The 72,089-nt window shown below is 38.6% G+C and overlaps 1 long non-coding RNA gene and 1 pseudogene across 1 annotated transcript; both read right to left on the bottom strand.

Annotated features, from left to right (window-relative positions):
• Positions 1 to 2,763: 2,763 nt before the first annotated feature.
• Positions 2,764 to 4,285, bottom strand: LOC129650006 (calponin-3-like; annotated as a pseudogene).
• Positions 4,286 to 47,471: 43,186 nt separating this feature from the next.
• LOC129651554 (uncharacterized) lies at positions 47,472 to 49,080 on the bottom strand. The gene is made up of 2 exons (XR_008714196.1): positions 48,325 to 49,080; positions 47,472 to 47,899 (listed from the first exon to the last, which is right to left on the bottom strand). It is a non-coding gene; the product is annotated as an uncharacterized LOC129651554 (long non-coding RNA).
• Positions 49,081 to 72,089: the final 23,009 nt, after the last annotated feature.

The raw sequence follows: 72,089 nt of genomic DNA, 5'->3' as shown, positions 1-72,089 counted from the left end.
CTGGTTGAGGAGTAAACTACTAGAAAAATCAAGTAATGTTATCAACCATTGAACACCTGATAAAACCACCAGGGAACATAGAATATAGTTTAACATGACTGACATCATAATCAATCTTTCAACCAATGTGGTGCTCTAGTTTTCTAAAAAAATATATAATATTTGTTTTTCACTGGCACTCAAAGATAAACAAGATACTAACAGATGTTATCTACATTTATATATTAAATATCGGAAACTCAAAAATGTTGTTATTCATTCTTAAGCAATCCCCCTATTCTATAACACATTTAACAAGATAGCCAAATTTCCATTTGAGGACAAGTACACTTGAGTTTGAGCAAACTCTGGGAGATGGTGAAGGACAGGAAAGCCTGGTGTGCTGCAGTCCATGGGGTCGTAGAGCTGGACACGACTGAGCGACTCAACAACAACAACACTAAACACTAGGGCTTCCCAGGTGGCTCAGGGGTAAAGAATCTGCCTAATGATTTTTGCACAAGCAAATCCTAAAATATTCTATCATGAGTTCTAAGAAAAAGATAAAAGAGAAAAGGGAGAAAAATACAAGAGTCAAACTAAAGTGTTATTCTACATCCCTGAGGGAAGGGATGAATAGAGAGAAAGGAAGCTGTGACATACATTACAAATTTGCCACTTTATCTCTGAGCTGATCTCTGAGCTGTCAAATGGACTGGTAGACCAACTACAGAGTCCTTTCCATTATAACAAGTAGGCAATTTCTTTTCTGTCTCTAAATTTTTTCAATTTATATACTTTTAATTGGAGGATAATTGCTTTACAATATTGTGTTGGTTTTTGCCATATATCAACATGAGTCAGTCATAGGGATACATATGTCACCCTCCTCTTAAACCTCCCTCCATCCTCCCACCCCTCTAGGTTGTCACAGAGCACCAGATTTGAGCTCCCTGCATCATACAGCAAATTTCTACTGGCTATCTAATTTTACAAATGGCAATTGTTTACTTTGCTTTCCCCTCCTTACCTATCTCTCCCCTGCTTGTTACTCAGATTTCTCTAATAGCATTATTACTACTGCCACTGGCTGGGCCTGAGTGAAAAGCTGCTCTTTAACATGAGAGTGTGGGGTGTTGGAAGTGAGAGACGTAATTTGTGATGCTAAGAACAAATGAGTACATACTTTGCTAGGATCCTGGTCTCCAGTCTCTCTCCTAACTTTAATCTCCTGGGCAAGAGGAATATGTAAATCCTACAGAATGAGCCAAAGGGAATTACATGAGTCTGGATTTCACATGGAGAGTTGGACTAGACCTGGTGAAAGTATGCCCACCGTAGTGTGTGAAGTAAGGGTAAGTAACAGATTTAGTCAGAACTCAGAGAGCAACATAGCCAGGGAGAGAATCCATATAGTGGTTTGGCAAAAGACTACAGCTGTAAAAGTGTTCCAAGCATCAGATCTGGGAAGTGAGGCTAGACCACAAATGGAAATATCAGCTAAAATTTGGATGTAAAATGTGTGATGGGTCAGTGGTTAATAACGATGATATAACAAATGTTTACCAAAGACCACGTGCCAGTAACTAAGCTAAAAACCTTAAATAAAGTACTTCACTAATTCTCACAACACCCTCATGAAATTGATTATGTACCATATAACAGATGGCAGGCAAACTGAGACTCAGAGAAGTAGGTTGAGCTGCCCAGTATCACTTGACCAGCAAGTGGTAAACAAGGATACATACTCAGGCCATCGATTCCATAACATTACAGAGGCCAAAGGGCATTTCAGGAACTTGGAGCAGTTCCTTCTCCACTTTCTCCTTACCAGAACTTCTCCCCAAACTGAGGTCTGTTCCCCTATACTTCTGGGTAGGGTGCCAATCACCATGCAAGTTTAGGTGGTTGACCATGCTTCAGTGTGGGAGATTGTCATGACAAGACAGGAGAGCTGATGGGCTCTCTGAAGATATTTCTGTTCTACCTCCTCACTGCTAGGTAAAAGACATCTGAGGCAGGATAAAATTTACTAAGCAATCAGAAGAGACTAGCATAAAAGTGAAAGGGTAACTCGGCCCCAATCCAACCTCTTCCAGAAGGTCTGAGTTTCTGCTTTCTCTTGGTGGTTGGTAATGGATTTTGTGCCACCTGACCCAAAATGAAAGCTTCTTGATATCTGTTGTCCAACCTTATCAAGGCTCTTTTGTGAGAGGAGAACTTAGCTCTGTAGTCCTCAGGGGAAAGAGAAGAGGACTGGGTTTAAAGGAGGTGTTGCTCAAATGTAGCAGTGGTTCCTAGGACTGGAGGAAAGACAAGCAGAACTGGGTTCTACAAAGGGTTGTGTCCTTTGGTGCAGTCCCCAAGGTCACATGAGGGCTACTGATGTGGAAAAAAGATGTGTTCCCAGAGGTGGGGGCTGCTAAACATCCAGTAGCACAACCTTGAGAGTTTCAGCCAAAGATTCTGGAACCACCCTGGCAGAGAAGCTGTATGTGATATTACCTGTCTTTGAATGGACAATAACGTTGTGTTCTGTGAGCCTCTTGGTGGCAACTTGGGAGGACCAAAGACTAGAGATCTTTGTTTTTTTCCCCTCTGAGAAGGTATATTACACTAAAGATTATTATTAGGTATCATTCCACCCCTGTAAATAGGGACTCAGAGTCAGATATAATTTAATTTATAAAACTTAAACATCATTTTACTTGCACCTCATGATTTTGGAAAGATACTGGAAATATTTTCCACGTTAACCTTGATTATCCTATTTATATATGCAAATTTTATTTATTTTTTTTGCACACTGTTCAGGACTTTATTTAAAAGTTAGCAAACAATACTGTAGAAACATTGATATGTAAATCTGTAAAATGCTGCATCTTAAATTTAGTTGGCAAAGACCACATTTAGCTATAAGCATGAATTTAGTCTTCCACGTAGAAACGAGATACTCAACTAAAAAAAAATAGCTTCCTATTGTTTGAAAACACCGGTTTAAGCAGAGGACTGTAAAAATGCATATTTTTTTAAGGAAAGAATTGACTGTACAAGAGTACTCCCCTTTCACAGTATTCCTTTTTACTTCATATGTGAGTTATTGTTTATGCTGTAGGATTTAACTGTCACTGCACTAAAAGGCAACTATTTAGGGAAGAGGCTGAAAAAGGAAAAAGGAACGTATGTAAGGCAATAGTTCCTTTAGGTACAATAAGCATAATAGTGTTTTAGGAAGACAAGATAAAAATAACTCAAGGCTAGCTTGGTTCTCACTGAATAAAAACAATGGGCTAAATACTGAGCTCTTCTGTGAATCTAATAATCAATGCCTTGGTAATACTGGTAATCTCTGGGTAGTCATCTTGGTACTGGCCATGATATTCATCTGAGTATTCTGCCTGAAAATCACTGATTTCCGACCCACTGGTTCCTGTTCCTTGGCTTCCATTGTGAATGACAGGTTCTGTGGGAGCAGCACAATATTTGGGATCACACACTTGCCGCCCAAGGCCACACACTCATTCCTTTCTGGGAAGCAACTTTGTTGGTACCCATCTGTAGGGAAATTGTGGAGTTCTCCATGGGTTGTAACGTTAGCTTCTGATCGTAGATATCTCTTTGGGTACCCAGTGCTAACATCCCTGCCTGGCTGCCTCCTTTGTTGGTGCCCATTTGCAGGATAATTGTGGTCTGATCAAAAGGTTTGTCAGTTTGCATTTTGGGATCATAAAGGTGCCTTCTCATCCCATAGGCTGTCATACCTGCTTGAGTGGTGTATTTCTTGGTTCCCATCTGCAAACTAATTACACTTTGGCCAGCTTTTAATTTTCCTTCATCAAAACATCTTGTTTGTTTTTCTGCATACTTATCTCCAATGTCAATGGTTGTATGGAATCCTTTTGTTTGGGCCAGACCTGCTAGGGCCACCAACGTAGTCTGAACCTCATGTTTCCATTCTCAAAAAGATCATTTGCTTCAAATACATCACGTGGCTTAATATGTCCTGTGGCTTAATGTCATAAGCCTGAATAGCTTTAATAAATTTGCTGATATTCTCCAACTGAGGCCAGTTTAATGAGGATTCATTGACCTTCTTCACTGAGCCTGGCTATAGGTTGTTTATGAGTTCACAGAGGTTAATGCCATCTTTCAAGCCCAGCTAGAAGTTGGTGCCAATGCTCATGCCTGTCACCTCTTCTGTCCAATTGTGGAGATCTTCTTCTGCCTAATGATCATACTTGGAAGCTATCTGGTTCTTGACCTCGGCCGAGAGCCCATAGGAAGGGCCCTTGTTGAAGTGGGTCATGATGATTTTGGAGGCAGGAAGAGGCTGGGTCGGGGGATTGGCTAGTCTGGGGGATTCCCACACTTGGCTTCCCTGCTCCTGGCCCTGAGGAGTGGCCTAACCACAAGATGTTCAGAGCTCGCTCCCCTGGGTGGCGCAGGAGTCACTGGGACGTGGCGGCGGAATGTGGGTGGTACTTCGGCTACGAGTACTATCTCACAGTACTCGGCTTGTAGTACTACCTTGTAGTACTCAGCTATGAGTACTACCTCAGCTACTCGGCTACAAGTATTACTGTGGAACACGGGAAGTGCCTTGGCTCCTCTGCTGCCTTGGCTACGAGGTCCCGCAGAGGTTCCCATTCGGCTCCGGAGTCCCACACGAACTATATATATGCAAATGTTTTAAGTATTTAATGGAGCTAAATCCTCTTGTACAGAAGGGGGAACTGAGACATGATAAGATATTAAAACGGGTTAATGTCTATGTTTTAGTGTGCTAGCACAGAAGAAAGAACCATAAACAGAATTCACATGTACCATGAGGAAACATTTCATTGAAAGTAACTACAACAACAAATATAATTCAGCACTGATGAAGGGATGTGCAACTGACCTTGGATCTGGGCAGACGTTGGATGGGGCCCCACAGTCACTCGCCAGAAGCCTGAATCACTGATTGGGGTATTTGGCCTTCTGGAAGGCTCTAGCACATGCAGTTGACTCCCCCATTCAGTCCTTTGGTAGTACCACTCAAGCATAGCCTTAGGACCAGAACCCATCCCTGCATCTGTCTGGGAGGCACACAAACACTGTGACCCTCAGTTAGGGGTGAGCAGTAGACAGGGATCAGGATCTGCTTAATAGATGGCATGAACCATACTCATAGACAAGCCTAGGACAAGCAACCTCTGGCACCTGGAGCACCCAAATTTTCTTATTCTAGGACTCCCCTGCTGCTCAGTAGAACTCGCAAGATCCCCAGAGATGAGGCTCAGGCAACCCCATCTGGTCTATCTTCTCCCTGCCCCCACTACATATATATATGCATACATACACACGTACACATGAAGCCACACAGCACAACCTGCAGCTTCCAACTGTGTCCTCTGCCTTCCTGGTGTTAAAATTAAATACAAAAGAAACTAGACCCCCAAATTCCCTAAGCAGTCAAAATCATTTAAGCCAGATAAGTGAAACTTAGTTTTTCATGCAAAACAAGTGAAACACAACTTGGGCTGCCTTTTAGGTTGCTTCTCAGGCTGCTTCTCATAAATGCCTTCTATAATCATAAAAGAACAGTCATCTTCCTAAGAAAGGTATAAGAGAGTAAATTTTAACCAATTCATTGCCATCTGGGAACCACCACTGTAATAACCAATCATTATAAAGTAAAACAACTTCCTCATTTTCACTTTATAAGCCATCTTGTAATATCATGCCTCTAAACTTCATAGCAGTCTTTGAATTTAAAAGCTCCCAGTTGGACAGGTGTTCTTATATGAACAAACAAACAAAGCTTTAACCAAAAAGGAATTTCACTGATTAATACAACAAAGTCTGAGGGCAAATTTGATCCTTAGCAAAGATACTCAGCTGATGTCATCAGAAATGAGTTCCTCTCTACTTTTACATTCTCTGTCTTTTGACTTTATTCTCAAGTTTTACACACTGGCAGCATGGCTGCCAACTAGGTCAGGGTTGTCTTCTCCCAAGTTCAAGAGCGGTTAAAAATGTGGTATTTCTCTCATGATACCTCTTGCAAAAGCCTCATTGGCTTCAGTTGGGTCACCAAACCATTCACTTTAACTAGGTTATTAGAAATTATGGCCAGAACTAAGTCCCTCGGATGCCATGAGTGTAGGGATGATTAGGGACTACAACTCCACCTGCACAAGGCTGAAGAGGAAAATAGAAGGACTCTTTCAGAAGGCTGAGTACATGCTAACTATTCAAATAAAAACAAAGATGTCCACTTCAGCCTCTTTCACCTTGTCCACGTCTTACCTACTGGCCTAGAGCCACAAATTGGCCCTTGAGGCTCTGAAATTTAAATTGACAGTTATGTGTATGTGTGTGTTAGGTGTTCAGTCATGTTTGACTCTTTGAGACCTCATGGACTGTAGGCCACCAGGCTCCTCTATGTATGGGATTCTCCAGGTAAGAATACGGGAGCGGGTAGCCATTCCCTTCTCTACGGGATCTTCCTGACTTAGGGATTGAACCCAGGTCTCCTGCATTGCAAAGGGATTCTTTATCATTTGAGCCACCAGGGAAGTTTTTCTGTGTGTAGTAAGCTGCAATAAGGACCCCCTCCCCCAAAATATAACCAGGTATGGATTCGTGAGAGCTGTGAATGTTTTCTTATATGCAAAAAAAAATGTGCTTTGCTATTATGAGTAAGTTAGGACTCTTGAGATGAAGAGATTATCCCGGTTACCTCAGTGAATCCTAAATTCAATCACAAGTGTCCTTATAAAAGGGACTTGAATCCATAAACTGTTTTGGTGAGGGCAACCCAATCCTAGTTCCTTTCCTCATCTCTCATTCTCTCCTCATCACTATCTGTCAAGGATTGACTCCATAGCTGAGTAACACAGTTCCCAGAAAGAAAGCCTCAAGCAGATCAGGAAGACAGGCGATCACTAAAAATATAATCCTTGCCCTGGGTCCAAGTGCTCCGTCTGCCCCCCTCACAAGGGGGCAGAGAAATGGTCCTTCTTTGATACTAGCTCTGGATTCACAGACCTTTCTCAGATGAGAAGAAAGCAGATTTTTCACACTCTCCCACCTATCACTGTTGCCAAGACATGACACAGTGGGACTGTGTTTCAGGGGCAACAGAGGCAGTTCAGAGGCTGCTTACAAGGCAAGCAACAGGAAATGAGCCCAAGGATGAGAGTCAGTTATATCCCAGGAGAATCTGACAATAGAATAGCAATGTTCCCAGAGCATAAGGATGTGAGAGATTAGATGAAGAATTTCTTCAAGGGTCAAAGGGTCAAGGGAGATAGTCAAGGGTGAGGAATTCACAGCTTCTCAACCACAATCAAGAAAAAAGAAAAAGAAAAAATAAATAAATAAATAAATAAAATGCTGCAGAGAAAAAAAGAAAAAAAGAGAGAGACATCCTGAGAGCCAGCCAGCTAGGAAACTCCCAAAAATCTAAACAGAAATCTAAACAGTCTAGTGACTCAGAGTTCAAAGAATGCTCCCTTCTACCCTGAAGATTCAGCAAAGCCATATCTTATAGAACCTCTTGCTGAGAAGTTAAAACTGTCATTGGAAGTTCAACCGTACAGCCAGTCATCAGCCATATCTTTGAAGAGACCCCTGCTTTAATCTCCCTGGGATTTGGCAGTTTCCCAGATTGCTGTATGCCCACGTGGAGGACAGTAGGAGTACTGATGAAACTAGGAGCCCTGGATTCCTCAGTTTCAGGCCTCCTGGAGGAGCCAGGACAATTTAGAGGCAACTGATAAAAGGGAGGCCACGGGAGACCTGAATCAGGAGAGCATCAGGATAATGATGTAAGATTGAGATCTTTCTATACCAAGACTGAAGAGACACCCTGCCCAGTGAGTGCAGTCAGTCAACAGGGCACCTCATGTGAAGTTGTGTTATTGTGTCGCCGTACCCAGCAGGAAGAACAGACTCCTCCAAGAGGTAATTTCTAAAGAAAGAGGCATGTGTTTCAGTAACTTAGTTGCATGAATAACTATCAAAGGGCAAAAAGGTTCTTTGCACAAAGGAGTCCCAGCTGAAAGCAGAGCTGTCTTGCTAGATAGAGGGGAATTGAACTGCAGGAACATGAGGCCTTCAGGGATCTTACCAAGGAATAGAAATTGGGATTAGATGTTGACCTCATGCATGAGAGGAAAGTTAGTTCAGGAGGGAACTTCAGGCACAAGCCGAGCAGTAACTGGATGTTTCTATAATGAGCGGAATCCTTTTCACTTAAGCAAAGCTGGGGTTCTGCCTTCTGTTTTGCTCTGGAGAGAGATATTCTCTCTACCTTCCAAGGCTATTCACCATTCAAATATCCTTGAAAAGATGATCTGGAATATTTAAGTCTGGGTCTTGATATAAGAGATGCATAAACATGAGAGCCACATGAAAACATGGGCAAAACACTCTCTGACATAAATCACAGCAGGATCCTCTATGACCCAGAGTAATGGAAACAAAAGTAAAAATAAACAAATGGGACCTAAAGAAAAGCTTTTGCACAAAGAAGGAAACTATAAGCAAGGTGAAAAGACAGCCTTCAGAATGGGAGAAAATAATAGCAAATGAAGCAACTGACAAAGAATTAATCTCAAAAATATACAAGTAGCTCACGCAGCTCAATACCAGAAAAATAAACAATCCAATCAAAAAATGGGCCAAAGAACTAAACAGACACTTCTCCAAAGAAGACATACAGATGGCTAACAAACACATGAAAAGATGCTCAACATCACTCATTATCAGAGAAATGAAAATCAAAACCACAATGAGGTACTATCTCATCTGGTCAGAGTGGCTGCTATCAAAAAGTCTATAAACAATAAATGCTGGAGAGGGTGTGGAAAAAAGGGAACCCTCTTACTGTTGGTGGGAATGCAAACTAGTACAGCCATTATAGAAAACAGTGTGGAGATCCCTTAAGAAACTGGAAATAGAACTGCCTTATGACCCAGCAATCCCACTGCTGGGCATACAAACCGAGGAAACCAGAATTGAAAGAGACACATGTACTCCAGTGTTCATCACAGCACTATTTACAATAGGTAGGATATGGAAGCAACCTAGATGTCCATCAGCAGACAAATGGATAAGAAAGCTGTGGTACATATATACAGTGGAATATTACTCAGCTATTAAAAAGCATGCATTTGAATCAGTTCTAATGAGGTGGATGAAATTGGAACCTACTATACAGAGTGAAGTGAGTCAGAAAGAAAAACACCGATACAGTATATTAACACATATATATGGAATTTAGAAAGATGGTAATGATGACCCTATATGCAAGATATCAAAAGAGACACAGAGATAAAGAAGACTTTTGGACTCTGTGGGAGAAGGCGAGGGTGGGATGATTTGAGGGAATAGCATTGAAACATGTACATTACCATATGTGAAATAGATCGCCAGTCCAGGTTCAATGCATGAGACAGGGCGCTCAGAACCAGTGCACTGGGACGACCCTGAGGGATGGGATGGGGAAGGAGGTGGGAAGGGTTTTCAGGATGGGGGACACATGTACATCTGTGGCTGATTTGTGTCAATGTATGGCAAAAGCCACTACAATACTGTAAAGTAATTAGCCTCCAATTAAAATAAATAAATAATTTTTTTTTTTTAAAGAAAGCTGTCTTCCAACCATAGTGGGAAATCAACCTTTGTCTTATATCTCTTTCAACTTGATACTTCATTTTTATTTAGTCATGCAGTGGAATTAGAAGCATGCAATTATATAGATTGATTAAATACTTTTCAAGTAGTCCCTTTAAATGAATATTCTTTTGGTTATTATTGAATGTAACACTTTAAATGGATTCACCTAAGAATTTTACTTTACTTTGTGTGAATTCTGTCCATGTCCTTTGTTATTTACCAATTCACTATTAGGCTAGAATGTGCTACTACTTGGCCTTAAAACTACAAATGATAAACCTTAAGAATAAAGGCAAGTGTTGGCTGAAGTTGACCTGGATAGGTCTAGCCATTGCTGTTGACAAGGTTCTGGAATAAGGGCCCTACCTATCCATACCCCCTCAATTCCTTCACTTATCTAAAATCCAAGGACTCAGTGTCTCCTTTCACCCAATTTTAGACAAGGACTGACTATAAAAATACACATATATCCAGATGCCAGTAAATATGAAATACTTCCATAGTTTTTACAAAAATAGTCAAAGAGCAAAGGAAGTGAAAAGTTTCTGTGGTTTAGAATAGTTTATATAACTAACCAAGAATATGCAGTGGAATTTCTAAAAAGAAATAGATTATCATATAGAACAGAATTTTCCTTCACAAATAATACAGCTAAGGTATATTTTTCAACTAAATTATTGTATAGAAAGTCCCCATGAAGTTAATGATCTATACATTATATTGTTTTGGTATTGGAATACTATTTAACTAAGGAAATTTTCCTTTATTTTCGTGGTTCAAAAATCCAAACAACACGAAAAGGTACATAGTAAAGAAGCTCCCTCTGAATCTTGTCCCTATCTAGTCTATAGGTTTATTCATTTCCTGTGCATCTTTATCAAACACATCAGGCATATTTTCTTATTTTTCTCCTTCCTTTCATAAAAGATATATACATTGTTCTGTCCTTCACTTTTTATATTTAAAATCATATCTTGAGATTGTTCTATATTAGAATATAGAGTTTTTCTTCATATTTTTGTACCATTTGTAATAATTATTTGACCTATACCCTTTAATGGACATTTGTATCATTTCTTATTGTTGCTGTTCAGTCACTAAATCATGTCTGACTCTTTGCCACCCCATGGACTGCAGTACTCCAGGCTTCCCTGTCCTTCACCACCTCCTGGAGCTTGCTCAAACTCATGTCCATTGAGTCTGTGATGCCATCCAACCATTTTGCCCTCCATCATCCCCTTCTCCTCCTGCCTTAATCTTTCCCAGCATCAGGGTCTTTTCTAATGAGTCAACTCTTCATATCAGGTGGCCAAAGTATTGGATGGAGTTTCAGCTTCAGCATCAGTCTTTCCAATGAGCGTTCAGGATTGATTTCCTTTAGAACTGACTGGTTTGATCTCTGTGCTGTTCAAGGGACTCTCGAGATTCTTCTCCAGCACCACAATTCAAAAGTATCAATTCTTCAGCCCTCAGTCTTCTTTATGGTCCAACTTTCACACCATACATGTCTACTGGAAAAACCATAGCTTTGAATATATGGACCTTTGCTGGCAAAGTAATGTCTCTGCTTTTTAATATGCTGTCTAGGTTTGTCATGGAGAGGGCAACAGCACCCCACTCCAGTACTCTTGCCTGGAAAATCCCATGGATGGAGGAGCCTAATAGGCTGCAGTCCATGGCGTTGCAAAGAGTCGGACACGACTGAGCGACTTCACTTTCACTTTTCACTTTCATGCATTGGAGAAGGAAATGGCAACCCACTCCAGTGTTCTTGTCTGGAGAGTCTCAGGGACGGGGGAGCCTGGTAGGCTGCCGTCTCTGGGGTCGCACAGAGTCGGACACAACTGAAGTGACTTAGCAGCAGGAGGTTTGTCATATTCAATTTTGCAGAATTCCACAGTCATGTTTTCAAAGATATACATTGCTTAATAATACATTCTAATACTTGAAATTCTATTATATGTTAAATTTAGATGGTTGTCACTTCAAAGCATTTGGTCAACATGGTGACTGATGATATCTTTGATAGCTTTGGTAAATATACTTGGAAAATTTATACCACAAAACAGATACTCTCAGATAACTAGGGGTTGACAAAGTGTTACAAGTCCTATATGTAGCAATTCAGCAGTGTCTGTGCAAGTTGGAAACACTTTGATTCAGCCATTTGATTTCTGTTGACTTCACTTCTCTCTAGGTTTGTCATAGCTTTTCTTTCAAGGAGCAAGCATCTTTTAATTTCATGGCTGCAGTCACCATCTGCAGTGATTTTGGAGCCCACGAAAATAAAATCTGTCACTGTTTGCATTGTTTCACTATCTAGTTGCCATGAAGTGATGGGACCAGATGCCGTGTTCTTAGTCTTTTGAATGTTGAGCTTTAAGCCAGCTTTTTCACCCTCCTCTTTCACCTTCATTAGGAGGCTCTTCAGTTCCTCTTTGTTTTCTGCCATAAAGGTGCTGTCATCTACATTGTACCATTTCTAAGTTTATACTGTTTCAAATAGTGTGTTAATATATATATGCATATACTACACATACAATATATTGAATATATTGTATATATATGATATAGACTATGTATACAATATATACAATATATTATTGTATATGGCAATATACAATGACACAATTTATACTTGTTCTATCATATATGTACAACATAAATTCCCAGAAATCAGAAGGCTGAATCAAAGGGTTTCCAACTTGCACAGACACTGCTGAGTTGCTACAAAAAAGACTTGTAACACTTTGTAAACCCCTAGTTATCTGAGAGTATCTGTTTTGTGGTATAAATTTTCCAAGTATATTTACCAAAGATATCATTAATCAAACCATGTTGACCAAATGGTTTGAAGTGATAACTATCTAGATTTAACATATAATAGAATTTAAAGTATTAGAATATATTATTAAGCAATGTATATCTTTGAAAACATGACTATGGAAATCTGCCAAGTTGTCAAAAATAAAGTTTAAACACTACAGGAGATTATTAAGTATCTGTCAAATGATTAACAAGAATTTTATTATCATTGCTATAGAAGATAATCTTCTGTATGTCAATAACTGAGATTATGTTTTCCTAAATTTTATCAACTAATGAGGGAAAAATAAATTTACTCCTGATTAGAAACTTCATTCAGAAAATTCTAACCATAAAGGAAGATACAATAGGTTTCTATTTCTTTAGAATAGGAAAGTAGTTCAAACAGCAGGGTTTAAATCCTGGGTTTGAATGCCAGTGCTGTTGACTACTGTGGTCAGTTCTTCTTTCCCTCTCTCTCCTTGCCATGCCCCCATGCGGGCAGAGAACACTTCCCTGATGACTGACTTTGGGCTTGACCTGTGACTCGCCATGACCCTGGAATAGAAATTCAAGTGACAGTATGCCAGTCCCCGTTATGTAATCTTTTCCCTTTGGACTTCTTCCTTCCCCCATGAGAACAGCTTGCCTCAGAGAGTGGATCTTTATTTCAGAATGAAAAAATACTCAGAGAAGACTTGAATCCAACTAATAGTCTGAAGCCAGGCCCAGCTGAACCCAAACAAGCCTGGTCAAAGAAGTTTGTACCAATTTATCTACAGATATATGAGATTTTCAGGATTTTTTGTTTGTTTGTTTGGGATTTTTTTTTTTTCTGCTGCTGCGAAAGCTGACCAATACATCTACTAATTATAACTTCATAAAGATTCCTCAAACTCTACATCACCATTTTCTTATCTGTGAAGTGAAAATAATAATAATGCTTAATTTACCGAGTTTTCAGGATTAAAAGCAATAATGTAGGTAAAGCATTTAGCATGGGAAGCCAAGAAAGTACCCTTGCCTTTCTACCTTGTGAGAGTAGAGTGAGCAGATAACTATGAATGAGGCGATGGGGCTCTCATTTCACCAGACCACCAGTTGGCTAGCACCACGATCTTGGACTTCTTAGTCTCCAGAATTGTGAGAAATAAATGTTTATTGCTGCTACTGCTGCTGCTAAGTCACTTCAGTTGTGTCCAACTCTGTGCGACCCCATAGACGGCAGCCCACCAGGCTCCCCTATCCCTGAGATTCTCCAGGCAAGAACACTGGAGTGGGTTGCCATTTCCTTCTCCAATGCATGAAAGTGAAAAGTGAAAGTGAAGTCGCTCAGTTGTGTCCGACTCTTAGCAACCCCATAGGACTGCAGCCCACCAGGCTCCTCCATCCATGGGATTTTCCAGGCAAGAGTACTGGAGTGGGGTGCCATTACCTTCTAAGTAAAAAGTGAAAGTCACTCAGTCACGTCCAACTCTTTGCAACGCCATAGACTATATAGTCCATGGAATTCTCCAGGCCAGAAGACTGGAGTGGATAGCCATTCCCTTCTTCAGGGGATCTTCCCAACCCAGGGATTGAACCCCAGGTCTCCCACATTGCAGGCAATTCTTTGCCAGCTGAGCCACAAAGGAAGCCCTTATATTTATAACCACCCAGGTTATGGTGCTCTTGTTACAGTAGCACAAATAGAACTAAAAGAGGCATCTTTTTTTTTTTAATGTATTAGTCTTAGACCTTGATTAAATATACACTCCATCCTTCTTTTATACATGTGTGTGTGTGCATGCTATATGCTGCGCTTAGTCTCTCAGTCATGTCCAGCTCTTTGCAACCCCATGGACTACAGCTCACCAGGCTCCTCTGCCCATGGGGATTCTCCAGGCAAGAATACTGGAGTAGGTGGCCATGCCCACCTCCAGGGGATCTTCCCAACTCCGAGATTGAACTGAGGTCTCCCACATTACAGGCAGATTCTTTACTGTCTCAGCTATCAGGGAAACCCATATGTGTGTGTGTGTGAGTATGTGTGTGTAAATATATATATATATATATATATATATATATATATATACACACACACACACTTTTTCCCACCTATATTCAAACATACAGAGAGAACTCTTTTCCTAGGTTTTATTTTTTTTTTCCATAAGTTAGATTATACTATCTAAACTCATTAGTTTGAACTTATTTTTCCACTCAAATATATATCAGGTACAGATTTCCAAGTCAATAGCTAAAAACCTAACATTATTTTTAGAAATTTCTAAAAGTACCTTCAATGTTTACTTCATACATTCTTAAGAACAAGATAAAAGGTAACCAGTTAAAATATGTCATTTATGCCTCTAAGTCTTTCCACCTTCTCACTTGTGATTTCTTCTAAGTTTATTGAGTTACTGTACCTCCAGAGACTTAATATTCAAATCTATCCTCATTTTTGAATGATTGACTTTTAAATATAAAATGATAAATAGAAAATAAGATGGTAAATGGAAAATGCCTTGTGAAATTATGTAGTTAATGACAAGGTGGTCATTGGAGATCTTCACCAAAAAAAAAACTCTTAAATTGTGGAATGCAACATAGCTGAAGCCAGGGGTGAAGTCTCGTAATGGTTCACTTTAGATTTTAGTGTTTGGGATTCAGTTCAGTTCAGTTCAAACACTCAGTCGTGTCCCACTCTTTGCGACCCATGAATTGCAGCACACCAGGCCTCCCTGTCCATCACCAACTCCCGGAGTTCGCTCAGACTCATGTTCATCGAGTTGGTGATGCCATCCAGCCATCTCATCCTCTGTCTTCCCCTTCTCCTCCTGCCCCAATCCCTCCCTGCAACCGAGTCTTTTCGAATGAGTCAACTCTTCGCATGAGTTGGCCAAAGTACTGGGGTTTCAGCTTTAGCATCATTCCTTCCAAAGAAATCCCAGGGCTAATCTCCTTCAGAATGGACTGGTTGGATCTCCTCGCAGTCCAAGGGACTCTCAAGAGTCTTTTCCAACACCACAGTTCAAAAGCATCAATTCTTCGGCACTCAGCTTTCTTCACAGTCCAACTCTCACATCCATACATGACCACAGGAAAAACCATAGCCTTGACTAGATGGACCTTTGTTGGCAAAGTAATGTCTCTGCTTTTCAATATGCTATCTAGGTTGGTCATAACTTTTTTTCCAAAGAGTAAGCATCTTTTAATTTCATGGCTGCAATCACCATCTGCAGTGATTTTGGAGCCCAAAAAAATAAAGCCTGACACTGTGCCCACTGTTTATGCATCTATTTCCCATGAAGTGATGGGACTGGATGCCATGATCTTCGTTTTCTGAATGTTGAGCTTTAAGCCAACTTTTTCACTCTCCTCTTTCACTTTCATCAAGAGCCTTTTAAGTTCCTCTTCCTTTCTGCCATAAAGGTGGTGTCATCTGCATATCTGAGGTTATTGATGTTTCTCCCAGCAATCTTGATTCCAGCTTGTGTTTCTTCCAGTCCAGCATTTCTCATAATGTACTCTGCATATAAGTTAAATAAGCAGGGTGACAATATACAGCCTTGATGTACTCCTTTTCCTATTTGGAACCAGTCTGTTGTTCCACGTCCAGTTCCAACTGTTGCTTCCTGAACTGCATACAGGTTTCTCAAGAGGCAGGTCAGGTGGTCTGGTATTCCCATCTCTTTGAGAATTTTCCACAGTTGACTGTGATCCACACAGTCAAAGGCTTTGGCATAGTCAATAAAGCAGAAATAGATGTTTTTCTGGAACTCTCTTGCTTTTTCCATGATCCAGCAGATGTCGGCAATTTGATCTCTGATTCCTCTGCCTTTTCTAAAACCAGCTTGAACATCAGGAAGTTCACGGTTCACATATTGCTGAAGCCTGGCTTGGAACATTTTGAGCATTATTTTACTAGCATGTGAGATGAGTGCAATTGTGTGGTAGTTTGAGCATTGCCTTTCTTTGGGATTGGAATGAAAACTGACCTTTTCCAGTCCTGTGGGCACTGCTCAGTTTTCCAAATTTGCTGGCATATTGAGTGCAGCATTTTCACAACATCATCTTTTAGGATTTGAAATAGCTCCACTGGAATTCCATCACCTCCACTAGCTTTGTTCGTGGTGATGCTTTCTAAGGCCCACTTGACTTCACATTCCAGGATGTCTGGCTCTAGGTGAGTGTGAGTGATCACACCATCATGATTATCTGGGTCGTGAAGATCTTTTTTGTACAGTTCTTCTGTGTATTCTTGCCACCTCTTCTTGATATCTTCTGCTTCTGTTAGGTCCATACCATTTCTGTCTTTTATCGAGCCCATCTTTGCATGAAATGTCCCCTTGGTGTCTCTAATTTTATTGAAGAGATCTCCAGTCTTTCCCATTCTGTTGTTTTCCTCTATTTCTTTGCATTGATCGCTGAAGAAGGCTTTCTTATCTCTTCTTCCTATTCTTTGGAACTCTGCATTCAGATGCTTATGTCTTTCCTTTTCTCCTTTGCTTTTCACTTCTCTTCTTTTCACAGCTATTTGTAAGGCCTCCCCAGACAGCCATTTTGCTTTTTTGCATTTCTTTTCCATGGGGATGGTCTTGATCCCTGTCTCCTGTACAATGTCACGAACCTCATTCCATAGTTCATCGGGCACTCTATCTATCAGATCTAGTCCCTTAAATCTATTTCTCACTTCCACTGTATAATCATAAGGGATTTGATTTAGGTCATACCTGAATGGTCTAGTGGTTTTCCCTACTTTCTTTAAGTCTGAGTTTGGTTATAAGGAGTTCATGATTAGAGCCACAGTCAGCTCCTGGTCTTGTTTTTGTTGACTGTATAGAGGTTCTTCCTCTTTGGCTGCAAAGAATATAATCAATCTGATTTCAGTGTTGACCATCTGGTGATGTCCATGTGTAGAGTCTTCTCTTGTGTTGTTGGAACAGGGCGTTTGCTATGACCAGTGCATTTTCTTGGCAAAACTTTATTAGTCTTTGCCCTGCTTCATTCCGCATTCCAAGGCCAAATTTGCCTGTTACTCCAGGTGTTTCTTGACTTCCTACTTTTGCATTCCAGTCCCCTATAATGAAAAGGACATCTTTTTTGGGTGTTAGTTCTAAAAGGTCTTGTAGGTCTTCATAGAACTGTTCAACTTCTGCTTCTTCAGCATTACTGGTTGGGGCATAGATTTGGATTACTGTGATATTGAATGGTTTGCCTTGGAAATGAACAGAGATCATTCTGTCATTTTTGAGATTGCATCCAAGTACTGCATTTTGGCCTCTCTTGTTTGGGATTAACAGTCTCTAAAGAGAAAGTATTACTAAACAGATTACATTGCCAAGTAATACCCATCATATGAAGCTGATTATGAAAATAAACCTGACATATTTGACCCCCACTATTAATGGGTCTATTTTACTAATAAAAATAATTCTATTGATAATAAAATTATCAATGTAATGAAATTAATGAAGTGCAAATATAATAGAGAAATGAATAAGTTGAAGGAAATAGTAATGTGTAAAGTAATAGAAATATATGTGATACCACAATAATTAAATTTGAGTGATAAATGTTTGTATGAGCTAAATATTCTATCAAAATGAGAATTTATTTTAAATTAGTCATAATATAAAAGGCAGAAATCTACACATAAACATAATAATTACACTATAAAAGTAAACTAATCTATGATCTTTTAAGATAAGATTTATCTGAGAAGTAGTGTTAATTCTCTTCCCAGGATTCATGTGAAATGCTCATTGTCAGGCTAAATTGCTGCTTGTCAAACTGAATATGGTTACATTATCAAATACCATGAGCTGTCACAGTACATCCTTTTTTCTGACTTTTTAATACGTGTTTGAGTGCCAGAATTGACCAATAGATTATAACAATCCTGAATTCATTTTACAGTCACAGAATAGACTATGCAACATTGAATTAATAAAAGAACAAAATTCTTTTAATCATCCTTTTTCCCTCTTCCACATTAAGAGTTTAAGTGACTAACGCTAATGAGCATTGGTAGGAGACGCAGGAGACGTGGGTTCAGCCCCTGGGTCAGGAAGATCCTCTGGAGGAGAAAATGGCAACCCACTCTAGTATTCTTGCCAGGAGAATCCCAAGACAGGGTAGTCTAGTGGGAAGCAGTCCATGGAGTCGCAGAGTCGACATGACTTAGCGACTGAGCTGCATGCATAGGTCATGATAGACCAAATTTTGAGTTTTTTCCCCATAAGAAAAACATTACTTAAACTGTAATATCTCAGAGGAATTCTCATGGTAATTCATCTGGGTGCCATACACAACCAAAAATGAGGTTTAAGCTTAAGTTTGAATGAGATTTATGAGTAGTTTGATTATACTTATAATTAAGCCTGGATCACTAATTTTCTAACAATTCCAAGTTGACAGAATTATAGCAGTCTCTTCATATTGTCTAACTTTCATGTTCTTTATTTTCTTATTTCTTGACAAAATTATTGATTGCTCAAGTGTTTTGAAGTTATCACCCTGTTTATTTAACTTATATGCAGAGTACATGGTGAGAAACACTGGGTTGGAAGAAGCATAAGCTGGAATCAAGATTGCCGGGAGAAATATCAGTAACCACAGATATGCAGATGACACCACCTTTATGGCAGAAAGTGAAGAAGAATTAAAGAGCCTCTTGATGAAAGTGAAAGAGGAGAGTGAAAAAGTTGGCTTAAAGCTCAACATTCAGAAAACGAAGATCATGGCATCTGGTCCCATCACTTCATGGCAAATGGTTGGAGAAACAGTGGAAACATTGGCTGACTTTATTTTTGTGGGCTCCAAAATCACTGCGGATGGTGATTGCAGCCATGAAATTAAAAGACGCTTACTCTTTGGAAGGAAAGTTATGACCAACCTAGACAGCATATTAAAAAACAGAAACATTACTTTGTCAACAAAGGTCCATCTAGTCAAGGCTATTGTTTTTCGAGTAGTCATGTATGGATGTGAAAGTTGGACTATAAAGAAAGCTGAGAGCCGAAGAATTGATGCTTTTGAACAGTGGTGGTGGAGAAGACTCTTGAGAGTCCCTTGGACTGCAAGGAGATCCAGCCAGTCCATCCTAAAGGAGACCAGTCCTGGGTGTTCATTGGAAGGACTAATGTTGAAGCTGAAACTCCAATACTTTGGCCACCTGATGCTGAGCACTGACTCATTTGAAAAGACCCTGATGCTGGGAAAGATTGAGGGCCAGAGGAGAAGGGGAGGACAAAGGATGAGATGGTTGGATGGCATCACTGACTCAATGGACATGGGTTTAGGTGGACTCCGGCAGTTGGTGATGGACAGGGAGGCCTGGCGTGCTGCAGTTCCTGGGGTTGCAAAGACTTAGACACGGCTGAGCAACTGGACTGGACTGAACTGAACTAGCTTTAGATTTAGAGTTACAGAGTTGAAAAGAATGAGATATATTCAACAGTTCTATAAATCTGATGTCTTACAGCAGCTTTTTAAACTATCAAACTGATTCTACTTTATCAGTATCCACCTTTATCAGTGTTCACCTCTGGTCACATGTAATCTTGTGAGGAGTAGCTATACCCATAATGAATTCATTATTAAAAACTCTGGTTGGCAGTTAAAACCATACAGAAAGTGAAGCTAACCTCTTCTTCAAGCAAGAGCTTTCACTACTCTTGTTGTGTGTACTTTTTTCTCCCACTTCACTGTGTAACTCATTCTCTGACCTTGCTTCATGGTTTCCTCCTTACATCTCTTTGTTCATTCACCCATTATTCATTTTTAAGTGCCAAGTAACTGTATTCACCATTGGGGCATCAGTAAGGAGCAAGGTATTTAACATTCTTGTCCAATATTTTAGTGGGATTTCCAACAGGGAAGTAGCTAATTACAACTTAATGTGATGTGTTTCCTTGTTTTCAAGTTGCCCTCTTTTGCTTCTTCAGTAGCAAAGATATGAAACAGTTTTCAATATCAACCACATATGGAAACTATACATAAAGCCTTGCCACCTAATACCTTCTATTATTAATGTATTGAATCATGTCTTAATTATGTCATAGTGTACTCAATACTAGATTTTGCATGCTAAGCAAGTCCCAGCATACTCTCTTAAACTTGAAAACGTTTAAATATTTGTGTGACCTTTTCAAAAATATTGTAATAGCCAGGAACAAATTTCGGTAATCTTCCCTTTTAAAATGTTGGTATGCTTGCATTTTAGGGCTTCCCAAGTGGCACTAGGGGTCAAAAGCAGCCCGAATGCAGGAGACATAAGAGACATGGATTTGATCCCTGGGTTGGAAAGATCCTTGGAGAAGGAAATGGCAACCCACTCCAGTATTCTTGCCTAGAGAATCCCATGGATAGTGGAGCCTGGCACTCTACAGTTTGTGGGGTTGCAAAGAGTCAGACACGACTGAAGCAACTTAGCACACACATACATACATGTTTGCATTTTAATGCAATTGTTCAATTTTAGGGAAAAACTCATGCCATTTTACAAACTTTATGTCAGGGTTTAAAGTATCTTTGAAGGTAAACTCAAAAATTCACCTGTCTCACAAAATCTGTACTAGTCCAGAATACCTGTGCTGGTTTTACTTTTCTCCCAATCCCAACTGCATTTATTGTATTTTTTGTCTTAGTCCACCCTTTCTCTCCATTATAATGTCTGCACTGCTGCAGGCTTCAAAGGCAATCATTCTCAGAGCAGGCAACCATGTACTTTTTATTCTGGAATTCTGTCTTATAGAGATGACTTGTACTCCCAGAGTGTAACACAAGTAACTGCCTGGTTTCCTTCATGACCCCAAAGTGGCTCCCAGCAGCTACCAAGTCCAAATGCTGTCTCACTGCCAATCTGTATGAAAAAGCATTGCTGATTTCCTCTCTGATTAGAACTACTTAGATAATGTAACCCCTGAAGCCATCCCAGTGTCAAGGGGGATAGCTTCACCTTGATTCAGTCAAGAAACCAATGCTATCTTCTCACAGGCTGTGCACAGGGACAACCCCACTTAAAGGGCAGGGAGGGGGTTGCAATGGAGACTGATGAAATGATCTCAGGGTAGCCAAGTCAATTCGCACATCACGACTTTCTTAACTTCGTGAACTGGTGACATAAAACCATTCATAGTAACAGATAAAGCCAGTGTCAGAGTTTGAACCAAGAACAAATTACTTGAATATTTAACTGAGTCATTCATTCACGTACACAACAGAATTTTTCTTGAAATTTCTAATAGAGAGCTATTAGATAGATATTAGTACCCAGCTCTTTGAGACACAAAGAATCCAATAGCTGGTTATGGTAGACTGGTGGCAATGGTGATAACCAGCAATACCACCACCAACTGGAAAGTACATCAACATTTGCCCAGTGGTAACAAAGCTTGTGGACTCCCACTATGTAAAGCATCAAAGCAATTTCACCCTCTTTTATAATCTGCCCTAGAATTTGCCCCAAATTATGTGGCCTCTGTTATAATTCAAGCATAGCTGTAATAATTTTACTCAGAAAAAAAATTAACCTATTTTATGTATTTTCTATGGATCTAAATAAATAGATCCTAATATGTTACAAATCAACCACTCCAATAGCATTTTCTAATTATAAAACAAATGACCATTAAAAATTAGACCTCTTTTAATAACAACTTAATGAGTAATATTGCAATAGATTGTCTCTATTTTCATAATTAACTTCTGGATAAAATAACATAAAATATCAACTGAAATATGTGTTTGCCTTGAAAGAAAATTATATTTCCTCACCTGAATACAATCTCCTATAAGTATAAACTTCATTATATGAAAATGATAAATTAATCTTTGATCAATTAGCACTGTTAAAAGTTTTAGATTTATTTTTAAAAACAAAATTTTTTATAAAATTTCAGGGTTAATGATCCATATATCTTAATGAGTTATTTTCTTGATCCTATCAGAGACTTTGTGAATTAAGGTAAAATAGAATTATTATTCACTGATACTTGACAAGAAAGAGACACAATTTTAAAAAATATTCATATTAAATTGGTCCATTTTTTAACAGGTAATATATTTTCCTTTAAATTTATGAATTATTTGTTCTCAAGAAGCTGTCATCTCTATATGCCACCTTGGTACACAATACTTAATTCCAAGTGCACTTTTATTTTCTCTAATTAGCCACCAGTGAACATAATTCTGGCAAATCCTATCATACTTCTCACTGACTGCTCAATTTAATGTTCAGATCAACATCTACTGCTCTTTTTTTTTTAATTTTATTTTATTTTTAAACTTTACATCACTGTATTAGTTTTGCCAAATATCAAAATGAATCCGCCACAGGTATAACACGTGGATATCATTCAGTTCAGTTCAGTTCAGTTCAGTCACTCAGTCATGTCCGACTCTTTGCGACCCCATGAATCGCAGCACACCAGGCCTCCCTGTCCATCACCAACTCCTGGAGTTCACTCAGACTCACGTCCATCAAGTCAGTGATTCCATCCAGCCATCTCATCCTCTGTCGTCCCCTTCTCCTCCTGCCCCCAATCCCTCCCAGCAACAGAGTCTTTTCCAATGAGTCAACTCTTTGCATGAAGTGGCCAAAGTACTGGAGTTTCAGCTTTAGCATCATTCCTTCCAAAGAAATCCCAGGGCTAATCTCCTTCAGAATGGACTGGTTGCATTCCTCGCAGTCCAAGGAACTCTCAAGAGTCTTCTCCAACACCACAGTTCAAAAGCATCAATTCTTCGGTGCTCAGCTTTCTTCACAGTCCAACTCTCACATCCATACATGACCACAGGAAAAACCATAGCCTTGACTAGATGGACCTTTGTTGGCAAAGTAATGTCTCTGCTTTTCAATATGCTATCTAGGTTGGTCATAACTTTTTTTCCAAAGAGTAAGCGTCTTTTAATTTCATGGCTGCAGTCACCATCTGCAGTGATTTTGGAGCCCCCCAAAATAAAGTCTGACACTGTGTCCACTGTTTCCCCATCTATTTGCCATGAAGTGATGGGACCAGATGCCATGATATTCGTTTTCTGAATGTTGAGTTTTAAGCCAACTTTTTCACTCTCCTCTTTCACCTTCATCAAGAGGCTCTTTAGTTCCTCTTCACTTTCTGCCATAAGGGTGGTGTCATCTGCATATCTGAGGTTATTGATGTTTCTCCCGGCCATCTTGATTTCAGCTTGTGTTTCTTCCAGCCCAGCGTTTCTCATGATGTACTCTGCATATAAGTTAAATAAGCAGGGTGACAATATACAGCCTTGACGTACTCCTTTTCCTATTTGGAACCAGTCTGTTGTTCCACGTCCAGTTCCAACTGTTGCTTCCTGACCTGCATACAGATTTCTCAAGAGGCAGGTCAGGTGGTCTGGTATTCCCATCTCTTTCAGAATTTTCCACAGTTTATTGTGATTCACACAGTCAAAGGCTTTGGCATAGTCAATAAAGCAGAAATAGATGTTGTTCTGGAATTCTCTTGCTTTCTCGATAATCTAGCAGATGTTGGCCATTTGATCTCTGGTTCCTCTGCCTTTTCTAAAACCAGCCTCTATCTATAATTTATTTGTAATTTTCATATTTAAATTCCACTCCAGGAATAATGATATTAACGATGGAATTCTTTTTCCTTCATGTCACTGATTAAATGACATATGTGATCAAAGTATACATTTTTTTCTCTTTTTACTACAGCTAATTTTTCTGCGTTTAAAACAATTTTATTTTATATTGAAGTATAGTTGCTTAACAATGTTTTTCTAGTTTCAGGTATACAGTAAAGTAATTCAGTTATGCATATGCATTTATCTATTCTTTTTAAATTATTTTCCCTTTTATGTTACTAAGGAATATCATGATGGATTCCCTGTGCTACACAGTAGCTCCTTGATGGTTCTCTATTTTAAATATAGCAGTGTGTAAATGTCAATACAAAACTCCCAATCTACACCTCTTCTCCCCTTGTAACCATAAGTTTGTTCTCTGTGAGTCTGTTCCTGTTTTGCAAATAAGTTCATTTGTATTATTTTTTAATTGCTTATCCTCACATATGTATCATATATTTGTCTTTGTCTGAGTTATTTTGCTTAGTATGATAATATCAAGTACAACAGCTAATTTATCATGCAATGGTGGTACACAGTAGAATGTTTTGATAAATGGCCTATTTTATAGAAGTTCATAACATGGAAAGAACTTTAGTGAATAATGATAAGTTAATAGTCCTCATAAACATAATAGAGTCAAAATAAAACACTTCACTCCAAATTCCTGACTTCCAGAAAAGGCTCTGCCCCTCTCAGTGTTCTTCTCTGTAAACAGTACTACCACTTGCCCAGTGGCTCAGGCCCACAGCTATGGAAACATTCCTAGTGCACCTCTTTCTCAAAGTCCCTATTAAAATGTGACTGTTAGTATATTATGGCAAGACCCATCTTTCTCCAGTGTTGCTTCCTCTAATGCATTGTTTATTGGCAACAGAGCAAACATATTAAAAGAAGCGAATCTGCTCATGCTAACTCCATCTTATTAATTAACTATCCTTAAATAGATCCCTATAGCCTACAGTATAAAGTCATTCTTCTTAGTGTAACAAAAGAGCCTTTCATGAAGTCTGTCTCTCCCATCTCATCTCTCATCATAATGTACTCAAGCTGTTTGTATCAGCCATCCAGCTATCCTACGTTCTTTGTATTAATATTTCTCTGAATGGGCCAAGATCTTCTGTTTCTAGGCTTTTATATATGAATTTCTCTCTTCTTATCTAGCTCTTCCCCACTCTTCTCTGCTTCATTCACGTTTATATTTCAAAACCCATCCAAATAGCACTTATTCCCAGAATTCTTTGTTGACCTCCTAAGTCTAAGCTAGGTGACAGCACTCAGTGGCTCTTCCACTAGTATCTTTCACATTCTGATAACTTCTTTTTAACTTGTCCAATTCCATTCTTAACAGTGAGTTTCTTACGAGCAAAAACTGTCTGTCTGAACTTCACATACAAATCATCAAGCATAGAACTTGATACATATTAGGCATCCAACTATTCTGAAAGGAAGGAAAGATGGAAGGGAGAGAGGTAAAAAGAGACTGTGTAAATCTCAAGGGTCATCAAGTATCTGGAGTTATAATCTTATACTGCAACTGGGAAAGCCATGGTTTCCTAGGGTGTGTAACCTCAAGGATCCACAGGAATTAACTCTGATATGAAGAGTGGAAGGAAGCACTCTTCCTCTAGGTTTTGGGATTCTCTGCAAAGAACCACATCAAGCCAGAAAATCCAATTCCCTTACCCAATGAAAGGACAAGTACCATTCATAAGTAGTGTTAATAATTTCTTGGTTCTAAAGAGACAAGAGCTAACAGCATACCAAAATTACAGGAAGAGAGCACTTAAATGACAACTGAGGAGAGCCATGGACTTGCTTTATGGGACAGCTGTTTTCTCCACCAGCCATCATTCAAGAAAGGGACATGATAATAGGAAAACAAGTCAGTATCCACAAATTTGCCTCATTTCGTGTAGTAACAAGGAAATCAACTAGTGAAAGTTATATGCAATTTCCCCAAATGACTAAGAATAATTTTCCAAGAAAAAATGTTCCGGTCCTAAAGTTGTCGAGAAGTCCTATTTGTATTCTACTTCAATTATTTCTGATCAAATTAACTCTTTCTAAAGTTTGTCTTGATAAAAATCATTAAAAATTATCATTTAATATAGTATGTTAGATATCTAATACTATAAAATTTTGTCCAAATCTACAACTTAAAATAACAAGAATTTTTACCTTACAGTTTCTATACATTAGAAAATTGGAAGTGGCTTACCTGAGTGGTTCTGGCTTAGTCTCTCATGAGGCTGCATGGCCACATATCAGCTTGGGCTCTAGTTATCCAAAGGCTTATTGGAGGGCTGGAAGATCCACCACAGAGATGACCCACTCAGATGCTTTTGGCAGAAGGCTTTAGGTTTTTGACACACAGATCTCTTATCACACTCCTGAGAGTAAGCGATCCAAGAAAGAGCACAGAGGAAACACAACCTTTTATGACCTATTACAGAAAATGGTGTATGTGTTAGTCACTCAGTCGTGTCCAACTCTCTGTGACCCCATGGACTGTAGCCCATCATGCTCCTCTGTCCATGGGATTCTCCAGGCAAGAATACTAGAGTGGGTTGCTATATCCTCCTCTAAAATGACATAGTCATTTGTGGAAGAATATATTCTATTCATTAAAAATAAATCACTAAGACCACTGTGTATGCAAGTAGAGCCAAATTAAGCTCCACATTCTCAAAGAAGTATCAATGAATTTATATACATATTTTTAATAACAGCACGTATACTTAATACTAAAGCAATGTTTTATTTGCATAGTATTTCAGCTTGATTAGGTTTGCTTCTAGAATGACACCATCAAACAATAGTATGCATTCTATGGGAACACACCTGGAGGAGGGCATAGCAATCCACTCCAGTATTCTTGCCTGGAGAATTCCATGGACAGGGAAGCCTGGTGTGCTACAGTCCATGGGGTTGCAAACAGTCAGACACGACTGAGCGACTAAACAACAACAAATGGGAACAGACTCCAAAATGACATTTTGGAATAAACTTATTATCAGTGTGTATCTGTCTCTATTTGCATTGAGTGATATTATGGGGAAAAATACATAGCTCTTTCCTCTCTACCCTCAACCTAAAAAGGAATTGTCCATCCAATCCTCTATGTCTCCCTTTTACCTCCAAAGTTTAAAATATTGAGAAGACTAATCATTTGATAGTGAATACACAACAAATAAAAAGTAACCTGAATGAGACTTTCCATTGGTATTTCTGGTTGGACAGTTTGAGAAATATGTGGTGAAGGTTTTTAAACAGTCATTTTCTCCTACCTCCTGCTCATTCTCCCTTTTCCCTCTTTCCCCCCTTTTCCTTACTCCCCTCCACCCAACTTATTTTCACTGGGAAACAAGACTTCAGCTGACACATCCAACAGACAGGTAAGAGGGCAGTATCTCTGAGCCTGGGCTTTCAGCTGCCCCTCACCGATGGCACCCCACTCCAGTACTCTTGCCTGGAAAATCCCATGGATGGAGGAGCCTGGTGGGCGGCAGTCCATGGGGTCGTGAAGAGTCGGACACGACTGAGCGACTTCACTTTCAATTTCATGCATTGGAGAAGGAAATGGCAACCCACTCCAGTGTTCTTGCCTGGAGAATCCCAGGGATGGGGGAGCCTGGTGGGCTGCCATCTGTGGGGTCACACAGAGTTGGACACAACTGAAGTGACTTAGCAAGCACTTCAATTTATATTGGTCATACAAATGATGCAACTTGCTTGTGGGCTACTCTTTATCTTGTCTTCGAGGACATTTTTCTTTTAACCACTTCTAAGCTCTCTGCAGGGCTTCCCTTGTGGCTCAGTAGTAAACAATCTGCCTCCCAATGCAGGAGACATGGGTTCAAATCCCTGAGTCGGGAAGATCCCCTGGAGAAGGAAATGGCCACCCACTCCAGTATTCTTGCCTGGGAAATCCCAAGGTCAGAGGAGCCTGGTGGGCTGCAATCCACCAACTGCAGCCCAAAAGAATCAGAAAGAACTCAGTGACTAAACAACAAGCTGTCTGCAGGTCAGGATCCTGGTTGAAACACCAGCCTTTGCCTCTCATAACAGCAACTGTACACATTTTGCTCTCCATCTGTACTCTGTGGTCTCAGGTCCTTTCCTGCCCAACAACCTCAAGGACCTTAGGCCTGTAATAACCCTCCTCCAGACTCTTTGCAGAACATAACTGGCTGGGGTGTGGGCGGGAAGTGGTTCTAGCTTTGTGTAATATATCCTCTCTAATAGGCCATATTCTCTAACATGTTTCATCTTTCCCCCCTCTATTTGCCACCGTTTCTGGCTTCTCTAACCTAGTAAAGCCCTTTACTTGTTGCAAGCATCCAAAAACTTGGAATCTTCCAAGTTCATCCCAGCAGGGTGTCTGCTGTATGCCCCAGAGTCCTTATATCAGGGCAGTAAATCCTATATCACAGGAAGGTGCTTCCATAAGATAAACTCTCTGTAACTAACTTGTTTCCTTGATCCAGCATTACTAAAATCTGGACTCAGATTTATTCTGCACTGTAGCTTCAATCTTCTTCAGCACGAGATCCCCTTCTTCCCCTTTGCATCCCCATAGCACCCCTGGCCAAGCATTTTTTTGTGACTTTACCTCAGTTAAAGTTCTGGTGGCAGGAGTGAAGAGGAGACTTGCTTCTGAGCAGTCACGTGTAGTCTCATGAGGCAGAGGCTCCTGCATCATCTGAGGTGAGGAAGGAGCATTAGGCTTCATTTGAGAAGAATGGGCTTACATCTGTAGGCCAAGAAGGTTCATGGGAAGACGGGGACTTAATGTTTTCAATGCATCAACCCAGACATCTCCAACCAAAGTCTCATACCCAACAAAAGTCCTAACCTTGACAGAGGGCAGACTTGAATTCTTAATGTAGTTCAAATCTCTACTTCCTGTTTAATTAAATTCTCAGCCAAGTATTCAGTGTTTTCTGCCTGGGTTGCAGAAGATGAAAGACCGTGTGGTCCAAGACGTCCTCTGGCTTTCACGCTTGGCCCTATATTGGTGATTGATTAATCACCCTCAGACATTCTTTAACTTCTAAAGCTTGACTGCGTTCGGTAATAGCCATGCACTTTCACAGTCCTTATAAATACTAACCCCAAACCAATTTCACCTGCCACAGCATTCATTTCCACTTGAATCCCATCGCTTTTCAGCACTGATAAAAATTGGTTCAGCACAGGTGATACGGTTTTCACTTTCAGCCAACCAGTGGGCAATCCAGTCAAAATGTGATTTTAGAATATGTTTCTTCAAACAACTTCTGGTGCCAAATGTCTATGTGAAGTTCCCCCAGAAAGTGGGTTCTGAAATAGAAATTTGCATGTGTGTCATTTCTTGGAATTCTCTCAGGAACACTATCTGTAAAGGAATGAGAGAAGCAGGACTAAATAGAGAGGAAAGGCTGAACTGCAATGCAGTTGCAAGAGACCTCATCCACTCCCTCAGGGAGCCCTGGAGCTGGAACAGACATTCTAAATTGCTCTGAATGAGGCAAGAGAGCCCAGTCTGTATCCTTGTTCAAACAGAAGCCGAAGCATGGGCTTGCAAATTCCTTAGGTAGAGAATGCTGAAAATGGACTCACCGGGAGATGTTTTTACCTAAGACATCACACAGCTAAGCAAATGAGAGCTGTGTGGAAGGAGGGGGAGGAGATATTAACAGATCTGGGTAATAAATCACCACTACAGCTACTATGCTCCCTGTAACAGGCACAATTAAAGTATCATGAAAGCTAAGAATGGAATATGGGAGCTTTGTAAGTAAAGGATAATGTAGCATAGATGTAGAAAAGCATACTTTTAAAAATCGAAGTATGAATTAAATTGAGTTACAATGTTGGGTTAATTTCAGGTGTACAGCAAACTGCTTCAGTTATCAGGTGTGTATACACATATATATACATTCTGTCATATTCTTTTCCGTGATAGTTTAAGATACTGAATATAGTTTCCTGTGCTATATAGTACGACCTTGCTGTTTATCTATTTTATATATAATGAACTCATTTGTCCCTCCCCTTCCCCTTTGCTCTTCAGTAACTATAAACTTGTTTTCTGTCTATGAGTCTGTTTCTGTTTTGCAAATAAGTTCATTTGTATCATGTTTTAGATTTCCCATATAAATGATATGATATAACATTTGTTTTTCTCTGGATTACTTAGCCTGATAATCTCCAGGTCCATTCATGTGGTTGCAAATGGTATTATTTCAATCTATTTTTGTTCTTTTTTATGGCCGAGTAGTATTTCATTGTATGGATATATCACATCTTCTTTACTCATTCCTTTGTGAGTGGACATTTAGGTTGCTTCCATGTCTTGGCTACTCTAAATAGTGTTGCTATAAACAGAGGGGTGCATGTATCTTTTCGAATTAGAGCTGTCCCCAGATATATGTCCAGGAGTGGGAAAGATGGATCATATGGTAACTCTATTTTAAGTCTTTTTTTAAGGAACCTCCATGCTGGGATTTCTTTGGAAGGAATGATGCTAAAGCTGAAACTCCAGTACTTTGGCCACCTCATGAGAAGAGTTGACTCATTGGAAAAGACTCTGATGCTGGGAGGGATTGGGGGCAGGAGGAGAAGGGGACAACAGAGGATGAGATGGCTGGATGGCATCACTGACTCTATGGACATGAGGCTGAGTAAACTCTGGGAGTTGGTGATGGACAGGGAGGCCTGGCGTGCTGCGATTCATGGGGTCGCAAAGAGTCGGACACGACTGAGAGCCTGAACTGAACTGAACTGATGCTGTTTTCCATAGTGAATGTACCAGTTTACATTCCTGCCAGCAGCGTAGGAGGGTTCCTTTTTCTCCACAGCCTCTCCAGCAGTTACTATTTGTAGAGTTTTTAATGATGGTCATTCTGAGTTTTTTTAATGAGCAAGAATGAATAGTTCAATTTGACTAGAATAAAAAAAAATGAAAAGGTATAAGTTAAATATGCCAGCAGTATAGTGTGTATAAGTGACAAGGAAGTTGGATCAAAGTGTGAAGGACTATGAGTAACAGAGGAAGGAGTCTGGGCTCTATTTAGTAGTCAATAGGAAATTTGAGTTGTAGATGACAAACATTTTTCTGATATTTTCAAATATAATCTAATGATGGCTCAATTTCAGTTTACAACACATCTTTATATATTTTTAAAGACGTTTTCAATACTTCTACCGCCTCTATTTCTTTTTTCCCTGTAAGTTATATGCATTACACACTACTTTAATAGCAGCAAAAAAGAATTGAGTGTCTGGTTGCCTTGTGGAAAAGGGATTTGCATAGTAACAGCCTTCTAGGAACAATATATTTGCCAGTTTTGAATAAGCAATAACATGTGATTATTTTCATATTGCTCTTCAATTATCTGAGAAGTATAAAAAACATTACTTGAGTCATTGAAGTTAAAATGAACATTAGGGAATTCATTCTAGGCAGAAAATGTTTCCGTTGGCAAAATACTGAAACAATTGATCTCATAATTATGTAACTCTTCCTTTCTTTTTAGATAAACTTTATTTAAATTAATATGACTTTTGCCTGTTTCCTTGGAACACCAGCCTCGAAAGACATTTGGTAGCTACACAGTGTAATCTAACAGAGCACTTTGTCTTCTGATTCTGCTTTTAGTCCAGGATGTGCTGACATAAATTTCTATAACTCCATCTCTGCTTTACTCTGGATCATTATAATCAGCAATTTCCAAAAATCTTTTTTCTAAATGGTAAGATAGGGGATATTTCAACAGTAAGACCAAGAAAAGTAACAATGCCAGCAAGTTTACTTTCTCATGCTCTGTTTCTCATAACTGGAACCAAAGCATGATTCTAGTTGGAATACCTTAACAAATTACCTGCTTACTTTACATTTATTAATAATAATGGCTTCCAGCCAGAACAGAGTTCTCAGGTCCATCCTGCCTCACATTTGCCCCTCATGGGGATACAATTTTTTAGCATACTGACATCAAGTTGTACAATGACAAGCTGTCTGTATTGATATATTAGTAAGGATATAATTGTTTTATAGCATTTTATCCTGAAGATAAAACTTGCTGAGGAAACAGAACTTGAATATATAACCTAAAAGAATGAAAGCACATCAGAAGGGTAGTGGGGGCAGGGAGTCTGTCAAAAGGATAAAGGTAAGTCTTTCACTGCAAGGCAGTCAGAAATAAATAATAAGGAATATTTGCATGATCCTCTGGACAGTAAATGTACACTTGGTGAAATATCAGGAAATCGAAGACCTTTCTGGAGATATTTTTTCATCACATTGGCAAAGAGGCAGAATCATGCTTACTTATACGGTGCTTGACAGTCCATGAAGCACTTTCACATAATTATCTCCTTTGACCATAATGATGACCCCAGAGCATAAAAAGAATAGGGACAATTCCACCATATACAGATGGGAAAAGTGAAGCCAAACAACTTATCCAAAATGAAGTACTTACCAAGTGACAGCAGATTGGATATTGAGCCTGAGTCACCTCTTTCAAACTGCACTAATTTCACTTTCCCATACTCTCTCTGATTTTGAGTTAATCTAATTTACTTATATTGTTAGTAGAAAAGGCATATCTTAGATTCTTTCCTGCTTATCCTTTGAGAAATAATTCTTGAAGGAATGATTTAGTGCTTTTGAATATGTCACTCTTTTCAAGATCAGAGACAAAACTGAATCAAAATCCCCAACTTAAAATGAAAACATCCACAGAGCATCATACCATTTATTTACTGTTTTCCCTAAATTCTGACTCTAATCATAATTTTTCAATACAGCTGGCTAGACTCATCAAAATTGTGTCACTAAAGACCACAAACCTAGACAGCATATTAAAAAGCAGAGACATTACTTTGCCAACAAAGGTCCATCTAGTCAAGGCTATGGTTTTTCCAGTAATCATGTATGGATGTGAGAGTTGGACTATAAAGAAAGCTGAGCACTGAAGAATTTATGCTTTTGAACTGTAGTGTTGGAGAAGACTCTGAGAGTCCCTTGGACAGCAAGGAGATCCAACCAGCAAGGAGATCAGTCCTGGGTTTTCATTGGAAGGACTGATGCTGAAGTTGAAACTCCAATACTTTGGCCACTTGATGTGAAGAACTGACTCATTGGAAAAGACCCTGATGCTGGGAAAGATTGAAGACAGGAGGGGAAGGGGACGACAGAGGATGAGATGGTTGGATAGCATCACCAACTCAATGGATGTGAGTTTGAGTCGACTCCAGGTGTTGGTGATGGACAGGGAGGCCTGGTGTGCTGCAGTCCATGGGATCACAAGGAGTCAGACATGACTGAGCGACTAAACTGAACAGATGTGTGGCAACAAATATTAACTAAACTTATTGTGATAATCATTTCACAATATAGACATATATCAAGTCATTAATTTGTACACCTAAAATTAATACAGTGTCAATTATATCTCAATTAAAAAGATGAAAACATCCCTAGGCCGCTTCAGTTCTACCTATTTTCAAGAATGTTAATCAAATCTCATCTTTGAAACTTGCTCTGTTTCCATCTTATCTTCACTTCCCGTAAGATCACTTGTGTTTGCACTGTATACAATACAAACTTTGACCCTCCCTCTGGATAAAAGTTCCCACATTTGTATATCAGGGCTACAAAAATGCAACTTTAAGAAAGAGACAATGCTCTTAGTTTAAAAAAAAAATCATGGGCCTTAACTCTCACTGTGCATGAGAATTATCTGGTGAAATTTTAAGAACACAATTGCCTAGGTTCTCAGTCTGCCCTCCCAGACTCTAATGCTAACAGATGGGATCTAAGCATTTTCAAGAGCCCTCCACTTCACTTGATTCTAATGTACAGCCAAGTTTGGAAGCCACTACCTTATACATTTACGTGTGCCTCCAATACACAATGAACAGAACGATCATTTAGAGAATGTGGTCAATGTAGATTCACAAGTCTTTGAATACATAAACTTAGTCCATATAATTAGCATATAAAATATATTTAAGGTGCATATAAAAAGTACTAAAAATTGTACTTTGTTATATACATATTTAGTATACATTATAACACATACATTATATATGTAGTATTTAAAATACATAAACACATATACATATGTATGATATTACACTCATGGCACCCAGTTGCTCATCATCTAAATGGAAATTCAATATAACTAAGATACTAGAGAATCAGCCAAGATTATAAGGTAGCATTTAACAAATTATTGATCTGTGACACACTATCAGGACTGTTAGTATTGAGGAAGGGTGGAAGTAAAAGATGGCTTCATTCCCAGGGAAGGTGTTTAGCGTTAAGATGGACTATAAGAGGGTAGGGAATGCAAGCAGTCATATTAATATAGCTAAATAGTCCAGTCTTTTATTTTCAGAATAAAATGTTAAGTATTAATAACCAAAAACACTGCCAAACAGGAAAGAGTTCCTGCCCTCTAGGAGCCCAGCTTAGTGAAGGAAACAGTCATATAAAGCAAAACAAAAATTAAAATGCAATGTATTATATAAAAGTAACATTTCAGAAGATCCTAAAATTTAAAATGTGCATATCCTCCAAACTAGAAATTTGATTTAGTGAATTCTAATGAAATATAGTTCTATGTAAGAACATTTGTACATAAACATTTATCTGCACATTATTAACAGGGAGAGGATGTAGGAAAAAAATAGAAAAGAGAAAAACACAAATGCCCACTAGTAAAGGAAGACTGAGTAAATTATGGAACATTTATCTACAGAAAGAATAATATTCATGAAAATCAAGTTGTAAAATAAAGCATATTGCATGACCATATTTTGTTTAAAAAAAAGAAATATGTTTTTAACTTATTTATATTAGCACAAAGATGGAAGAATTAAAAAAATAATTGCCTTGTGTATACTGCAATACCTTTTCCAAGTACATATCTTTATAGTTTGGCTTTTGACAAAAGACGTATTATTATTATTTTTAATTAATTAATTTATATTTTACTTTACAATATTGTATTGGTTTTTCCATACATTGACTTGAATCTGCCATAGGTGTACATGTGTTCCCCATCCTGAACCCTCCTCCCACCTCCCTCCCCATCTCATCCCTCTGGTTCATCCCAGTATTATTTTTGTAACTTAAATACTTAATACATGAAAATAAGAACATGAACTGTGATAGAAAGGTACTCTTACTGAGGTATGTACTATGAAAGAAATTATATTTTATGTAGTTATATTCTATTAGTATTTCAAATTGATTGGAACTGTTGTATAGATACCAACAGGATCATATGGTTTTTTTTTTTATCAATAATAGCTGAGATATATAGTAGCTAACAAAAGTATAAAACACAATTTTCAAGGGAATTTGCATATGAGAGGAGATGTAAACTAGATTAAAAATATATTATTCTATAAATTGGTTATTTTCACTGAAGATTGAAATCATATGGGTCTCATTATTTTTTCTTCCAAAATATGTTTTACATGTCCATTTTCTTCATTATGACAAAACCACTCAATTTAGTATTGGTATGAACATAATGCACTGATAACCAAACACATGAGTGAGATTTTTAAAAGCCAGAGATTTATACATGTATTCTAATAATCTCCCTTGTTCCAGAAACTTCAGCCTCTTCTCAATCCTGAAAGCCAGGAGTGAGCCAAAGATAATCACCTGTGAGCATTAAACTGAGAAAGAACAAACAGGGAGAAAAACCTCCAATAATTGCTCCATGATTTATTTATTTATTCTTTCAGAGGTTTTGCTGCCCCCCGCCCTCCAAGAAGTTCTTGCTGCTGCTGCTGCTAAGTCTCTTCAGTCATGTCCAACTCTGTGCGACCCCATAGATGGCAGCCCACCAGGCTCCCCCATCCCAGGGATTCTCCAGGCAAGAATACTGGAGTGGGTTGCCATTTCCTTCTCCAGTGCATGAAAGTGAAAAGTGAAAGTGAAGTCGCTCAGTCGTGTCCTACACTTAGCGACCCCATGGACTGCAGCCCACCAGGCTCCTCCATCTATGGGATTTTCCAGGCAAGAGTACTGGAGTCGGGTGCCATTGCCTTCTCTGCCAAGAAGTTCTTAAGTGTATGTCAATTAGTATCTCACCAACATCCTTCAAGGAACACCCATTCAATGATACTATTTCAGTAACAAATTAAGAGAGTCCATTGTTCAGATTTAGAGGAGAAACCAGAAGTTTTACAGATAAGCAAAAAGCCAAGGAAATTCAGCACCATCAAACCAGGGTTACAACAAATCCTAAATGAACCTCTCTAGGTGGAAAAGAAAAGGCCACAATTAGAATCAAGAAAATTACAAATGTGAAAGCTTACCAGGAAAAGCAAACATAAAGGTAGGAATAGATTCACAAACAAATATGATATCAAAATCAGCAATAATGAGTTCAGTTCAGTCGCTCAGATGTGTCCGACTCTTTGTGACCCCATGAACCACAGCACATCAGGCCTCCCTGTCCGTCACCAACTCCTGGAGTTTACCCAAACTCATGTCCATTGAGTTGGTGATGCCATCCAGCCATCTCATCCTCTGTCGTCCCCTTCTCCTCCTGCCCTCAATCCCTCCCAGCATCAGGGTCTTTTCCAATGAGTCAGCTCTTCACATCAGGTGGCCAAAATATTGGAGTTTCAGCTTCAACATCAGTCCTTCCAATGAACACCCAGGACTGATTTCCTTTAGGATGGACTGGTTGGATCTTCTTGCAATCCAAGGGATTCTCAAGAGTCTTCTTCAACACCACAGTTCAAAAACATTAATGAGAAGAGGAGAGTACAAATGCAAGATACTGGCAATGCAACTTAAAACCCTCATACATATATATGTAGACTGAAAAATTAAAATCTCATAGGGACCACAAACCAAAAATCTACAACAGATACTGTAGGGTAAAGGAAGTTAGAGAAGGTGAGGTTCAGAAAAAGAATGAGACGGGCACTTTACAGCAACAGATCACCTTTAATGAGGCAAAAAGGAGCAGCAGTCAGATTAGTGAGCTGCTGCACTAACCCAAGAAAAGAGTAAGTATATATAGGCATATATATGGAGCTGTACTGTCTTAAGGGGGTGTGTTCTTCTCCAAGGTTGTTCTGAGTAGGTATCTCTTAAATAGCTGGGGCAAGGAATTCGGGAGATCTGCCAGAGGCTGGATCGGGCTGGGAGCTGGGTGTAATGAACCTTAATGTGCATTATTTTTCTTCCTGTGAGAGAGTTCTTTGTTTTGCATAGAATGGTGGGGAGGACCCGGAGCAGCGTTTTAACTCCAGGCTATTTTGAGCCGTGTAACTTTCCTTCAGATACACAAAAAAGAAAAAGCAATCCAAACACATCACTAAAAATAGACATCAAATCACAAGAAAACAAAAGAGGAAGGTAAGAAGAAAGACCTAGAAAATAAATCCAAAACAACAGACTGGCAAGAAGAACATCCATATCAATAATTACTTTAAATGCAAATAGATTAAATGCTCCAACCAAAAGATACAGACTGGCTAAATGAATATAAACGTAAAAGCCATATACATGCTGTCTAAAAGAGACCCATTTAGATGCAGGGACACATAAAGATAGAAAGTAAGGGAATGGAGAAAGGTATTCCATGCAAATAGAGATCAAATAAAGTTGAAGTGGATTTATCAAGCAAAACAGACTTTAAAGAACATTACAAGACACAAAGAAAGTTATGACATAATGTTCAAGGAGTCAATCCAAGAAAAAGACATAACAATTATAAATACATATGTACCCAACATAAGAGTACCTTACTATGTAAGGCAAATGCTAACATTCATAAAAGAAGAAATAGACAGCAACACAGTAATAGTGGGGGATTTTAACACCTTGCTTTCATCAATGGACAGAGTATCCAGACAGAAACTCAATAAGGAAACGCAGGCCTTAAATGATACATTTCACCAAGTGGACTTAATGGATATTTATGGAACATTCCATTCTAAAGCAACAGGATACACTTTTTTCTCAAATGCACATGAAACATTTTCCAGGATAGATCACATTTTGGGCCACAAATCAAGCCTTGATAAATTTAAGAAAACTGAATCTATATCAAACATATTTTCCAATCACAATGCTATGAGATTAGAAATCAGTTACAGGGAAAAAAACTGTAAAAAATACAAACACATAGATGTTAAACAATATGTTACTAAACAACCAATGGATGACTAAAGGAATCAAAAAGCAAATAAAAAGATACCTAGACACATGAAAACAAAAACACAACAGTCTAAAACCTCAGGGATGCAGCAAAAGCAACTCTAAGTCCATCAGTTCAGTACAGTTCAGTCGCTCAATCTTGTCCGACTATTTGCGACCCCATGAACCGCAGTATGCCAGGCCTCCCTGTCCATCACCACCTCCTGGAGTCTACCCAAACCCATGTCCATTGTGTCCGTGATGCCATCAAACCATCTTATCCTCTGTCGTCCCCCTCTCCTCCAGCCCTCAATCTTTCCCAGCATCAGGGTCTTTTCAAATGAGTCAGCTCTCCACATCAGGGGCGAAAGTATTAGAGTTTCAGCTTCAACATCAGTCCCTCCAATGAACACCCAGGACTGATCTCCTTTAGGATGGACTGGCTGGATCTCCTTGCAGTCCAAGGGACTCTCAAGAGTCTTCTCCAACACCACAGTTCAAAAGCATCAATTCTTCAGTGCTCAGCTTTCTTCATCGTCCAACTCTCACATCCATACATGACTACTGGAAAAACCATAGCCTTGACTAGATAGACTTTGTTGGCAAAGTAATGTCTCTGCTTTTTACTATGCTGTCTAGGTTAGTCATAACTTTACTTCCAAGGAGCAAGCGTCTTTTAATTTCACGGCTGCAATCACCATCGGCCGTGATTTTGGAGCCCAGAAAAACAAAGTCACCCACTGTGTCCACTGTTTCACCATCTATTTGCCATGAAGTGATAGGACCGGATGTCATGATCTTAGTTTTCTGAATGTTGAGCTTTAAGCCAACTTTTTCACTCTCCTCTTTCACTTTCATCAAGAGGCTCTTTAGTTCTTCTTCACTTTTTGCCATAAGGGTGGTGTCATCTGCATAGCTGAGGTTATTGATATTTCTCCCAGCAATCTTGATTCCAGCTTGTGCTTCTTCCAGCCCAGTGTTTCTCATGATGTACTCTGCATATAAGTTAAATAAGGAGGGTGACAATATACAGCCTTGATGTACTCCTTTTCCTATTTGGAACCAGTCTGTTGTTCCATGTCCAGTTCTAACTCTTGCTTCCTGACCTGCATATAGGTTTCTCAAGAGGCATAGTCAATAAAGCAGAAATAGATGTTTTTCTGGAACTCTCTTGCTTTTCCCATGATCCAGCACGTGTTGGCAATTTGATCTCTGCTTCCTCTGCCTTTTCTAAAACAAGCTTGAACATCTTGAAGTTCACGGTTCACATATTGCTGAAGCCTGGCTTGGAGAATTTTGAGCATTACTTTACTATCATGTGAGGTGAGTGCAATTGTGCGGTAGTTTGAGCATTTTTTGGCAGTGCCTTTCTTTGGGATTGGAATGAAAACTGACCTTTTCCAGTCCTGTGGCCACTGCTGAGTTTTCCAAATTTGCTGGCCTATTGAGTGCAGCACTTTCACAGCATTATCTTTCAGGATTTGAAATAGCTCCACTGGAATTCCATCACCTCTACTAGCTTTGTTCATAGTGATGCTTCCTAAGGCCCACCTGACTTCACATTCTAGGATGTCTGGCTCTAGGTGAGTGTGATGGATCACACCTAAGAGGGAAGTTTATAGCAATACAATCTTACTTCAGGAAACAAGAAAAATCTCAAATAAACAAGCTCACCTTATATCTAAGGCAAGTAAAGAAAGAGGAACAAAGAACCCAAAGTCAGGAGATGGAAAGAAATCATAAAGATCAGAGCAGAAATAAAACAGAGATTAAGAAAACAGTATTAATAGAAAAGATCAATGAAACTAAGAGCTGGTTCTTTGAGAAGATAAACAAAATTGAAAAACCTTTAGCTAGACTTATTAAGAAAAAACTGAGAGGGCTCAAATCAATAATAATAATAATAAAGAAACAGGAGAAAGTACAACAAAAACCACAGAAATACAAAGCATCACAAGGGACTATTGCAAACAACTATATGCCAATAAAATGGACAACCTAGAAGAAATGCATAATTTCCTAGAAAGGGAAAAACTTCCAAGACTGAACCAGGACAAAATGGAAAATATGAATAGACCAACTGCAAGTACTGAAATTGCAACTGAGATGAATAGAATTCAGAAAAAATAAAAATCCTGGACTAGGTAACTTCACTGGTGAATTCTATCAAACATTTAAATAAGAGTTAACACCTATCATTATGAAACTCTTTTTAAAATTGCAGAGAAAAGAAAGACACTTCCAAGCTCATTCTATGAGGCCACCATCACCTGAATACCAAAACCAGACAAAGATACCACAAAAAAAGAAAATTACAGGTCAATATTACTGATGAACAGAGACACAAAAATCCTCAAAATACTAGCAAACCAATCCAACAATACATTAAAAGGATCATACACCATGATCAAGTGGAATGTATCCCAGGGATGCAAGGATTCTTCAATATTCACAAATCAATCAGTGTGATACACTACACTAAACTGAAGAATAAAAACCATATGGTCAACTCAATAGATGCAGAAAAAGCTATTGAAAAAATTCAAACACATTTAAGATTTAAAAAAAAAAAAAACCTCTCCAGAAAATGGAAATGGAATCTGTCTCAATATAATAAAGACCATATATGAAAAAAACACAGATAACATCATTTTCAATGGTGAAAATCTGAAAGCAGTCTCTCTATGATTAGTAACAAGGCAAACATGTCCATTGCTGCCACTTTATTCAATATAGTTGAGGCATTCAAGTCCGAGGCATGGCAATCAGAGAAGAAAAAGAAATAAAAGGAATACAGATTGGAAAAGAAGTGAAATTGTCACTGCAGATGATATGACAATGTACATAGAAAATCCTAAGATGCTACCAGAAAACACTACATCTCATCAATGAATTGGGTAAAATGGCAACCCACTCCAGTATTTTTGCCTGGAGAATCCCATGGACACAGGAGCCTGGTGGGCTACAGTCCACAGGGCTGCAAAGAATCAGACATGACTGAAGCAACTGGGCACGCAAGCATGCACACAGAATACAAAATTAATACATAAAAATATTTTGCATTCCTGTATACTAACAAAGAAAGAGCAGAAATAGAAATTAAGGAAACAATCCCATTTATCATCTCATCAAAAAGAATACCTAGGAATAAATCTACCTAAGGAGGCAAAAGACCTGTACTCAGAAAACTGTAAGATGCTGATGAAAGAATCTGAAAATGATACAAATAGATGGAAAGATATAGCATGTGCTTGCACTAGAAGAATCAGTACTGTGAAAATGACTGTAATACCCAAGGCAATCTACAGATTCAATGCAATCTCTATGAAAAAACCAATGGCATTTTTCATAGAACTAGGACAAAAAAATTTTTAATTTGTATGGAGATTAAAAAAAAAACCTTCTAATAACCTAAAACAATCTTGCAGAAGAAAAACAGAGCTGGAGGAATCAGATTTTCTGACTTGACACAATACTATAAAGCTCCAGTCATCAAAACACTCTAGCAATGGCACAAAAAGAGAAATATAGGTCAATGGAACAGGATAGAAAATCTAGAAATGAACCCATGCACATAAGGTCAATTGATCTACAACAAAAGAGGCAAGAATATTCAATGGAGAAAAGACAATCTCTTCAGCAAGTGGTGCTGGGAAAACTGGACAGTTACATGAAAAAGAAGGAAATTAGAACATTCTCTAACATCATACACAAAAATAAACTCAAAATGGACAAAAGACCAAATGAAATGCCACATACTAAAAACTCTTGGAGAAAAACACAGGCAGAAGACACTTTGACATTTATTGCAGCAAAATCTTTTTGATTCACCTCCTAAAGTAATGAAAATAAAGACAAAAATTAAACAAATGGGACCTAATTAAACTAAAAGCTTCTGCACAGCAAAGGAAACCATAAATAATATGAAAAGACAACCCAGAAAATGGTAGAAAATATTTTTAAACAAAGCAAGCAATTAATCTCCTGACACAAGGGCTGCTGCTGCTACTATTGCTAAGTCGCTTCAGTCGTGTCCGACTCTGTGCGACCCCATAGACGGCAGCCCACCAGGCTCCCCCAACCCTGGGATTCTCCAGGCAAGAATACTGGAGTGGGTTGCCATTCCTTCTCCAATGCATGAAAGTGAAAAGTGAAAGTGAAGTCGCTCAGTCGTGTCCTACACTTAGCGACCCCATGGACTGCAGCCCACCAGGCTCCTCCATCCATGGGATTTTCCAGGCAAGAGTACTGGAGTGGGGTGCCATTGCCTTCTCCGGACACAAGGGCAGAAGATCTAAATAGACATTTCTCCAAAGACATACAGATGGCCAAAAAGCACATGCAAAGATGCTCAACGTCACTAATTACCAGAGAAATGCAAGTTAAAACTACATGAGTTATCACCTCACACCAGTCAGAATTTGTAGTTGTTCGGTCGCTAATTCATTCTTTGCAACTCCATGAACTGCAGCACACCATGCTCCCCTGTTCTTCACTAACTCCAAGAGTTTGCTCAGATTCATGTCCACTGAGTGGGTGATGCTACCTAACCATCTCATCCTCTGTTCCGCCCACCTTCTCCTTTTTCCTTCAATCTTTCTCAGCAACGGGATCTTTTCTAATGAGTCAGCTCTTCAAATCAGGTGGCCAAAGTATTGAAGCTTCAGCATAAGTCCAAATGAACACCAGTCAGAATGGCTGTCATCAAAAAGTTCACAAGCAATATATACCAGAGAGTGTGTGGATAAAAGGAAACCCTCCTACACTGTTGGTAGAAATGTAAATAGGTACAGACACAACAGTATGGAATTTCCTTTAAAAACTAAAATAGAGATACCATGCTGCTGCTGCTGCTGCTAAGTTGCTTTAGTCATGTCTGACTCTGCGACCCCATAGACGGCAGCCCACCAGGCTCCTCTTTCCCTGGGATTCTCCAAGCAAGAATACTGGAGTGGGTTGCCATTTCCTTCTCCAATGCATGCATGCTAAGTCGCTTTGGTCATGTCTGACTCTGTGCAATCCTATGTACAGCAGCCCACCAGGCTCCTCTGTCCACAGGATTCTCTAGGCAAGAATACTGGAGTGGGGTGCCATTTCCTTCTCCAAGAGCTACCATGATTCAGCAAACTGTAAGAGAAAACCATAGTCCGAAATGATACATGCACCCCAATGTTCACTGCAGGACTATTTACAATAGCCAAGTCATGGAAGCAACCTAAATGTCCGCTGACAGAGCAATTGATAAAGAACATGTACATATATGCAATGGAATATTACTCAGCCATTAAAAAAGAATGAAATAATGTCATTTGCAGCAACATGGCTAAACCTAGAGATTACCATTCTATGTGAAGACAGAGAAAGACAATTATATGATATCACTGGTGTGAAATCTAATTCAAAAATGATACAAATGAACTTATTTAAAAAATAGAAACAGATTTACAGATATTGAAAATAAAATTCCAATTACCAAAGGGGAAATGTGGGGAGAGGGAAAAATCAGGATCTTGGGATAAATAGACAAACACTAAGATAAATACTACACAGCACAGTGAACTGTATTCAATATTTTGTGATGACCTATAGGAGAAAATAGTCTAAACAAGAATGGGTATATGAATAACTCAATCACTTTGCTGTACACCTGAAAACACACAACTTTCTAAATCAACTATACTTCAACAAAATTTAAAATTAAAGGGTCCATTATTGCTTCAGTAAAACAGCTTTACAGTTCATAAAATTTGGGAAGCTGATCATTTACTGTTAATTTTGTAACATCAAGTCTTTATTAATGTGGTAAATAGAATTTAATCATATAAATTATTTCCCATGCATTTTTGTAATAGTTGTACAATTTTAAATGGAAATACAGGAACAGAACACTCCTGGGTTATTGGACCTTCATTGACTGGTTTCTGTTTGCTGCTGTTTATATTCTGTTGCATGTTTCTTACTGGATCAGTTCTTATAATTCAGAAGACCTAAAATTAGAACTAAGTTATATGAATATGTACTAGAAACAGAAGAGATTTAAAAAATTTGGCAGGAATACATAGAACTATACATAAAAGGTGCTGCGTGCATGTAAGTTGATCAGTCATGCCCAACTCTTTGCAACCCTATGGACCGTATTCTGCCTGTCTTCTCTGTCCATGGGATTCCCCAGGCAAAAATTTCAAAAAAGGCAATGCTAAAGAAAGTTCAAACTACTGTACAACTGTGCTCATTTCACACGCCAGCAAGGTAATGCTCAAAATACTGCAAGCTAGGCTTCAACAGTCCATGAACTGAGAACTTCCAGATGGACAAGCTGGATTTAGAAAAGGCAGAGAAATCAGAGATCAAACTTCCAACATCTGCTGGATCATAGAAAAAGTAAGGGAATTCCAGAAAAACATCTACTTCTGCTTCATTGACTACACTAAAACATTTGTGTGGATCACAACAAGCTGTGGAAAATTTTGAAAAAGATGCCAATACCAGACCACCTTACCTCTCTCCCAAGAAACCTGTAGGCAGGTCAAGAAGCAACAGTTAGAACTGGACATGGAACAACTGACAGGTTCAAAATTGGGAAAGGAATACATCAAGGTTGTATATTGTCACCCCACTTAATTTATATGCAGAGTGAGTGAATGAGTGAATGAAGTCACTCAGTATTGCCTGACTCTTTGCGACCCCATGGACTGTAGCCTACAAGGCTCCTCTGTCCGTAGAGTTTTCCTGTCAAGAGTACTGGAGTGGGTTGCCATTTCCTTCTCCAGGGGATCTTCTCGACTTAGGGACTGAACTCGGGTCTCCTGCATTGCAGGCAGACGCTTTACCGTCTGAGCCACCAGGGAAGTCCCTTATACGCAGAGTACATCAAGCAAAATGCCAGGTTGGATGAATCACAAGCAGTAATCAAGATTGCTGGGAGAAATATCAACAACCTCAGATATGCAGATGATACCACTCTAACAGCAGAAAGTGAAGAGAAACTAAAGAGTCTCTTGACGAGTGTGAAAGAGTAGAGGGAAAAACCTGGCTTAAAACTCAACATTCAAAACATGAAGATCATGGCATCCAGTCCCATCACTTCATGGCAAATAGATGGGGAAAAGTACAAACAGTGACAGATTTTATTTTCTTGGGCTTCAAAATCACTGTGGACAGTGACTGTCACCATGAAATTAAAAGAAGCTTGCTCCTTGGAAGAAAAGCTATGACAAACCTAGACAGCATATTAAAAAGCAGAGACATCATTTTGCCGACAAAGGTCCATATCGTCAAAGCTATGGTTTTTCCAGTGGTCATGTATGGATGCGAGACTTGGACCATTAAGAAGGCTGAGCACTGAAGAACTGGTGCTTTCAAACTGTGGTGCTGGAGAAGACTCTTAAGATTCCCTTAGATAGCAAGGAGATCAAACCAATCAATCCTAAAAGAAATCAACCCTCCATATTCACTGAAAGGACTGATGCAGAAGCTGAAGCTCTAATACTCTGGCCACCTGATGCGAAGAGCCAACTCACTGGAAAAAGACCCTGATGCTGGGAAAGACTGAGGGAAGGAGGAGAAGGGGGCAGTGGTGGATGAGACAGTTGGATGGCATCACTAACTCAATGGACATGAATTTGAGCACACTCCAGGAGATAGTGAAGGATGGGAAAGCCTGGTATGCTACAGTTCATGGGGTCACAAAGAATTGGACACAACTTAGTGCTTGAACAACAACTATTACAAATTAAAGTCCATTTTTTATTTACCGTAGCAATCTCTCAATTTTTAACAACTAAATTACATTGCCTCCTCAGAAATTCCAGCCAGGAAGCAGAATAGAGTATTTCCAGGGAAATGAGGAACTTGCGTAAATATGGACTTGGCTTCCAGGTTGAAGCTAACACCAATTGCATGAATTTAATTTTTGTTTTCCAAGATCATGAACTTACAGTAAAACCAAGAACTAGTTTTCAAGCAACATTGAGCCTATATATGAATTTGAATGAAAATTGTGCAAAGGTGGAGGTGGGTGGTTTCAGCTGAATTACACTATGTTCAAGATGTGATAAAAATCACTATTTTGGAACCTATTTCAATGGGTTTGCATCCATGAGGGCTAAATCAAATAAAAAATTCTGTCCAAATTCACATCGGGTGAGGCTGTCAGATTTCACAGTTTTCATTGCCAATGGCAAGCATTTCTCAGAGCAGATCATAAAGTTAGCATTTTTCAGAGTTGAAGCTCATTCTTATAAGAAATTTAATGTTGGAAAAAAATTCAAACACCTGTGTCCAAAACCAGCCCAAATATATGTTTTATATATACAATATATTAATTATAATCAAAGCCAATAAAGTAACACAAGTTTATACTGCTTTTTCTAGTAATGCTGAGGAATATTCCATGACTTTCCAAATATATTTATCATGTTATGAATCACACAATATTATGAAAAAGCTATGATTCTTATAGCTAAAACCAAAAAAGCTACTAGTCAAAAGGTATAAAGTGTCAGTTACACAAATGAATAAGCCCACTGTAACTAGCACATATGGCTAACAGTAATGTACTGAATACTTAAAGATCTGCTAAGAGGATAGCTCCTATGTTAAATGCTTTTATCACAAAAATTTAATAATAAATAGGAAATTTGGGGACATGATGGACATATTTATGGTATGGTTTGTGATGATAGTTTCATGGGTGCATATTTACCTCCAAATTCATCAAATTGTATACATTAAATATACACAGCTTTTTGAATGTCATTTGTGCCAATAAAACAGTTAAAAAAATAAAGCAGGAAAATCTCAGGTACTTTTAGAAAAAATACAGCAAAGCTGAGGTATAAAATGCAGAACCATAACTTGACATCCTGTTTCTTTTAACTTTTTATAAATCTATGATTCTACCCTTTTTACTAAAATAAATAGAATTATGAAAACACCAGCTTAGGCCAAGTATACACGTTTTTAATCCACTTTAAATGAGGTGGTCTCTGGATGGAACACAGAGCCAAGTTTAATGAACAAGTAGATAAGAGTGAACATTAGAAATTCAATTACAAAATTGCATAAAATGTTAGGAGCAAATACCCACAAGGAGGGACTGTTCAGAAGGGGAAAATTCAGTTTTGGAAGAGACGGACTAGACTGGTTTGTATAAAACTTGATGATTTTCTTAAATTAAATATATGGCTCTCTCAGATCAAAAGAAAAAAAAGATGAAAGAAACAGAATAAGTTAAACCCACATTCAAATAAAACACAAGTTATTGTCTTATATCTATGTTTTATTAAAAATTAACGTGCCAATCTCCTTCCATAAAGTAAAAAAATAGAATGTGCATAATGTTCCATCTTTCCACAGGATAAAATTATATTCCATTATGTCACCCAATGGATATTGTTATCCTGAAAAGTAATCTGGAGCTTAAAAAGACTTTACAGGTCTTAACATTTGCAGCTATACTGCTTAATTGCTCAGTTAAATTAAATCTCTGAAATCCAAGATTTTTTAAGATTTAAGAAAAATAAAACTGGGTATATCTGTGTGTGTTTCCGACTCATTGAGACCCCATGGACTTTTGCCCACCAATCTCCTCTGTCCATGGGATTTCCAAGGCAAGACTGCTGGAGTTGAGTTGCCATTTCCTTCTCCAAGGGATCTTCTCCACTCAGGGATCAGAATCCATGTCTCCTGCATTGGAAGGCATATTCTTTACCATTTAGCCAGTGGGGAAGCCCCATAAAATAGATGCCTGTCAACAAAATTCCCACATAGAAATAACCACTAATGTTTACTAATCAAGAACAGAATAGCAGCAGTGCACTGGGTGGTCCCACAGATCTGTCTCTTCCATCAACAGCGCCTGGACGGAACAGACTCACGGATGCCCCCCCCTCCCACCCCACCCCTTGCGCCAGTCTCTGACCACCCTTCATTCTTTTTTTTCAGTGGCAATCTTGGGAACAAATCACTCAGCTCTCCTCCATCACCCGAACCAGGCAACATCATTTTTTTTTTTTTTTTTTTAGCGTAACTCTCTATTAGATCAACCATGAGCTCCCAGTTTTGTCAGAATTAGCCTGGCCAACCTAAAACTGCAGGCCTCCTACACCTACCTCTCTCCAGGTTCTATTTCCACCATGATGCTGTGGTCCCAAGGGACTCTTGAAAATGTAAAATCACCATGCCCTCTTCTGGGACGTGCAGAAATCTCTCAAGATGAGTGGGATAAAACCAGGATGCTTTGGAAGCTGCCATTCTTGGGGTGAAGAACGTGAACCACGCCCTTTTGGATCTCCTTGCCCTGGGTTCTGCCTGCCGCATGCCCTACATCTTCCAAGAGAGCTGCTTCCTGGGGAGCAGGTGAAACTCATCAAGAGAATGGTGACCACCTGATCAACTTACGCAGGCTGGTAGCCCCACCGTCACCCCCATGCTGGGTATCTCTCTGAAAAGCTCACCCTCAAGCCTGACCCAGAGCTTCCAAAACCCAGCAGCCTTTGAGGCGCCCCTCTGGTTTCAGGGATTCTGCCTGAAGCTTCTCTGCAGCCCTAGGCCAGATAAGGCAATGGCACCCCACTCCAGTACTCTTGCCTGGAAAATCCCATGGACAGAGGAGCCTGGTAGGCTTCCGTCCAAGGGGTCACTAGGAGGGGACACGACTGAGCGACTTCACTTTCACTTTTCACTTTCATGCATTGGGGAAGGAAATGGCAACCCACTGCAGTGTTCTTGCCTGGAGAATCCCAGGGACGGGGGAGTCTGGTGGGCTGCCGTCTATGGGGTTGGTCGCACAGAGTCGGACACTACTGAAGCAACTTAGCAGCAGCAGCAGCCCTGGGCAGTTTTTTAACCACACTGGACCCCTCTTCCATGCCTTGTACTAAATGGAAACAAAGTGTTTTGCAGTAAAAAAAAAAAAAAAAAAAAAAAGAAAGAAAGAAAGAAAGAAAATCACTGGGAATAACAGCCTTGTAAACTTTCAACCCAAAAGAGACATATGAACACTTAGAATGGAATGGCTTTTAGATGAGACAGATTATGGTAACATTTTTTCCCCAATTCCCTTATAAATGAATCCAATACATTATTCATACTACATTTTAATGGGAACATATCGCAGGAAAAGTATATATTTCTTTTTCTGAAAATACTGTAGAATATATAAAACTTACCATTCTTATTGTCCATTTGGGTCAATTCTAATTTTATAAATAAAATATGAGCTACTCATAAAAATGAGAAAAATTGAAAACTGAAAATAACATGCAATAAACTGAAGTTGAAAAATGATAAGGACTAAGCAGTATTTATTCCCTCATTACTTAATATAATGTTAAAGTATGTAAGTTTGTTTGGAAAATGCATGTGGAATCATTTTATTTAAGGTGGAAGTGATCATGGCTATTTGTCTGGGGTGAGTAAAGATTCAGCTTTACTCATTACTTCATTCAGTGAAATGAATGAAGAAGCAGGAATCAGCAGAGCTGTATTCAAATACTTGAGAAACTATTTTTGCATAAGGAATTATGCATTTCATACAGCTCTAAGAAAATGGTACTCATTACTGGACATTTCATTGCACTCCAGAGAGAAGAAATACAGCTCCACCCACCAGAACACCGACACAAGCTTCCCTAACCAAGAAACCTTGACAAGCCACCTGTACAAACCCACACAGAGCGAGGAAACGCCACAATAAAGAGAACTCCACAAACTGCCAGAATACAGAAAGGACACCCCAAACTCAGCAATTTAAACAAGATGAAGAGACAGAGGAATACCCAGCAGATAAAGGAACAGGATAAATGCCCACCAAACCAAACAAAAGAGGAAGAGATAGGGAATCTACCTGATAAAGAATTCCGAATAATGATAGTGAAATTGATCCAAAATCTTGAAATTAAAATGGAATCACAGATATATAGCCTGGAGACAAAGATTGAGAAGATGCAAGAAAGATTTAACAAGGACCTAGAAGAAATAAAAGAGAGTCAATATATAATGAATAATGCAATAAATGAAATTAAAAACACTCTGGAGGCAACAAATAGTAGAATAACAGAGGCAGAAGATAGGATCAGTGAATTAGAAGATAGAATGGTAGAAATAAATGAATCAGAGAGGATAAAAGAAAAACAAATTAAAAGAAATGAGGACAATCTCAGAAACTTCCAGGACAATATTAAACGCTACAACATTCGAATCATAGGGGTCCCAGAAGAAGAAGACAAAAAGAAAGACCATGAGAAAATACTTGAAGAGATAATAGTTGAAAACTTCCCTAAAATGGGGAAGGAAATAATCACCCAAGTCCAAGAAACCCAGAGAGTCCCAAACAGGATAAACCCAAGGCGAAACACCCCAAGACACATATTAATCAAATTAACAAAGATCAAACACAAAGAACAAATATTAAAAGCAGCAAGGGAAAAACAACAAATAACACACAAGGGAATTCCCATAAGGATAACAGCTGATCTTTCAATAGAAACTCTTCAAGCCAGGAGGGAATGGCAAGACATACTTAAAGTGATGAAAGAAAATAACCTACAGCCCAGATTATTGTACCCAGCAAGGATCTCATTCAGATATGAAGGAGAAATCAAAAGCTTTTCAGACAAGCAAAAGCTGAGAGAATTCAGCACCATCAAACCAGCTCTCCAACAAATACTAAAGGATATTCTCTAGACAGGAAACACAAAAACGGTGTATAAAATCGAACCCAAAACAATAAAGTAAATGGCAACGGGATCGTACTTATCAGTAATTACCTTAAACGTAAATGGGTTGAATGCCCCAACCAAAAGACAAAGACTGGCTGAATGGATATAAAAACAAGACCCCTACATATGTTGTCTACAAGAGACCCACCTCAAAACAGGGGACACATACAGACTGAAAGTGAAGGGCTGGGAACAGATTTTCCATGCAAATAGGGACCAAAAGAAAGCAGGAGTAGCAATACTTATATCAGATAAAATAGACTTTAAAACAAAGGCTGTGAAAAGAGACAAAGATGGACACTACATAATGATCAAAGATCAATCCAAGAAGATATAACAATTATAAATATACATGCACCCAACAGGGGAGCACTGCAATATGTAAGACAAATGCTAACAAGTATGAAAGGAGAAATTAACAATAACACAATAATAGTGGGAGACTTTAATACCCCACTCACACCTATGGATAGATCAACTAAACAGAAAATTAACAAGGAAACACAAACTTTAAACGATACAATAGACCAGTTAGACCTAATTGATATCTATAGGACATTTCATCCCAAAACAATGAATTTCACCTTTTTCTCAAGCGCACATGGAACCTTCTCCAGGATAGATCACATCCTGGGCCATAAAGCTAGCCTTGGTAAATTCAAAAAAATAGAGATCATTCCAAGCATCTTTTCTGACCACAATGCAGTAAGATTAGATCTCAATTACAGGAGAAAAACTATTAAAAATTCCAACATATGGAGGCTGAACAACACGCTGCTGAATAACCAACAAATCACAGAAGAAATCAAAAAAGAAATCAAAATTTGCATAGAAATGAATGAAAATAAAAACACAACAACCAAAAACCTACGGGACACTTTAAAAGCAGTCCTAAGGGGAAAGTTCATAGCAATACAGGCATACCTCAAGAAACAAGAAAAAGTCAAATAAATAACCTAACCCTACACCTAAAGCAACTAGAAAAGGGAGAAATGATGAACCCCAGGGTTAGTAGAAGGAAAGAAATCTTAAAAATTAGGGCAGAAATAAATGCAAAAGAAACAAAAGAGACCATAGCAAAAATCAACAAAGCCAAAAGCTGGTTCTTTGAAAGGATAAATAAAATTGACAAACCATTAGCCAGACTCATCAAGAAACAAAGGGAGAAAACTCAAATCAATAAAATTAGAAATGAAAATGGAGAGATCACAACAGACAACACAGAAATACAAAGGATCATAAGAGACTACTATCAGCAATTATATGCCAATAAAATGGACAACGTGGAAGAAATGGACAAATTCTTAGAAAAGTACAACTTTCCAAAACTGGACCAGGAAGAAATAGAAAATCTTAACAGACCCATCACAAGCATGGAAATTGAAACTGTAATCAAAAATCTTCCAGCAAACAAAAGCCCAGGTCCAGACGGCTTCACAGCTGAATTCTACCAAAAATTTAGAGAAGAGCTAACACCTATCCTGCTCAAACTCTTCCAGAAAATTGCAGAGGAAGGTAAACTTCCAAACTCATTCTATGAGGCCACCATCACCTTAATACCAAAACCTGACAAAGATGCCACAAAAAAAGAAAACTACAGGCCAATATCACTGATGAACATAGATGCAAAAATCCTTAACAAAATTCTAGCAATCAGAATCCAACAACACATTAAAAAGATCATACACCATGACCAAGTGGGCTTTATCCCAGGGATGCAAGGATTCTTCAATACCCGCAAATCAATCAATGTAATACACCACATCAACAAATTGAAAAATAAAAACCATATGATTATCTCAATAGATGCAGAGAAAGCCTTTGACAAAATTCAACATCCATTTATGAACAAAACTCTCCAGAAAGCAGGAATAGAAGGAACATACCTCAACATAATAAAAGCTATATATGACAAACCCACAGCAAACATTATCCTCAATGGTGAAAAATTGAAAGCATTTCCTCTAAAGTCAGGAACAAGACAAGGGTGCCCACTTTCACCATTACTATTCAACATAGTTTTGGAAGTTTTGGCCACAGCAATCAGAGCAGAAAAAGAAATAAAAGGAATCCAAATTGGAAAAGAAGAAGTAAAACTCTCACTATTTGCAGATGACATGATCCTCTACATAGAAAACCCTAAAGACTCCACCAGAAAATCACTAGAACTAATCAATGATTATAGTAAAGTTGCAGGATATAAAATCAACACACAGAAATCCCTTGCATTCCTATACACTAATAATGAGAAAACAGAAAGAGAAATTAAGGAAACAATTCCATTCACCATTGCAACGGAAAGAATAAAATACTTAGGAATATATCTACCTAAAGAATCTAAAGACCTATATATAGAAAACTATAAAACACTGGTGAAAGAAATCAAAGAGGACACTAAAAGATGGAGAAATATACCATGTTCATGGATTGGAAGAATCAATATAGTGAAAACGAGATAATACTACCCAAAGCAATTTATAGATTCAATGCAATCCCTATCAAGCTACCAACAGTATTCTTCACAGAGCTAGAACAAATAATTTCACAATTTGTATGGAAATACAAAAAACCTCGAATAGCCAAAGCGATCTTGAGAAAGAAGAATGGAACTGGAGGAATCAACCTACCTGACTTCAGGCTCTATTACAAAGCCACAGTTCTCAAGACAGTATGGTACTGGCACAAAGACAGAAATATTGATCAATGGAACAAAATAGAAAGCCCAGAGATAAATTCACGCACATATGGACACCTTATCTTTGACAAAGGAGGCAAGAATATACAATGGAGAAAAGACAATCTCTTTAACAAGTGGTGCTGGGAAAACTGGTCAACCACTTGTAAAAGCATGAAACTAGAACACTTTCTAACACCACATACAAAAATAAACTCAAAATGGATTAAAGATCTCAATGTAAGACCAGAAACTATAAAACTCCTAGAGGAGAACATAGGCAAAACACTCTCCGCCATAAATCACAGCAGGATCCTCTATGACCCACCTCCCAGAATATTGGAAATAAAAGCAAAAATAAACAAATGGGACCTAATTAAACTTAAAAGCTTCTGCACAACAAAGGAAACTATTAGCAAGGTGAAAAGACAGCCTTCAGAATGGGAGAAAATAATAGCAAATGAAGCAACTGACAAACAACTAATCTCGAGAATATACAAGCAACTCCTACAGCTCAACTCCAGAAAAATAAATGACCCAATCAAAAAATGGGCCAAAGAACTAAATAGACATTTCTCCAAAGAAGACATACAGATGGCTAACAAACACATGAAAAGATGCTCAACATCACTCATTATCAGAGAAAAGCAAATCAAAACCACTATGAGGTACCATTTCACGCCAGTCAGAATGGCTGCGATCCAAAAGTCTACAAGCAATAAATGCTGGAGAGGGTGTGGAGAAAAGGGAACCCTCTTACACTGTTGGTGGGAATGCAAACTAGTACAGCCACTATGGAGAACAGTGTGGAGATTCCTTAAAAAACTGGAAATAGAACTGCCTTATGATCCAGCAATCCCCCCTGCTGGGCATACACACTGAGGAAACAAGAAGGGAAAGAGACATGTGTACCCCAATGTTCATCACAGCACTGTTTATAATAGCCAGGACATGGAAGCAACCTAGATGTCCATCAGCAGATGAATGGATAAGAAAGCAGTGGTACATATACACAATGGAGTATTACTCAGCCATTAAAAAGAATACATTTGAATCAGTTCTAATGAGGTGGATGAAACTGGAGCCTATTATACAGAGTGAAGTAAGCCAGAAAGAAAAACACCAATACAGTATACTAACGCATATATATGGAATTTAGAAAGATGGTAACAATAACCCTGTGTACGAGACAGCAAAAGAGACACTGATGTATAGAACAGTCTTATGGACTCTGTGGGAGAGGGAGAGGGTGGAGAGATTTGGGAGAATGGCATTGAAACATGTATAATATCATGTATGAAACGAGTCGCCAGTCCAGGTTCGATGCATGATACTGGATGCTTGGGGCTGGTGCACTGGGACGACCCAGAGGAAGGGTACGGGAGGGAGGAGGGAGGAGGGAGGAGGGTTCAGGATGGGGAGCATGAGTATACCTGTGGCAGATTCATTTCGATGTTTGGCAAAACTAATATAATATTGTAAAGTTTAAAAATAAAATAAAATTAAAAAGAAAAAAAGAAAAAAAAAAGAAAATGGTACTCAAACTAATGTACATAAGAATACTCATAAATATTATTTGAAGTTCCTATTTCTAGATTTGATATCTGGAGAATCTGATTCCGTAGGTAAAAATGACTCCCAGGAATTGTCATTTTCAGAAGTACCAGAAATGACTGTGATGAATATGTTTGATTAATTACATTCTAGAAAATCAATGGGCAAAAACTTTAGGATCACTTCCATATATGAAAAACAAAACATTATACAGTCTGCTCCTCATCAGAAATAAAATTATGAATAGCCAACAAAACATTTTTTCTCTCATGATTGAAACCTTATTCATTTGGTCATCTGTATCCTCAACTAGAATCTTCAGTGGTTCCCAGAAAGTTGAGACCTGATAAAATACACATCTTATCACTCATATTTTCCAAACGAAAGTTTTAAAGCACTTTTGAACCGGCCTTTTCTGACTGGGAATTTACTGTCTTTTACACATGAATTCTCTCTTGCATTTATTTCACTATTCTCAGTGCCATGTTTTGTGATTTTTTTTTCTTGTATGCTTATTGATGTGAAGGAAATTTCTTATTTTATTCTTGTACTGAGAGAATAGATATATCACAGAGCTCCTTTCTCAGTTTGCTTGAGAATTAACCCCAGAGATCCCTTCATAAGACCATGGACTAAGTATATTCACTCAACAATTTCAAATAAACTGCCCTTGACCTCCATGTGATAATGGTGGTACTACTGCATATCATTCCAAACTAGAAAGCGGATTTCATGAGGACAAAGATTCCTGCCTGTTTTTGGTCACTGCAGTATCCTCAGCAAATATCCTCAGAAAACAGGAGCTCAATAAATACTTGTTGAATGAGGAATATAGAATATGGGGAAAAAAACCTCAATTTTGAATCGACAAAAATTATGGATTAAAATATTTCTGCATGATGTATGGGGAGGGAGGAGGGAGGAGGGTTCAGGATGGGGAACACAGGTATACCTGTAGCGGATGCATTTTGATATTTGGCAAAACTAATACAATATTGTAAAGTTTAAAAATAAAATAAAATAAAAAAAAAGAACAACAATGGAAAAAAAAAATTTCTGCATGTATATCTGAACAGTGAGACAACTGTTTTTGGTGATGGATTACTGCCAATCAGTTAGTTTAGTGTGTCATTGTAAAGGCTATTTCAGTTCAGTTCAGTTCAGTCGCTCAGTCATGTCCAACTCTTTGCGACCCCATGAATCGCAGCAGGCCAGGCCTCCCTGTCCATCACCAACTCCCAGAGTTCACCCAAACTCAAGTGCATCGAGTCGGTGATGCCATCCAGCCATCTCATTCTCTGTCGTCCCCTTCTCCTCCTGCCCAGACATAAAGGAATGAGACTATTTTACCTTTAAGATATTATGTTTAAATGCCTTTACATAGTTAACATTTCTACCATCTCTATACACTATCCACCCAAACAAATACACTGTCACACACTGATTAGCCAACTCCCTCACTGTCCCCTTCTTCTACAGTATTTAGGTTAAACATGATCTCTTAGTTAAACACCCCAGTCTACACTTCCTAAACTCCTTTTCATTTTGATGTAACCCATGTGACTGAGGATGTGGGTGACTGCAGCCTCAAGTCAAAAGTAGCCCTTAAAAGAAATGGATATACTTGTACATTTCTCTTTCCCATGTTTCACTGGCTAAAGGAAATATATGAGGCAAGCATAGCTGGAAGATGGGAAGACCTGGACTTAGCAATTCCATTAAGCCACTAAATATATTACTCTGAACTGTTTTGAGAGAGATGAAGTAAATAAAACTCTCTCCTTTTTTTAAATTTTATTTTATTTTTAAACTTTACAAAATTGTATTAGTTTTGCCAAATATCAAAATGAATCCGCCACAGGTATACATGTGTTCCCCATCCTGAACCCTCCTCCCTCCTCCCTCCCCATACCATCCCTCTGGGTCCTCCCAGTGCACTAGCCCCAAGCATCCGGTATCGTGCATCGAACCTGGACTGGTAACTCATTTCATACATGATATTTTACATGTTTTGTGAATCAGTTCTAATGAGATGGATGAAACTGGAGCCTATTATACAGAGTGAAGTAAGCCAGAAAGAAAAACACCAATACAGTATACTAATGCATATATATGGAATTTAGAAAGATGGTAACAATAACCCTGTGTACGAGACAGCAAGAGACACTGATGTATAGAACAGTCTTATGGACTCTGTGGGAGAGGGAGAGGGTGGGAAGATTTGGGAGAATGGCATTGAAACATGTAAAAACTCTCTCTTTTTAAGCCAATGTTTTTATTAGAGCAGCTTAAATTCTGGCCAAAATTTAAAATAATAAATAGCATTTTCATAGATAAAATAATCCTTAAAACTCTAAAAGAAATAAAAATCCCAATAATAAAGGCAAGGACATTGTGGCAGCAGCTCATCAGTTTATTTAGTGGAAATGTAACTTGAATTAACTATTTACTAAATGTAAGCCACAGTGCTAACATTGTATGTAAATTAATCTTTAATCTTTATAGTAACCTCCAAAGGTAGATGTTAGTATAATATATGCATTTTACAAGTGAAATTGAAAGGGTTCAATATGTTTAGATTTTTTAAGGAAACACTGAAAATAAGTGCTAGTGCATAACAGTTTAAATCTAAGAGCATTCCTCAAAATATTCCCCATTCTCTGTTCTTGACTTTGACAATTCTTTCCCTCCAGAGGTCCCTGAAACTTTAAAATCAAAGTAGTTGATTTAATCACTTGACAAACACATCTCTACTTTCCCTGCTCCAAAATGAAATTCTGCAGAAGTAATGTGATTCAAAACTCTGAGCAGTGAATGGAATAACTATCAACTTGAGGTCTAATCCTCAACTTGTATTTGGATTTCCAGAGTAAGATACTCAACCAGTCTGGACCTGAACTCCAATAACTTGGTCTGCCTGAGTCAGCTACAAAAGCATTGGCATTAAGTGGAATCTGGTTACCCCAGACAGAATTCCCATTCATCTGAGGAGTCTGGAGTCAAAAGCAAGATCTGAATCCAAAAAACATATACACAGTTCAGATGCAGTAATTCTACAGATGTGGTTACAAAGTGGATTTAAAATTTTAATGTCTTTTTTTCCTGGCTAGGAAGAAGGGAAGTTACTCAAGAAGATTAATAGAGAAAACTAAACTTAAAAGAGTTTCCAGGCACATACACACACACATAACCTGACAATTCTCTGCACCCGAGTAAATTGTGATTGCCCAGGCTGAAATGCACTGTGAAAGAAAACCAGTGTACCACATGCTCAGCAGCCTTCAGACCTCAAAGACAACTTGACCACTCAGGGCACTTATCTTTTGAATCTGGAAGGCTTCCACACTGGCAAGAGCTCAGTCTCAGTCGGCTGAGGGTACTAATAAAGCATGTAAGACTTGACTTTCATATAGCCATAATGGCCAACACATTTGTTTGGCATCCAACTTAGAGTGGAGACTGTGGCCTTAATGTTTGGAGGTAAAAGAGAAAGAATACTTTTCTCTCTGAACTCTCTTATTCATCATTATGACCACTGTCAAGGCAAGCATTTTTTTCCAGGCCACTTTAAAAAGCTGTTACATCCTCCTCCCCATCTCTCCTCTTGTTTCTCTCTACTTTTCTTCCAACTTCTGTTAGCATTCTCAAAGGTTTTTCATTACATATAGATCACACTAAACTAAGGAATTATTTATGTGATAACCTGATGGGATAATTACAGAAGAATACTGAACACAATTTAAGTCTGATTTTGGCAATAAAGAGTTCATGATCTGAGCCACAATCAGCTCCTGGTCTTGTTTTTGCTGACTGTATAGAGCTTCTCCATCTTTGGCTACAAAGAACATAATCAATCTGATTTTGGTATTGACAGTCTGGTGATGTCCATGTGTAGAGTCTTCTCTTGTGTTGTTGAAGAAAGTAGGGAAAACCACGAGACCATTCAGATATGACCTAAATCAAATCCATATGATTATACAGTGGAAGTGACAAATAGATTCAAGGGGTAAAATCTGATAGAGTGCCAGAAGAACTGTGGACAGAGGTTCGTAACATTCTACAGAAGGCAGGGACCAAGACCATCCCCAAGAAAAAGAAATGCAAAAAGGCAAAATGGTTGTCTGATGAGGTCTTACAAATAGCTGTGATAGAAGAGAAAAGGCAAAGGAGAGAAGGAAAGATATACCCATTTGAATGCAGAGTTCCAAAGAATAGAAAGGAGAGATAAGAAAGCCTTCCTCAGCTATCAATGCAAAGAAGTAGAGGAAAAAAATTGAATAGGAAAGACTAGAGATATCTTCAAGAAAATTAGAGATACCAAGGGAACATTTCATGAAAAGATGGGCACAATAAAGGACAGAAATGGTATGGACCTAACAGAAGCAGAAGATATTAAGAAGAGGTGGCAAGAATATACAGAAGAACTATACAAAAAAAAAAAAAAGAGAGAGAGAGAGAGAGACCTACATGACCCAGATAATCAGGATGGTGTGATCACTCACGTAGAGCCAGACATACTGGAATGTGAAGTCAAGTGGGTCTTAGGAAGCATCACTACAAACAAAGCTAGTGGAGGTGATGGCATTCCAGTTGAGCTATTCTAAATCCTACAAGATGATGCTGTGAAAGTACTGCACTAAATATGCCAGCAAATTTGGAAAACTCAGCAGTGGCCACAGGACTGGAAAAGGTCAGTTTTCATTCCAATCCCAAAGAAAGGCAATGCCAAAGAATGCTCAAACTACCGCACAATTGCACTCATCTCACATGCTAGCAAAGTAATGTTCAAAATTCTCCAAGTCAGGCTTCAACAGTACATGAACCAAGAACTTCCAGATGTTCAAGCTGGATTTAGAAAAGGCAGAGGAACCAGAGATCAAATTGCCAACAACCACTGGATCATCAAAAAAGCAAGAGAGTTTCAGGATAATATCTGCTTCTTATTGACTACGCCAAAGCCTTTGACTGCATGGATCACAACAAACTGTGGAAAATTCTTCAAGAGAGGGGAATGCTAGACCACCTGACCTGCCTGTTGAGGAATCGGTATGCAGGTCAGGAAGCCACAGTTAGAACTAGTCATGGAACAACAGACTGGTTCCAAACCGGGTAAGGAGTATGTCAAGGCTGTATATTGTCACCCTGCTTATTTAACTTTTATGCAGAGTACATCAAGGGAAATGCTGGACTGGATGAAGCACACTTTGGAATCAAGATTGCTGGGAGAAATATCAAGAACCTCAGATATGCAGATGACACCTTCCTTGTGGCAGAAAGCGAAGAAGAACTAAAGAGCCTCTTGATGAAAGTGAAAGAGGAGAGTGAAAATGTTGGCTTAAAACTCAATATTCAGAAAACTAAGATTATGGCATCTGGTCCCATCACTTCATGGGAAATAGATGGGGAAACAGTGGAAACAGTGACAGACTTTATTTTGGGGGCTCCAAAATCACTGTAGATGGTGACTGCAGCCATGAAATTAAAAGATGTTTGCTCCTTGGAAGAAAAGTTATGACGAAACTAGACTGCATATTAAAATGCAGAGACATTACTTTGGCAACAAAGGTCTGTCTAGTCAAGGTTATGGTATTTCCAGTAGTCATGTATGGACGTGAAAGTTGGACTATAAAGAAAGCTGAGCACCAAAAAATCGATGTTTTTGAACTGTGGTTTTGGAGAAGATTCTTGAGAGTCACTTGGACAGCAAGGAGATTCAGCCAGTCCATCTAAAGGAATTAGTCCTGAATATTCATTGGAAGGACTGATGCTGAAACTGAAATTCCAATACTTTGGCCATCTGATACGAAGAACTGATTCATTGGAAAAGGCCCTGATGTGGGGAAAGACTGAAGGAGGGAGGCAAAGGGGATGACAGAGGATGAGATGGCTGGATGGCATCATCGATTAGATGGACACGAGTCTGAGTGAACTCCTGGAGTTGGTGATTGACAGGGAGGCCTGGCGTGCTGCCATCCATGGGGTCGAAAGAGTCGGACACGACTGAGCAACTGAACTTAACTGATTGAACACAATTTTCTTCCACTCACTGTAAATGATTAAAATATTTGCATCATCCTCCAAAGTACCTTATAGTATTTATCTGAAGAGTTTAGAAAATACAACCTGCTGCTTCATCTCTGTCCAGTGCTCTGTTCATTCTATACTGGCGATCTTCAAGGTACTCATGGTTATCTATTCGATCTGTGTCAGACAAAACTGTAATCAATTATTTCATGTCTGATTCATTATGTGAGCTATTACAACTGTTTAGAGAAACCAAACTTTGCTAGAGGAATTATCAAGATTCTCTGAAGATTGGTGACATATACAAAAATCTATCCAGAGTCATTTTCTCTTTGGGAATTTTGTTTCATCTTGCTTTTTATATGCATGTGTCTAGGAAGTGAGAAAAAATTTTATGTGTACTACTAGAAATATTGTTAAAGGTGAGAAAAGATTACAGAGGATGTACAAAATAAATTAAAAGTTTTTTTGAACATTTTCCTCTCATCTCTCAATGTAGTTTTCTTGACAAATTTAGGAGATATGGCTGGATAGGAGTCTTTCTCAAAAAAAAAATAATAATAATAATAAACTTGTGGGAAATGTCCAGATAGATCTTAAGAATTCAGTTATGTTCGAGGCATAGAAGGAACATACCTCAACATAATAAAAGCCGTATAAGATAAACCCACAGCAAACATTATCCTCAGTGGTGAAAAATTGGAAGTATTTCCCCTAAAGTCAGGAACAAGACAAGGATGCCCACTCTCACCACTACTATTCAACATGGTTTTGGAAGCTTTAGCCACAGCAATAACAGAAGAAAAAGAAGTAAAAGGAGTCCAGATTGGAAAAGAAGTGAAACTTTCACTGTTTGCAGATGACATGATCCTCTACATAGAAAACCCTAAAGACTCTACCAGAAAATTACTAGAGCTAATCAATGAATATAGCAAAGTTTCAGGATATAAAATCAACACACAGAAATCCCTTGCATTCCTATACACTAAGAATCAGAAAACAGAAAGAGAAATTAAGGAAACAATTCCATTCACCATTGCAACAAAAAGAAGAAAATACTTAGCAATAAATCTACCTAAAGAAACAAAAGACCTATATATAGAAAACTATAAAACACTGATGAAAGAAATCAAAGAGGACACAAATAGATGGAGAAATATACCATGCTCATAGATTGGAAGAATCAATATAGTGAAAATGAGTATATTACCCAAAGCAATCTATAAATTCAATGCAATCCCTGTCAAGTTACCAACGGTATTTTTCAGAGAACTGGAACAAATAATTTCACAATTTGTATGGAAATACAAAAAAACCTCAAATAGCCAAAGCAATCTTGAGAAAGAAGAATGGAACTGGAGGAATCAACCTGCCTGACTTCAGGCTATACTACAAAGCCACAGTCATCAAGATAGTATGGTACTGGCACAAAGACAGAAACATAGATCAATGGAACAAAATAGAAAGCCCAGAGATAAATCCACGCACATATGGACACCTTATCTTTGACAAAGGAGGCAAGAATATACAATGGAGAAAAGACAATCTCTTTAACAAGTGGTGCTGAAAACTGGTCAACCACTTGTAAAAGCATGAAACTAGAACACTTTCTAACACTATACACAAAAATAAACTCAAAATGGATTAAAGATCTAAATGTAAGACCAGAAACTATAAAACCCCTAGAGGAAAACATAGGCAAAACACTCTCTGACGTAAATCATAGCAGGATCCTCTATGACCCATCTCCCAGAGTAATGGAAATAAAAGCAACAATAAACAAATGGGACCTAATTAAACTTAAAAGCTTTTGCACAATGAAGGAAACTATAAGCAAAGTGAAAAGACAGCCTTCAGAATGGGAGAAAATAATAGCAAATGAAGCAACTGACAAAGAATTAATCTCAAAAATATACAAGCAGCTCCTGCAGCTCAAATAAGCGACCCAATCAAAAAATAGGCCAAAAAACTAAACAGACATTTCTCCAAAGAAGACATACAGATGGCTAACAAACACATGGAAAGATGCTCAACATCACTCATTATCTGAGAAATGTAAATCAAAACCACAATGAGGTACCATCTCATACTGGTGAGAACGGCTGCTATCAAAAAGTCTACAAACAATAAATGCTGGAAAGGGTGTGGAGAAAAAGGAACCCTCTTACACTGTTGGTGGGATGCAAACTAGTACAGCCACTATGGAGAACAGTGTGGAGATTCCTTAAAAAACTGGAAATAGAACTGCCATATGACCTAGCAATCCCACTGCTGGGCACACACCGAGGAAACCAGAATTGAAAGAGACACGTGTACCCCAATGTTCATCACAGCACTGTTTACAATAGCCAGGACATGGAAGCAACCTGGATGTCTATTGGCAGACGAATGGATAAGAAAGCAGTGGTACATATACACAATGGAATATTACTCAGCTATTAAAAGCATACATTTGAATCAGTTCTAATGATGTGGATGAAATTGGAGCCTTTTATACAGAGCGAAGTAAGTCAGAAAGAAAAACACCAATACAGTATATTAACACATATATATGGAATTTAGAAAGATGCTAATGATGACCCTATATGCCAGACAGCAAAAGAGACACAGATATAAAGAACAGATTTTTGGACTCTGTGGGAGAAGACAAGGGTGGGATGATTTGAGAGAATAGCATTGAAACATGTATATTATCATATGTGAAATAGATCCCCAGTCCAGGTTCAATGCATGAGACAGGGTGCTCAGGGCTGGTGCACTGGGATGACCCTGAGGGATGGGATGGGGAAGGAGGTGGGAGGGAGCGTCAGGATGGGGAACACATGTACACCCATGGATGATTCATGTGAATGTATGGCAAAAACCACCACAATATTAATAAATAAAAAAGAAAAAAAATTCTGTAATGGTACTGCATAGATGCAGTGTCATACATTGGAAAGACTATCCTGTGTAAGGGTTAAATGTTAACATATACAAAATGTCCTGTGGATGGTATACCTTATATGGTGTATATTATTTTTAATTCATTTTAATTGAGGTATAATTGACATCATATGGATTCAGATGTACAACATAGTGATTCAATATACACATACATTACAAAATGATCATCAGAAGAAGCTTTTGTCACCATCTACTATTATTATTAGTTCATCTCTTTTAAATATAGGTACTATTTGTTGTTGCTTCCCTAAGTTGTGTCCAACTCTGTGCAAATCCATGGACTGTAGTCCGTCAGGCTCCTCTGCCCATGGAATTCTCCAGGCAAGAATACTGGAGTGGGTTGCCATTTCCTTCTCCAGGGGATCTTCCCAACCGAGGATCCACCCTGTGTCTCCTGCACTGGCAAGCACCTCTTAAACTATTTAGATCTTTGTATTCCTTAGCTGGGCTTACCAGATGGCACTTTCGGTAAAGAACCTACCTGCCAATACAGGAGACATAAGAGATGTGGGTTCAATCTCTGGATATTGAACTACTCCAGTATTCTTGCCTGGAGCATCCCTTGGACAGAGGAGCCTGGTGGGCTGCAGTTCAGAGAATCGCACAGAGCTGGACATGAAAGAAGCAACTTAGCACACATGCGTTATTTATCTACAGCTGAGTAATCACCCCAAAACTTAATGACTTAAAATACCAACCATTTTTTATTTTTCATGAATCACTGGGCCAGCTGTGCTGTTCTGCTGACCTAAGCTGGGCACATCTGATCTCAGCTGAGTTTTGTTCCTGCGTCAGCATTCAGCTCACAGGTTAGCTGGAGGCTTAATCCTCTAAGATGGCCTAAGCTACAAGACTGAACTCTACTGTGCCATGGCAGTCTCTCTCATGGCAAAAGCAAGGGTTGAAGAGGATGAGTAGAAACCTGCAAGGCCTCCTGGGACCTTAGTTCAGAACTGGAGTGTCATCATTTCCACCATATGCTTTGGCCTAAGGAACTGATGAGATTGGTCTAGAGTCAAGGAATGTGGAAATAGACCCCACCTTTATATGGAAGAGCTACAAAGTTAAACTCCAAGTAATATAGATACAGCAAAGGGTGGACTATTGGGGTCATTTTTGCCATCAATCTACCAATGCATTCCTAATACTAGACACCAAAAATTGTAATAAAGTTTGTGAAATTCCCATATGCTGTTTTACACAGAACTTTTTTTTTTTAAACCAAATTTCAAGATTCTTCAAGCTTTAAAGCTCTAGATAGAAGTCAAAGCACCCTTGTGTTTCAAGTCCATTAAGTTTGCTTTCTTAAGGCCAGTCCTTTTTTTTTTTTTAAGGAAAAAATTTTTCTGAATATGTCTTACTATAATTTATAATTTAGCCTCCATATATAACTTACCATATACTTTTTTGATGATAACTCTCTGAAGTGTTTCATTTGTTGGACTTGGGATAAGTCATATTGGAACTACTGGTTGCTTAAATGTATCAGATAAGCCAACAATGTATAGGTTAGAGATGAAATTTTAGAACATGAACAGGGAGTTCAAAGTATGGCATGGCCTTTTACATGGAAATATGTGTGCTATTTATATAACTCTTCACATGAACTTCCCTGGTGGCTTGGAGAATCTACTGGCAATGTGGGAGACCCAGTTTCAGTCCCTAGGTCAGGAAGATCCCCTGGAGAAGGAAATGGCAACCCACTCCAGTATTCTTGCCTGGAAAAATCCCATGGACAGAGGAGCCTGACAAGCTATCGTCCATGGGGTCACAGAGTCAGATACAACTTAACAGCTAACACTCCTCCTTACACTCTGTTAATCTTTTAAGTGGATGCCCAGAAGTCCCTAGTGTCTGGACCCACCAAAGGACATAAGAGCAAAGAAAAGTGGATCTCCTACAGTTCTCTTTCCTAGGAAGTGGATCTCCTACAGTTTCCTTTCCTAGCAAGGAAGACTGAATCAGGGGACTCCAGAATTCTTCAAGATCATGTGAACTAAATTAATTTTATTTGGCCTCAAATTACTGAGGCAAGGCCACTGCATATGGCTGAACACAATGCCCCTGCAATGAAGTCTTTCATAACATCTGCCCAACATTCACATATCAGTGAGGGAGGAATGGAAATCCACATTTTGAATCTCAGGTCTTCTTGGCAGTTTTAAATCTTGAATGTGATGGCTGTTTCTAGATGTTGCCTATTTCTATAGGCAAAGAAATCAATAAGGCAGTGTTGCCCTCTGAGCCAGCCAAGGAAGTACATTCTCAACACTGGAAATCCCTCACAATGGTCTTCCAATCTCTTTTCCCAGAAGGTGAGTCTAACAAAAGAGATCTGAGTGTTTCAACAGCATTCATAAAACTGATTGTTGGGCTTTGAAACAGGAGCTGTATTTCTTTACTCATTAAAAAAAAAAATTGAATGAATGCATTCATGAGGCTGAATCTCTACATACACCACAGTTTGAATGAAATAATTCTTGTCAAATTATTCAGAGGCATTTTGTGGGATTCAAAAAGCGTGAAACTTATGCTCAGAGATCAGTGAAGCATATCAAGATACAACCTATGAGAAGTCAGTAAACATCTGTGAATTAGATAAAGACTGTTTATTTTGATCCTTCATTGAGAAGATGATGATTTATGGCCCCAGTTCTCACACTGTCAACAACTTTCATGGAGGGATAAGAGTCCTATTTCAGATTGCTAGAGGTATTATTTTTATTACAATGTATCCTGATGTAGATTAGAAAAGACTTAAATCACAATGGTGAGTAAAGCTTTTTTTCCTTCATCCAAGCCATGAAGAATAAAGGCTGCCAAGCCCTTTTGGTGCTACACCACGTGAGCAAGATACCAAGAGTTTCATACAGACAAAATTTTGCTTGGCAAAGAAATTTTATACCATTTGAAGACCTTTGACTATTACCAATGAGATGCACAGAATAGGAATTCTTCCTTAATGACATGACTATACACATTGCAGATGAAAACCAGAAGCTGGCTTCCCCCAGAAACAAGAGCAGTCTCTTTCAGTTGTTGCCAATTCTTCTATGACCTTCTTCTAAGTTATAAAAGAAATGTCACTAACTCTGGAGTTGATGACAATGGTTAACTAAGGCACTGCTCCTAATTTCCTCTTGCTCCTGGTTACAAATCATCCACTAATTACCAAGTTCTTTCAGCCTGTAGCTTCCTTTATTAAGGGATGCTCTGAGCTGCATTTAGAAGAAAGTTATATTACAACATATACGATTACTTTTCCAATTTCATGCATTTCAAGTTGAAAATTGTTCCCTTAGGGAAGTTAGGCCTAAGTCAATATATCTTCTAGGTGGAAAAATATCACATACATTCAACTTCATTGGCTCCTTTTTTCCACTGTCAAGAACCTTACTGTCTGTGAGCAGTGCCTCAACAGTGCCGCAGTGATATAATGTGTGAGTTTCTTTCCCATTTCTCTTTTAACACCTCCTAATTAAGCGGACCAAATACAAAAGCAAGACAGATGTCCCCAGGCATCATATCAGGATATATTTTATTTAATTTCTATAAAGGAAAGTCTATTGTACACACCGTAAATCATTTTTTTTTTCAAGTAAAACTTGCATGCATGCTAAGTCACTTCAGTTGTGTCCAACTCTTTGAGACCTATGGACTGTAGCCTGCCAGTCTCCTCCATCCACAGGATTCTTTAGGCAAGAATACTGGAGTGGGTTTCCATGCCCAGCTCCAGGGGATCTCCCTCATCCAGGGATCGAACCCACATCTCTTATATCTCCTGCATTGGCAGGCAGATTCTTTACCACTAGCGCTACCTGGGAGCATGACAATTTTTTGGTGTTCTGTCACTAAGTTGATTCCAACTCTTTGCGACCCATGGACTGTAGCCGGCCAGGTTCCTCTGTCCATGGGGATTCTCCAGGCAAGAATACTGGAGTGGGTTACCATTTCCTTCTCCAGGGAATCTTCCCGACCCAGGGATCAAACCATGTCTCCTGCTTAGCAGGTGGATTATTTACCACTGAATCACCTACTATTCAAATTAGAGAGGGTTCTCCTACCATACAAATTGTTTGGTGGGAAAGTTGCTTCCATAACATAATTTGTTACAAAAGTAATTTCTTTAAAAAAAAAAAAATTGTCACTGCAACAAGAAAAATACCAAAGGAGAAAATGAGGATAATTGAATGTGGCTTGTGAACCTTGGAAGGAAAGTTATGACCAACCTAGATAGCATATTCAGAAGCAGAGACATTACTTTGCCAACAAAGGTCTGTCTAGTCAAGGCTATGGTTTTTCCAGTAGTCATGTATGGATGTGAGAGTTGGACTGTGAAGACAGCTGAATGCCGAAGAATTGACGCTTTTGAACTGTGGTGTTGGAGAAGACTCTTGAGAGTCCCTTGGACTGCAAGGAGATCCAATCAGTCCATTCTAAAGGAGATCAGTCCTGGGTGTTCAATGGAAGGAATGATGCTAAAGCTGAAATTCCAGTACTTTGGCCACCTCATGTGAAGAGTTGACTCATTGGAAAAGACTGATGCTGGGAGGGATTGGGAGCAGGAGGAAAAGGGGACGACAGAGGATGAGATGGCTAGATGGCATCACCGACTCAATGGACGTGAGTTTGAGTGAATTCCGGGAGTTAGTGATGGACAGAGAGGCCTGGTGTGCTGCAGTAATGGGGTCGCAAAGTTGAATACAACTGAGCGACTGAACTGAACTGTGGATCTCTAATTAAAAACCTCTAGGACAGGCCTCCCATTCTTTTATTATCTAATTACTTTCAAACTTTCTGAAGCAAAAAAGGGCTTAAATTCTCATTTTAAGAGCTCCCGCCTCTGTATCCAGGGCCATGGAATACATCCTCTGTAATCCATGGGGAAAAGAATAATCCTTTTATTTTAACCTGGCTTACATCCACATACAGGAAACTGTTCAGTCTTTTCATAACTAACACACATTGTTAGCTCGGTCTTCAGAACACTGCTCTGTACTAATAACTGATAATAAGGATAACAACTATGTGGTTCACAAAATTTATAAAAGGTCAGTGAATCATCAAAAAGTTTGAATTATGGACAATGTATTTTTAGCTTGGGAACTTTGGGGATTTTAAGTACTCCTGGCACTTCCCATCAGCTAATGTCTTAACCAGCCAGGGCTGCCTCACCCTTTTTTCTCTAAGGACTACTTCTAGGAGACAGCACATAGTAAGCACTAGCTTTTATCTGTATTTCCTACAGATATGTGTTCTGCAAACATTTTGACCATGACACCCAGTAAGGAATACATCTTATTTATATGTATAATACACATGTGTATATGTACATAATTTAAAGACATTAGCCATAAAACCCTTGTTGTCATTATTAAGTGAAATACATTCTAGTATTTTCTATTAAATACTAATCTATTACATTGCAGTCAATGTAATAGATTGACCAGTCAATCCTAAAGGAAATCAGTTCTGAATATTCATTGGAAGGACTGATGCTGAAGCTGAAACTCGAATACTTCGTCCATCTGATGCAAAGAACTGACTCATTGGAAAAAACCCTGATACTGGCAAAGATCGAAGGCGGGAGGAGAAGGGAACGAATGAGAAGGTTGGATGGCATCACTGACTTGATGGATGTGAGTTTGAGCAAGCTCCGGAAGTTGGTGGTAGACAGGGAAGCCTGGCGTGCTGCAGTCCATGGGTCACAAAGAGTCGGACATAACTGAGCGATTGAACTGAATGACTGATTACACTGCATGCTAAGCCACTTGAGTCATGTCTGACTCTTTGTGACCCTATGGATTGGAGCCCACCAGGCTCCTCAGTCCATGCGATTCTCCAGGAAAGAACACTGGAGTGGGTTTCCATGCCCTCCTTCAGGGGATTTTCCTGACCCAGGGATCGAAGCTACATCTCTTGTGTCTCCTGCACTGGCAGGCACTTTTAGCTCATAAAACACTGGCAGGTATTTTAGTTCTCTACCACTGGTGCCACCGGGGAAGACCATAATCTATTACATTATGTTATATTTATTATATTTCACAATGTTAGCTCCACATGAATTTATTTTACCAACCAAGAATGGGGTGCAACCTATAGTTCAGATGATAGCAGCCCAAACCCAAAGAACATGTTTTTTTGCCCTGTGAGATTAATCAGTTTACTTATTTCCATGTATTCCTAGAGCTTATCCTTTGAAACTGAGGAGCCTTTATTATATTCTCTTGAATGTTTATAATTCTAAATTAACAGGAACATTCTACTATCCTGAGCACATTATTCTTTAGGTAGTCAACTTTTTTGGACAAGATTAAAAGTTTATGTGAAACGAAGATTTTCATTGATAAATAAGAGACTACAAATGTACAAATTTGAAGCAGTTTTTTTTCCCACAAATCAGCTCTAATAATTGATGAGAATATTTTGTTGCTGTTGCTTGCTATTCTTATGAATCAATACCTATTATACAAATTTATTCGAGTTCTTATATCTTGCTGTTATTGGTATGTTTTACTCCAAAGAACAAAATTCACTTTTCCTTTCCTCTTGAAATATTTATCTTTTTTTATTTTTTAATTTTTTATATATTTTTTTACTTTACAATATTGTATTGGTTTTGCCATACATCAACATGAACACGTGTACATCTGTGGCGGATGCATGTTGAAATACTTATCTTTAGGTTGGTCATGTTATCACATGAGAAGCACTGTTCATATGAGAATAATGGTATCAACTCTCTTCAAAATCCCTTCTCTTCCACTGGCAATGGATAACGCAGTGTGAAATCTGAGATGGACAGGGAGGCCTGGCGTGCTGCGGTTCATGGGGTCGCAAAGAGTCGGACATGACTGAGTGACTGAACTGAATTATGTATGCTTTCATTTTTTCTTATTTAGCAAACCAATTAATAATTTAAAGCTAACCGATGATCCACCATAGAGATGCTTACTACTGTGAAAATTATGGAATTTGTAAAAGAGAATTCTCTGTTCTTTCCACCTGAGTTAATTCTACTGTCTTTATCTTTGCTGCCCTCCTCTGGAGTTTTGTATCACCTGGTTCTCTCTTCCAAAGGGTACAAGCTTCTTACTCGCCTTGGGAATAGAACTACAGGGAGGCAGTCACAGTGTAAAATTTCTATTTAGCAGTGCATTTTTATCCAGTTTTCTAGCACAGCTTGGGGGAAATACTAGTGTAAATAATTACATAGGTTACAATGTAAATAATGTGTACATAGCTCTATAGTAATTGCAGATTTCACATTTGAAAATAAGCTTTCAAATGCTAAGTCTTTCTTGTTCCAAAAATGTTTCTAAAGGCTGCCAGGAATCTGTTCTTTATTTTGTTTGGAATTTTTCTTTCTTCATTATCTCCATTTATCCAAATCCTATCAATTTTTTGAATCAAATTGTCACCTTTCCATGAATGCTTCCCTTATTTTCCCATGGAATTAATAGTTCATATCTCTAAAGCCTGTAACAATTGTGTCTTAGTAATTTAAAATACAATGTACAACTTTGTAACTTGTAATATTTGGGTTTATAGAATCTCTTCCTTAATGAATTATAAGCAATTGAATACAGAGTTTATATTTGATCTCTTTTTGAGTTATTGCACGATTTACCTAAACATAGGATGAAATATATGAATAAGAATGAAAATGTTAGTATAATTTAGTATTACATATAATATGGTGGCATACAGAGCTAAGTAATGACAAATTTAAAGGCTGAGAGAATTTAAGAGATTACTTTAGGTACTTGTTGATTGTCTACCTTTAGACTTTTCAAAAATCAGTTCCATAGGTTAGGTGTGGTGGAACAGTTTCTCAGTAATTTACTGCAAATAACAACTTCATCTTAATTTCTGAATGATCTTAATTTCAGCAACAATTCTTTGCAACTCTTTGTTCTTATAAAGAGAGAATTTATCCTCTCTCTGATTCTTAACA

This window comes from Bubalus kerabau, chromosome 4 (assembly GCF_029407905.1).
Source record: "Bubalus kerabau isolate K-KA32 ecotype Philippines breed swamp buffalo chromosome 4, PCC_UOA_SB_1v2, whole genome shotgun sequence".
NCBI classification, from domain to species: Eukaryota; Metazoa; Chordata; class Mammalia; order Artiodactyla; family Bovidae; genus Bubalus; species Bubalus kerabau.
The sequence above is the reverse complement of the archived record's forward strand: the minus strand, read 5'-3'. Positions and strand labels throughout refer to the sequence as shown.